Consider the following 70,602-nt stretch of genomic DNA (forward strand, 5'->3'; position numbering starts at 1 on the left):
ATTGCCTAATAACAAAACCACCAATTGATTTCTAAAATAGATACCAAGAGGGATGCTGTCAACAACACTATTATTAAATAGGTTAAGAGTCTCAAGTTTTTCCAACATGCCAAGTTCTAATGGTATTCTTCCCAACAATTGATTATTAGAAGCATAAAAGAACGTCAAGTTAGTGCAATTACCCAATGCCACTAGAAGTTCACTTTCAAATCTATTGCAAGAGAAAATTAATCTCTCTAACTTGCATGTTGTTTTTTACCTAAAAGAGATGTTCCCCTCTAGATCATTTTGGCTAACATCCATTTCTGCGAGGTCATCTATGGTCATGGGAATAAGTCCTGTCAATTGGTTCGCGTATAGATAGAGTTACTGTAACTCACTGCAATTAACAATTGAATTAGGCAAAGTACCAAAAAGATTGTTTTGAGCACGCTGTAATAATTTAAACTTGCATGCATTTAAATTGAAAGAAGGAATTGAGCCATTGAGATTGTTATCCTTAAGGTAAATAATCTGAAGAGACGGTCTTTGGAACAAAAGACTCGATTTATTGCCACTCAGTGAGTTATTGTAAAGCGGCAAGTTTGATAACTTTTCTAAATTATGAAGGGTCACTGGTATCTCACTTGAAAGAAAATTATTTGAGAGTTTCAAGTGTTCAAGAAGGGTGCAATTGCCCAATTCTGAGGGAATAAATCCAGAAAGATCATTGGCAGCAAGATTTAGTTTCTTCAAATGTCTAAGCAACCCAATTTCTTTGCCCAGAGAATCCGAAATTCGTAGGACAGGAAGCTCAATTGAAGTGACATATCCACTTCTGTCGCAACTTATTCCCGCCCATCTGCAGCGACTTGGGTATGATGAATTCCGAGTAGAGTTCACCGACGGTGGAAGTATCAAGTTGCTGGAAAGGGCTAATAGTGCAATTCCATCAGAGTTCAAGGCATTGCTCAATTGAAAGATAGCCAAGAGCAACACCAACAAAAAATTTATTACCACTTATTCTTATACTTAGGGGTGGAAAAAATACTGAAATTTTTGTATACTGAACATATCGTACCAAAATTCACCGAACTATATCGATTTTACGGTATATCGGAAATTTAGGTACGGAATTATACCATACCAAAATTTTCGGTACCAATATCGATATCAGTATACGATTTTTAGCGAAATTTCTAATATACCGTACTGATATCATAAATTTACTCTAAACTGTCTTAATATCAAAATTTTGGTATATCGAAAATTCGGTATACCGAAATTTTGATATACCGAAAATTTGGTATACTGAAATTACAGTATGGTATCGATATGAAAAATTTATATTCGGTATTTTATGGTATGGTAATGGTATACGGGTTGGTAGTTCGATATAGATAAGTGCCTAACGAGGCTCTCCATCTATCATTTCTCTATCAGGTAAATGAAACTATTATTTTTGTGTCTGATATTTCCACTTATCATCGACTCTTTATTCTCTTTCTTTTGAATAAATCACTTGTTAAATTTTAGGTTATGACTGAAAAATGGTATTTTAGCACTTTCCCTCACATTTTGATTAATATTTGGCAATGAACTCCTAAGTTATTGTTTGAAACATCGATTTGTATGAATAATGTGAAATCAGTTAAGGGCATCAAACTCCCTATGTGATTGTTAGAAAAAATATCAAAGCTCTATAGTATATTCAAATTCCTCAACACAAGTCGAAGTTGTCCTACTTATCCATAATCATTGAGGTTTAAGACTACAATTAAGTGTTGTAATGAACCCAATGATGATGGGATACACCCTCCCAACTACAACTGAAATCAACTGAGAGAGAGATGAGATAAATTTTCAAAGCTTGTCGGTATTGTTCCATTAAAAGAGTGTAATCTCAAGTCCAACACAAATAACAAATGACATTCTGATAATTCAAAAGGCATTTACTACCACTTCTTTTTATACTTAGGGGTGGAAAAAAATCCTAAAATTTTCGTATACTGCACATATCGTACAAAAATTTACCGAACTATACTGATTTTAAGGTATATCAGAAATTTTGGTATGGTATTATACCATACTGAAATTTTCGGTATTGGTATCAGTAAATGATTTTTTGCTAAATTTTCAGTACACCTATTGATACCGAAATCTTACTTTAAACTGTATGAATATTGGAATTTGGTATACCAAAAATTCCTATATGGTATCGGTATGAAAAACTTTTATACCTTATTTTTTGGTATGATAACAATATACGGGTTGGTGGTTCTGTATAGATAAGTGCCTAACGAGACTCTCCATATGTCATTTCTCTATCAGGCAAATGAAAGTGTTATTTTTGTGTTTAATATTTTCACTTATCATATGCTCTTTATTCTCTTTCCTTTGAATAAATAACTTGTTAAATTTTGGGTTATGACTGAGGTTTAAGACTGCAATCAAGTGTTGCAACGAACCCAATGATTATGGGATGCTACCTCCCAACTACAACTGAAATCATTCTCTTGTAGTTTAAACTGAGAGATATGAGATAAATTTTCAAAGCTTGTCGGTATTGTTCCATTGAAAGAGTTGAATCTCAAGTCCAACGCAAATAACCAATGACATTCTAATAATTCAAAAAGCATTTACTACCACTTTTTCTTATACTTAGGGGAGGGAAAACATACTAAAATTTTCGTATACTACACATATCGTACAAAAATTTATCGAACTATACCGATTTTATGGTATATCAGAAATTTTTTTATAGTATTATACTATACCGAAATTTTCGGTATTGGTATCAGAATATGATTTTTATCAAAAATTTTAATATACCATACTGATACAAAAAAATTTACTTTAAACGATATGAATATCAGAATTTTGGTATACCGAAAATTCGATATACCGAAATTCTGATATAGTATCGGTATGAAAAAATTTTATACCGTATTTTTTGGTACAGTAACGGTATACGGGTTGGTGGTTCGGTATAGATAAGTGCTTAACGAGGTTCTCCATCTTTTATTTCTCTATCAGGTAATTGAAAGTGTTATTTTTATGTCTGATATTTCCACTTATCATCGGCTCTTTATTCTATTTCTTTAAATAAATCACTTGTTAAATTTTGGGTTATTACTGAAAAATGGTATTTTTAACATTTTCCCTCACATTTCGGTTAATATTTGGCAATGAACCACTAAAGTCATTGTATGAAACATTGATTTGTATGAATAATGTGAAATCACTCAAAGGCATCAAACTCTCTGTTTGATTGTTAAAAGAAATATCAAAGCTCTGTAGTATATTCAAATTCCTCAACTCAAGTGGAAGTTGTCCAACTCACTCAAGGTCATCAAACTCTCGATTAATATTTTAGTAGTTACTCTTCCATTTTGTCTTGACCATATGGTTTAAATTTCACTTATTCTTTGCTGACATTTACTACTACTTCTTCTTTTACTTAGGGGTAGGGAAAAATATCAAAATTTCTGTATACCGCACATATAGTACAAAAATTTACCGAACTATATGGATTTTATGGTATACCAAAAATTTTGATATGGTATTATACCGTTCTAAATTTTCGATATCGGTATCGATATATGATTTTTAGAGAAATTTTTGGTATACCATACCAATACCAAAAATTTACTCTAAATGGTATGAATATCGAAATTTCGGTATACTGAAAATTCGATATACCGAATGAGTGAGACCTCAGTTACTGTGATACTAAACTCTAATTCTCATAACAAGAACTGGAATTAATATGGCCTAATAAAATCCTCCTTATTCTTTCTTTTATGATTGAAAATTAATGATACAGTAAATATGCATACTTAATTTTCATGCAAGGAACAAAAAAAATACGTTTTAAGAACAAGGAGGAGGAGGTGGAGGAGGAGAGGAGATGTTACTGTGATAGATCATTTAGGGAGGAGGAGGAGGAGGAGGAGATGTTACTGTGATAAATCATTCAAGGAGGAAGTGACCGCCGATGTCTCCGGAAACTCCTGGGAGGACACATGTTCCATAAAACATTTCATCTTCTGCCCGGAGGATTGGGCCGACATAGGGCGGGCCCTAAGGTATGTCACCAGGGGCAATGGCTAAACGCTCCCGATTTTTAGGGGCCCCTAAATTTGACATGCATATATAATATATATTATATATACTTAAATTGTTTTAATAAAAACCTAAAAAATATATTTGATTGGATTATTTTAATAAAGATCTATATATATATAATGTTGAATTATTTTAATAAAGGTCCCAAATAATATATTTTATATTAAAATTTAAGAACAACATCTAAAAAGAAAAGTAAGAAAAAAAGAAGGAAGGTAAGCGATCTTTTTTTTCTTTCTAAAATTTTATTTCTTGTACAATTCTTTCTTCATTAAATTGTTTACAAAAGTCATAAGAGTATAAAGAGTAAAGTATGAATCCTGAACGCTAATTTCCTCCCTTCTTCTCCTTTGAATCTCTTCTTATTAAATTAGAAAAGTTTATTAATTTTAGTTTCATCAACATCATCATTCATCAATATATAAATTTACAATGTAAGTTGTCAACTTATCTATATTTTTTCTTATTGTCAATATTCAATATTAATTTTTAATATGATATTGGAGTCAATATTTTATGATTTTTCTTACATATTTGAAGAGTTTAAATAAATCATCATAGAACATATTATATCAATTGCTTCAAGCATAAACCAGGTTTTATTGTTCTTTGACTATTATTTTCACTGCTTGTATTTGTTTCATTTTAGCTTTGTTGTTGGTTTTGTATGTTTTATTTTTACACTTGCAATTTGTAGTACAAACATGTTTCTAAAAAAAATATCAATCTTGGAGTTAGAAAAGAAACAAAAGAAAAAGAGTGAAACAAATTATTAAAACTCACAAAGGTGTTCTTCGTAAGTTTTTTAAAACTAGCTCTTCAATTGAAGATTCAGTTGATGGATTACAAGAAGAAAGTCAAGAAGAATTAAATGATCATGCAACAAATGAGCAGCAATCAAGTAATCAAGAAGAATTAAATGATCATGCAATCAATGAGTGGGAAGAATTGAGAGAAAATGATAATAATGATTAGAATGTAAATGGCTTGACAGTTTTATGTATTGAAAATGTGGTTTTAGAAAAACTTAATCTTTTTTATTTGTAGGTATTATAGTTTTTGGAGAAACTTAGGAAACATATTTTTATTGTATTGCACATTTTGAAGAATCTTGAGAAATAAATTTTGTATGGAGTTTACCGTATTTTAAATGAAATATATTGATTTTCAAGTTTTCTATTAAACTATATTCAAATTGTATATTAGTAATTTTTTTTCTTATAGAGGTCCTTTTCTCTTTTCGCCCAAGGGCCCCCAAAAGTCAGGGCTAGTCCTGGTCCAGTGGCTCGATGAGCTAACGCTCAAGTTATTTAGTAATGATATCGATCGAGGTGCTGCCACCTGAGGTGAGGTTGTCGACATGGTGGAACTCAAGCTGTTGCAGCTGAAGGTCTCTTCGCCGGAAATTTCTTGCCTCTCTCCTTACAAAATCTTAAGTCTTTGATGGAACTGGAGTTGTCCAAGACCCCACGTAGGTTGTCTTCTTCGTCTATCTTGTTTGAAATTTCTAGACTTAAGTGCTTAAGGAGGCTCTCCATCTGCCATTTCTCTATCAGGTAAATGAAACTACCATTTTTTTGTCCAATATTGCCACTTACCATCGGCTCTTTATGCTCTTTCCTTTGACTAAATCACTTGTTAAATTTTGGGTTTTCACTGAAAAATGGCATTTTCAGCATTTTCCCTCACATTTGGGTTAATATTTTAGTGTTTACTCTTCCATTTTGTCATTACCATAGGGCTTAAATTTGAGTTATCCTTTGCTAGCATTTACTACTATTTCTTTTTATACTTAAGGGTGGGGAAATAAATCGAAATTTCCATATACCGCACATATCGTACCAAAATTTACCGAACTATACCGATTTTACGATATACCGAAAATTTCGGTACAGTATTATACCGTACCAAAATTTTCAGTATCGGTATATTTTTAGCGAAATTTTTGGTAGCAGTATCGGTATACAATTTTTAGCGAAATTTTTGGTATACCGTACCGATACCAAAAATGTACTCTAAACAGTATGAATATCGAAATTTCGGTATACCGAAATTTCAGTACGGTATCGATATGAAAAATTTTTATATTGTATTTTTCGGTACGGTAACAGTATACTGGTTGATGTTTTGGTATACCGTACCGAACCATTCCTACTTATACTTGTCTGGGACCAATGTCTCAACTAAAAGAATTCGTGTTACTAATTAAGGTCTGGTATGGAATTCAAATTTAAAATATTAACAGAGTTTTTCTGAAAATATAAATGAAGATGGGATTTGATTACTTGGTAAATTAGGATGATCTGATTACTGGATTATGGGAAAGTTAACAGTGTAATATATATAGGAGGTGGGGTTTGTAGTCTTACTCCATGAGATTTTAAATCCCATCAATTCCAATCTATAATAAAATCCCATGGCATGGAAATAACATAATACAAAACAAGGCATCATATAAAACCAAAAATAGCTTATGTTCTTAAGCACTGTGTTTAGAGGGAGAGAGAGTATATGACCCTCATTAAATAAGCTGAAGAACTTTCCTGACAATATAGCTTAGTTGGGTTCTCTTAAATCGCTAAACATTGTTAACAATAAGCTGGTTAACCCTCCACCATATATTTCTTTGATGAGTAGCCCTGAAAGTCTGGATTTGTCTAACAATAAGCTAATTTCATTGACTTCTCTCAGACTTTCTTCTTTGCTTACACTTCAACTTTTAAATCTTGGGGTACACATACGTCACTCTTTTAATGTAGATCATTTTTTATCTTTTTTTTACTTTCTCATATTTTTTTAAACACAGTGTTTGTTTGAATTCTAACAAATGCATAATTTTGTAGTTAGTTTGTCTTCCTTTATCAAATCAATGAATTTGATTATTCTGTGCTCCTTGTGCAGTGTAATTTATTTTATTTTTTTTGAAAGATCATAGATAAGATAGGATAGATAATCTGTATTTTTTTTTTGCCATTTATAAGAAGCTAGAATTTTTGGGTATCCTTGAACATAATTGGAATGATTTTTTTACTTTAATTGTTTTACTACTGGCATTTTGCATAGTTCATGGTTTTGGTCTGTTATCAACTAGTTCATGGGATGATATATTGAGTTGTATTGTGTGGTACGAACAGCACAAAGTGTTATATACAATTCAAAACTATTAGAATGTATTCAATGAATAAATACTTGCCCATCAAAATGCCCAGTGGCATCTATATATTGAGATTTACAATGTTGGTATTGCATTCCAAAACAATGTTGGAGTTTTCTAATATTTATTATTGTACATTTCAAGCTGAGGAGCACCTTGATATCAACCGAGTATTTTACTTGGACAAACACAAAATGCTTGAAGGAATTCCTGTATTAGTGAATTGGAGGGTGAAGATAATCTGCTTCACACCTTATGTACATTGAGCTCATTTTAACTTTTGATAGGCTTGCATGTTACATAATTGTTATTTTTTGCTTATGATTTTCCAGATTATTTTCTTTCTTTTTTGTGTCTTCAAAGCACAATAATCTTCCCTATGGTTTTGCAATACCATATTGGATAAGGTGCAAGTTTGAAGGAAATATTCAAGGTAACACCAAATTTCAAACCTCCAATTCTTCAAATGCTAATGAAGGTATGCGTTTCTTTCCTTTTCCCTTCTATCTTTATTAATCTCTGTTACGGTTGTCCTATCATCTTTTTCCTGCAGTATCTCTGTGACCGAGTAGATCCTCCAATTCCTTGTGAACTTGTACGAGGATATTTTGATTGCATGCCACATGCTTGGAATATTGTTTGTGTAAGAAGAGGTAATTCATGTGTGCGAATGGTTGTTGATGCTTGCTATCCAACTGACATTAGAGAAGAAACTGATTTCGAGTACTTTTGCAAGTGATTTCTTGTTTCAATTTTTTCCTTTATTTATTATCATTCCCACTTTTGCCTGCATTTAAGTTATATGCATTATTAGTTCAATTTGAGATGTAGTTCATGTATTACTTACCTTTTCTAAATTGTATAGCTTCTAAAGAAGCATGAATTGTAGTTATAAACTAATTCCATTTAGTACTTGCGCCAGAGTACAAGGCTCAAGAGGAATACATAAATATGTTTAAAGACTAGAAAAAGAAAAAAAAAATCTGATACACCCGATTTGTCCATTTTGTGACTTCTCTGAGTTGGGCTAGAAGCTGAAACCCCAATTGGCCATTGAATCTTGTGCTTTGTTTTGTGTTTAACAACAGTGAAAATGTCACCTTACATAAACGTTTATATCGGAGGGGAGAAGAGTTCTAAAAAGGGAAACTTTCAGTTAGCTTAGTGTGACATGGCATGTAACTGTATTCTACTTTTAATCCAAACGCCTTTTCCTCTTTAGTATATATATATCTTTTTTCTTTTATTTATTTGTTTCTTTTCTAATATAAAACGTAAATGAATAACTCAACAAGGTCAATCAAATTATAAAAGAACTCTTAAAGAAAATTTCTTAGACTAAATCCTTTGTTACAGCATTTCAAATAAAAACGAAAATATAAATTAGGAGGGGTCCTCGAGATTACTTGATTGTCAAGGCCTCTTGTTTCATCGGTCTCACCCCTACATTAAACAATCTAATGAATCTAAAGACCCAGCATGTTCAAAACTATGATATTCAACCATCAAATCCACTCATTTAAGTTAGACAAAAAAAGAGATGTAGGTCGAACGCTTGCTTATAGTAAACATAAGGAAAAATATTCTAATAACATAATTAACTTAAATGCTTTCATGATATAAACATAACAATCTTAGTAGACTTCAGTTCAATGAAAAAGGTCATGTAACTTAACTGTTTGATAAAATTTTTACCCTAGCACTAAGTTGATAGGGATCCGAACCTTGGAACGAAACCGCTATCCATAATGCGACAAGCTCCCCAGGCGTAGGTTCCTGATTCATAACTTAATACATACATAATTTGGTAAGCTCTCCGGACTTAGATCCCCGATTCATAACTTCATTCATACATAATTTGATAACCTCCCCGGGCTTAAATCCCCAATTCATAACTTACCCCATACATAACATAGTTGGCCACCGTCAAAATCGCATCCCGCACATTTCAAGTTGTATGCCTGCCTATATATTTCCAGAACACATTAATTAGTAAGAAACTTTTGTTAACTATTATTCCACAAATGATATTAAATTATTTACTATATATGGACCTGTGTTGATCTAATACAAAAATAAAGAAATAAGCATTGCTTCGTATTCCATAAATTTTTTCCATTCATATACAACTTATTTCTTTTCCAATTTTAACTACTTGAGATTTATATAATAATTTTACCTAAATCTAATGGACTTAAGGGTCTTATCTCGCAAATAAGAAATCTATGTATTGCTTAGATCTTTCAGAGCCAATTCAATAGTTCCCTAATTCATAGAAATATCAGTGCATGTCAGTAAGTATTAACTTTAAGAAAATTGCTATATGAGATAACAATAATAATATGTTAAATTTTAAGATTTCTATAGAGTTTGCAGTAAACTCAAATACGTAAAACAAGTAGGAATAAAAATCTAGATACTGGACAAAACAATAGTGTAAATCAAAGTTGGGGAAAATATTGCATGAAAACAATTATTCCTTTTAATGAAGCATGCGGTTTACTCAATTATTCCTTTATTAGTTTGTTTCAAAGACATGCATGAAACATACCTGATTTACTCATTTTAAACTAATTTTTTTTTGTATGATGAGTTCCACGTCTCCTTGTTGGCTAAGCATTAAAATTTAGTTTAAGACAATTAGGTTAATTTATATCAAAAATTGCCATCCCTAGCAATAGCTGTATATATATTTTGATTCATAATTCTGAATGTGAAACTGTGCACATTTATCTCTCGGTAATAGAAGGAAAGAGATAAGGAAGAAAAAATTAAGATTTTAAAGTACATGTGCATACTCTACTTCGACTTGGTATTTACCTATTATAAAACCTGATTAAGCATCGGGATTCATCGAGAGAACTTCAAGGAACATAACTGACATGAGAATAAAATTACCTAGCACCTAGGTTTCCATCAAGAAATCAATCACTCTAGAGCTGTCTTTTTTGCACCACCTATTTTAATAAATTAATTATTGAACTAAGGTGATGAGAACGTACCTCTTTTTTTCCGCGACTGAACGACGCTTCCTTCTTTTATAATTGTTGCTCATGACTCCATCCAACTACTAAATCCTTTATTGTCATATCTATTTGTTACGTCCAAAAGATGTCCACATATCTGCATACATGATATTATCCACTTTGGGCCTATGTCCTCATAGCTTTGCTCTTGGGCTCTACCCAAAAGGTCTCATGCCAATGGAGATATCTTGCATCCTTTTAACCACATGATCTTTACCAAATCTTTCCAATGTGGGACTGTGATTGAACCCCAACAATCCTCCCCTCAAACGAAGGACCACAATTACTCTCATGGTCTTTTCAATGTTGGACTTTGATTGAACCCCAACAATCCTCCCCTCAAACGAAGGACCGTAATTACTCTCATGGTTCGGGCCTCCCCGCGAGCATCTGGTCACTCTGACCTGCTCTGGGCCTCCCCGCAAGCATCCGCACCCAATCACCTTGACCTACTCTGGGCCTCCCCGCGAGCATTCGGCCACCTTGACCTTGTTCGGGCCTCACTGCGAGCATCCGGTCACCCTGATCTACTCGCCTCCCCACGAGTATCTAGTCACCTTGACTTGCTTCAGGCCTCCCGCAAGCATCCAGTCATCCTAACTTGCTCCAAGCCTCCCCGCGAGTATCCGGTCACCCTGACTTGCTTCGGGTCTCCCTGCGAGTATCTGGTCACCCTGACCTACTTGCTTCCGCACAAGTATCCGATCACCCTGACCTGCTCCAGACCTCCCACGAACATCCGGTCACCCTGACCTACTCCGGGTCCACCCTCAACTTCGTTCAAGGCCACCCCACATGGTATCTGGTTCATACTATGGCTCTGATACCATTTGTTGCGCCCAAAGGATGTCCACATATCTGCACAATGGAATGATATTGTCCACTTTAGGTCTAGGCCCTCATGGCTTTACTCTTGGGCTCTACCCAAAAGGCCTCATGCCAATGAAGATATCTTGCATCATTTTAATCCCATGATCTTTACCAAATCTTTCCAATGTGAGATTTTGATTGAACCCCAACAATCCTCCCCTCAAACGAAGGACCATAATTACTCTCATGGTCCGGGCCTCCCCGCGAGCATCTGGTCACTCTGACTTTCTCTGGGCCTCCCCGCAAACATCCGCACCCGGTTACCTTGACCTACTCCGGGCCTCCCCGCGAGCATTCGGCCACCTTAACCTACTTCGGACCTCACTGCGAGCATCTGGTCACCCTGACCTACTCACCTCCCCGCGAGTATCTGGTCACCTTGACCCGCCTCAGGCCTCCCGCAAGCATCCAGTCATCCGATCCTAACCTGCTCCAAGCCTCCCCGCGAGTATCCGGTCACCCTGACCTGCTTCGGGTTTCCCTGCGAGCATCTGATCACCCTGACCTACTTGCTTCAGCACAAGTATCCGATCACCCTAAGCAGGTCCTCCCACGAACATCCAGTCACCTTGACCTACTCCGGGTCCACCCTCAACTTCGTTCAAGGTCACCCCACATGGTATCTAGTTCATACCATGGCTCTAATACCATTTGTTGCGCCCAAAGGATGTCCACATATCTCTACAATGGAATAATATTGTCCACTTTCGGACTAGGCCCTCATGGCTTTGCTCTTGGACTCTACCCAAAAGGTCTCATAAAGGCCTCATGCCAATGGAGATATCTTGCATCCTTTTAACCCCATGATATTTATCAAATCTTTCTAATGTGGAATTTTGATTGAACCCAACACTATTTTTTATAATTTAGAAGTTAAGTTATAGTATTAAATAAAAATAAATAAATAAATAAAAAAGATATTTGAGATGCTCGTGAAGTGCGTAGGGTAAGATGGATAGTAATATCACTTAGAAAAGGTCTTGCATACCAGTGCAAATTTCAGAAAAAAAAATTGATTTAGTTTTTTTTATATTTAATATTATAATATTTCAAAGGTAAAATTTTATTTACATAATTATATTAAATAAATAAATGAATAAATAATCAGAAACACGGCGTCGAGGACGCTCTTCTTCCTCATTTCCTCAAAAAAAAATAAAAAATGATATACTAAAGGAAAAAAATTTAAGAAAAAACTCAAGGATAGACACACAAAATGATGGGACCCACAAAAAATAAAATGGTGGACCATGACTTTATATATCTATCCTTGAATTTTTCCTTGAATTTTTTTCCTTGAGTATATCATTGCACTCCCTGCAAATTAGAACAGTGTTTATTTATTTATTTCATTTGTTTTCTTTGATTAATTTTTCTCTGATTACCTGTAATTAGTTTATTGACTAATTAATTTTGTGCACCACAAGGAGATGAAGCTGCCGGCATGATCTGATCGTATTTTTTTAAAAAAAAAATAATTGGCATCAAAGTATTTAATTTTTAATCTGATTAATCTTAGAGATAACTAATCTAGCCCTATAGAAGTGTGTTTTCAATTGACAACTAAGTAAATCGGGAAGTACTCACGAAGATTTGTCCAGACGATTAGTATTTTTAGATTTGCTTCTCACTGGAAGAAAAATCTTCTGAAATATACTATAGCTAAAATTCAAACCTTACCTCCCTTAATTATGCATTGAAAAGTTTAACCGTCGCACCATTGTCTGAGGCAATTAGCTTGAAGTTAATGATCGACTTTTAACTAGCTTGGAGTTAATGATCAGATCATCTGGCAGTTTCATTTGCTGATGGGAGCACACAAGCAAACCACAAACCTGATTCATTAGGGTTCATCAAGGAGGGAGACAATGAGGAGGTGATTTATTCTGATTAATTATTACTTTCAATATTGGTTAATAATCAGTTCCTTTTGTGGATGATCATGATTCTATTATTCTATTAGTTCTTTGTGACATCTGTTCATAAGCATAAATAAATAGTACAATACAATATAATGCATTTTTTTCATTTCTTTTTCAGATGATAGGTTCTTGATAACTTTTCTCATAATGTGAGTTGGTGTGTTATTGATAATTTAATTGTCAATTTTTAAGTAGTATATTAAAGTAGTTTGTTCCAGATTATACGAACATCAAACTCTTGGCATTGTATTTCTAAGTTTACTTTTGAATCCTTTTCAATTAATGATCTATTCCTCCACTGAATTGATTTTCTGGTAAGGTTTGTTGGGTGCATAATCTTCCTCAAGTAAAGAGTCGTTATGATAGGACAAAATATCTCTCATAATTTATTTATCAGTATCTAATTGGGGGCCGATAATATTGAACCGTCTAAGATGAATATTATCACATTTTATTTCAATATTCACTGGGTTGCTATTGATTCCCAAGCATTAACAGAATGGCACTTATGAATTGATTATTAAAAATGGAAATGTTAATCTAACTTTTTAACTTATGCATCTCCACATACAATTGTCCTGATATGTTGTTGTCGGAGATAAATATCATCAAATTTGGAATTCTCCAAAATTCAATTGTAAAAGTCAAATTATTACTATAAGGAAGGGTTTCTAGATTTCCCAAATTACTCAATTCTCTTAGAACTATCCTTTCTAATTGAATTTTAGATAAATGCAATAAAGTCAACGACTAACATTGGCCTATGTTAGAGAGCATCAGCCCAGACAAAGGATTATTAGATAGGCAAAGAGTCTTGAAATTTGTGGACAAGTCAAGTGTTGACGGCATTCACCCCCTACAAGTGATTGACAAAGGCAGCATCAAATTGGTTGGAGGTCAAAACTAATATCTTCTAACTTGCATATTGTTTCAGCTAAAAGGGATGTCCTTTACTAGATCATTTTGACTGACATCTATTGTTGTCAGTATTAGACACAAATAATTTGTTGTCGTAATTTATTTATATGTTGAAATGACCTGAGTTGATAATCTCAGACTACCAGTAAGGGTTGGTCATCTGACCTCGGAGTGGCTGAGTGAGCAGAGCATCCGAGCAGCAAAGTCCGAGCGGACTGAAGGTCGACTGAACCGAGTAGGGGCCGATCGAGCGAGCAGCGAGATAGGCCGAGCAGACGGTCAATCAAACGAGCAGCGAGACGGGCCGAGCAGAAGGCAGGTCGGGCGAGCAGCTAGACGAGCCGAGCAGAAGATCAACTGAGCCGCTAGTCTATGTTGCCGAGTGGGCAGGTCGGCCGAGCGGGCAGGTCGGCCGAGCGGGCAGGTCGGCCGAGCGGAGGGCGGATCGGCCGAGCGGAGGAGCTGACCGAGGCCTGCGAGAGTCGCAGTTTCCTTGAAACAGGTTCGCCCCCATCTCCAGTTGTGCTTCGAGGCTTACTCGGGTCGTCTGTTTCCCAGGATACAACGGCTGATCGTGATCCCCACCAAGCACTGGTGTTCACGGTGAGCTGAGTGGTACCCGAATACTACCACGGACACTTTGCTGAGCAGGAGTTGCACAACAGAGGAGGAAAAATGGGGAGCCTTTGCTTTGCTTGCTTTCTCTACTCTGCCTATGATCGGAGCCTCCTTATATAGTAGCTCGGATCAATGGCCAGAGTTAATGATCTTAATAGTCATTATTAGCCGAGCAGTGAAACGACCACCGTTTCACTCATTATTACTCGGTCGGTTTTATTCTGCATTAATCTCGAATTTAATGCATCCGTTTCACAGTAGCAAAAGATCTACGTGGTAAAATGTTGGTTGTTCCACTTGGGCAAATTTTGTCCCGACTGGTCCGGCATTCGTGTGAGCAGGTCGCGCTCGCACCCGAGTCAACTTGGTTCAGTGCAATACGGGCCCTAGATTTGCACCACCCCCCTGCGCACCCACGCGTGAGAGAGAGTCTCTCCCCATGCATTTGTTCACATCCTCAATGTATGTGAATCAATATAAACCAACAAAAATTGCCTTGAAACTTCCAATGTGAGACAAAAGTCTCATTCACAATGAAGTTTCTTTCCTCTTCCATTTCTTTTCCATTCACTTATATTTAACAATCCCTCATATGAATGGAGATAGGATACGTGATAGCATTCAGCAATTAAGTCAAATATAGGATAGGTAGGTTTTATCCTTTGAACATTCTCTTGTGAAGATTTGATTACTTACTGGCTGATAGTAGACACGATATCCTTAAACTATATTGTCGTTTGTGTAAGCAGTGACAAATCTCACCCAAGATTCTCCCTGATACAACTCAGTTCTCATGAGTATGTTCGTTTTTGGCCATGAACACGCCTGGTTCTGTGAGAAACTCTAAGAATTGTGCCTCCAATTCTCTTCGAAGCGGCCCCACTTCTTTCTCACATAGGTGATCCCTTAAGAATTGCCATCTACTCTTCTTGATCATTAAAAACCCATCGACTTACCCTAGTCTAGTCATTGTTTCATTGGGATATTCCCCATAGTATGTCTAGTCAGTGCAGATTAGTTATTCCTTTGAACCTAATTCTTGGGATCTCCAATCAGCATAAGTTGGGTGTCCTCTGCACTGATCACTGACAACGACATCAAGCTCATTCCTCGTGAGGAGCTTGCAACTAACTCTCGATTTAATCCTTTGGTTAACGGATCCGCTAGGTTATCCTTTGACTTTACATAGTCAACAGTGATAACTCCCGTTGAGAGTAGTTGTCTAATGGTATTATGTCTACGACGTATATGTCTAGACTTACCATTATACAGATGACTCTGTGCCCGATCGATTGCTGATTGACTATCACAATGTATGTAAATCGCCGGCACAGGTTTCGGCCATCGTGGAATATCTTCTAAGAATTGTCGTAGCCATTCAGCCTCTTCACCACATTTGTCAAGAGCTACAAACTCAGATTCCATCGTGGATCTGGTTATAACGGTTTGCTTAGAAGATTTCCAGAAGATGACTGCACCTGTTAGAGTGAAGACATATCCACTCGTAGACTTAGAGTCTTTTATATCAGATATCCAACTTGCATCGTTGTATCCTTCAATCACAGCAGGATATCTTGTATAGTCCATATTCGCGAGTATACCTCAAGTACCTCAGTATTCTTGTTATCCCTTTCCAGTGCTCAACACCGAAATTACTCGTGTATCTACTCAGTTTGCTTACTGCGTAGGTCAAGTCTGGTCATGTACAACTCATCAAGTACATCAGACTTCCAATCACTCGAGAGTACTCTATCTGAGAGATACTTTCACCTTAATTTTTTGATAGATGTTGACTCGTATATATCGGCCTTCGTGCCAACGTAGTATCACCCTTGGAGAATTTCTCAAGAATTTTGTCCACGTAATGGGACTGACTAAGAACAAGTTCTTTTGTTGTTCTAAGAATTTTGATTCCTAGAATCACATCAGCTAGGTCCATGTCTTTCATATCAAATCTTGAGCTCAACATACCTTTTGTGGATTTTATTATCTTATCATTACTTCTAATGATAAGTATGTCGTCTACATAGAGGCACAAGATGACATAGTCACTCTATGTGGCTTTCATGTAAACACATTTATCACATTCATTGATCTTGAATCCACATTCCTTCATGGCATTATCAAATTTTTTAATGTCACTGCTTTGGTGCTTATTTCAAGTCATATAATGACTTCACCAATCTACAAACCTTGTTTTTCTGTCCTGACATAGAAAACCCCTCAGGTTGCTCCATGTAGATCTCCTCTTCTAAATCCCCGTTTAGAAAAGCAGTTTATACATTCATTTGATGTATTTCGAGATTCCATAGAGCGATAATTGCCAACAGTACTCTAATGGAAGTTATTCTCGACACCGGAGAATACGTATCAAAATAATCGAGGCCTTCTCGTTATCGGTATCATTTGATTACCAATTTGGCCTTATACTTATCAATCGTGTCATTTGACTTCATTTTCTTCTTGAAATCCACTTGCAACCTAGTGGTTTACTTCCCGAAGAAAGATCCACAAGTTCCCAAGTGTGTTTTTGCAAGATAGATTCTATCTCAGATGCAATTGCCTCTCTCTAGTGAGGTCTATCAGAAGAGCCTACAACTTCTGAGTAACTTCGGGGCTCACTCTCCAACACGAAAGTAATATAATCCGATCCATAGGACTTTTCTACCCGAACTCTTTTGCTCCGTCTAGGCTCAACCTCCATAGGTTCCTCATCATCATCATCTTCTTCTTCGCCTTGTGTTTCATTTGCCCATTTTGAGGAGCTAGCATCCTCTCGGGTCTTATATGGAAACACATGCTCGAAGAATGAGGCATTTCTCGATTCGATTATCGAGTTCTTGTGTATCTCCGGAATGTGTGACTCATACACACAAAATCTATACGCAGTGTTGTTTTGTGCATATCCAATAAATATGCAATCAACAGTCTTTGGTCATATCTTAATTCTTTTCGGATCAGGCACCAATACTTTGGCAAGACATCCCCACATTCGTAAATATTTATAGGACAGTTATCTTCCATTCCACAACTCATAAGGACTCTTATCTATTTTCTTCTGGGGCACCTTATTTAAATGGTAATTAGCTATTAACACAGCTTCCCCCCACATGGACTCTGGCAATCCAGAGCTCAATAGAAGAGCATTCATCATCTCCTTTAGAGTTCGATTCTTTCGCTTAGCAACTCTATTTTGCTGAGGAGCATAAGGAGCTGTTGTTTCATGTCTGATCCCATGTTCAGCACACAACTCAGCAAACAGTGATAGATATTCACCGCCTCGGTCACTTCGAACCACCTTAATTTTCCTATTAAGTTGGTTTTCAACCTCATTCTTATAGAGAGCAAATTTCTTTATAGTTTCATCTTTCTTTTGAGAAGATACACATAATAATATTTTGTATTATCATCTATAAAAGTGATGAAGTATTTATTACCACCACGAGTTGGCGTATCTTTTAGATCGCACACATCAGTGTGGATTAGGTCAAGTGGTTTGTTACTTCTTTCAATATGTTGAAAGGATGACCTTGTCATTTTCGCTTCAACACAAATCTCACACTTGTGTTTTGGGTCAAGGTGGAATGTAGGTATGTTTTGCGTATTAATTAATCTACGCAACACACTGTAGTTAACATGTCCTAGTCTACCATGCCACAAACACGAAGACTCAAGCATATAAGTGGAAGAGCTTTCAGTTTTATTTATCTTAGGCCTAATCGCCATTACATTGAGCTTAAACAGCTCATCAGATACATAACCCCTTCCTACAAACACTCCATTTTTGGACAATACAACTCTGTCCGACTCAAAAATAATGTGAAAGTCATGCTTGCTTAGCAGTGATCCGGACACTAGATTCTTTCGAATCTCCGGAACATACAGCACATTGTTCAGAGTAAGGTCCTTGCCCGAGGTCATCTTCAGCACCACCTTTCCTTGGCCCATGATGTTTGAGGTTGCTAAGTTCCCCATGAACAATTTGTCTCCAGTGACTTCTTTGAAGTTGTGGAGTAGCTCCTTGTTGCAGCACACATGTCTGGTGGCTCCAGTATCGATCCACCATTGCTGCAGGTTTGAACCGACCAGGTTCAACTTAGAGACCATAGCGCAGAGGTTGTCCATTTCTGGTCCCTCGTTCAGGTTGGCCTCCTGTTTCTTCTTCGGCTTCCCACACTCTGAAGATTTGTGACCCACTTTGTCACAATTGAAGCACTTCCCAGAGAATTTCTTCTTGTTGATGCCTCCTCTGGGTCCTATCTTGAAAGACTTAGGGTTCTTCCGTTTCTTGCTTTGGCCGTGCTCGACCATGTTAGCTTTCACAGTAGCCTGAGAGAACAGTTTTCTCTCGGAACTCTTGTTGTCTTCTTCGATGCGAAGTCGAACAATGAGTTCCTCCACATTCATCTCCTTCCACTTGTGCTTCAGGTAGTTCTTGAAATCCTTCCAGCCGGGAGGCAGATTCTCAATGATAGCAGCCACCTGGAAGGTTTCACTCAGAACCATCCCTTCTGAGTGGATCTCGTGCAAGATCACCTGAAGCTCCTCGACTTGGCTAATCACCGTCTTGGAGTCAACAATCTTGTAGTCCAGGAATCGGCCCACGATGAACTTCTTTGCCCCTGCATCCTCCATCTTGTATTTCTTGCCCAGGGACTCCCACAGCTCCTTAGCCGTTCTTTTCATGTTATACACAGCGTACAGCGAGTCGGCAAGGCAGTTGAGGATGTAGTTTCGACAAAGGAACTCAGAATGAGTCCATGCCTCTACTGCACTAATGGTTTGCGCATCATCATCCTCAGCACGTTTGGGAGAGTCCTCGGTCAAGAACCGAGCCAGGTTGAGCGTGGTCAAGTAGAAGAACATCTTCTGCTACCACCTCTTGAAGTTCAGTCCACTGAACTTCTCTGGCTTTTCCCCATGATTGATTGGTACAGTTCCAATCGGAGCGGAGGGGGTTCTGCACGTGTTGAGTCTGTTGCACCTCAACATTCCGTTCTGTGGTCATCTCAACATATTTGAATCTGTTTCAAGATTGTTGGACACAAACAATCTGTTGCCGGAGATTTTACGAGGTATTAGCTGAATTTAAATATACCGAATTTAAATTCGCTTATCTGTTGAAATGACCTGAGTTGATAATCTGAGCAGCAAAGTCCGAGCGGACTGAAGGTCGACTGAGCCGAGTAGGGGTCGATCGGGCAAGCAGCGAGATAGGCCGAGTAGACGGCCGGTCAGACGAGCAGCGAGACAGGCCGAGCAGAAGGCCGGTCGGGCGAGCAGCGAGACAGGCCGAGCAGAAGGCCGGTCGGGCGAGCAGCGAGACGGGTCGAGCAGAAGGTCGGCTGAGCCGCTAGTCTGTGTTGCCGAGTGGGTAGGTCAGCCAAGAGGGCAGATCAGCCAAGCGGAGGAGCTGACCGAGGTCTGCGAGAGTCGCAGTTTCCTTGAAACAGATTTGCCCCCACCTCCGGTTGTGCTTCGATACTTTACTCGGGTCGTCTGTTTCCCAGGATACAACGGTTGACCGTGATCCCCACCAAACACTAGTGTTCATGGTGAGCTGAGTGGTATCGGAATGCTACCACGGGCACTCCGTCGAGCAGGAGCTGCATGACAGAGGAGAAAAATGGAGAACCTTTGCTTGCTTTCTCTACTCTGCCTATGATCGAAGCCTCCTTATATAGGAGTTCGGATCAATGGCCAGAGTTAATTATCTTAATGGTCATTATTAGCTAAGCAGTGAAACGGTCATCGTTTCACTCATTATTACTCGACCGGTTTTATTCTGCATTAATTTCGAATTTAATACATCCGTTTCACAACAGCAAAAGATCTACGTGGCAAATATTGATTGTTCCACTTGGATAAATTTTGTCCCGATCAATCTAACATTTGTTCACATCCTCAATGTATGTGAATCAATATAAATCAATAAAAATTACCTTAAAATTTTCAATATGAAACAAAAATCTCATTCACAATGGAACCTCTTTTTTCTTCCATTTATTCTCCATTCACTTATATTTAACAGTAAGGTCATCTATAGTCCAACTCACTGCAATTACTAATTAAAGCAGACAAAGTACCAAAAAAATTATTTCGACCAAACCATACAAATTTAACCCTACATATATTTCCATTAAAGGAATGAATTGAGCCTTTGATGATGTTGTTGTCATTAAGTTAAATAGTCTCAAGAAATGGCCTCTAGAACAAATGACTCGGTATATTACCACTCAATGAAATATTAAAAAGTGACGAGAATGACAACTTCTGGACATTTCAAAGGATCATTGGTATCTCACACAAAAGGAAATTTATCGAGAGATTCAAGTATTCGAGAAGGGTGGGACTGTTTAATTACGATGGAATAAATCCAAAAAGATCATTAACACCAAGATAATTTTCTCAAATGACTTAGCAACCCAATTTCTTTACCTAGTGAACCAGAAATTCAAAGCTCATGGAGCTCGTGGAAACTAGATATTGTTGTCAATGATCTTCTGGATTTATTCTCAAAATTAGGTAATTGCATCTTTCTTAAATAGTTAGCAACTAATTAGTAGTTAATTACTTTATTACTATAACTAATTAGATATTTATTAATTAATAATTAATAAAATATTAGTTAATAAAATGAAATAAATTTAAATAAATTTTTAATAATGTTAAATTAAGATATTAATAATTAATATCTATTGGTACTTTTTTATTACTATTACATCTTATTACCTTACTGATTTAAATTCAAGGAAGGGTTTAGTATCACAGTAAGTTAGTAACAAGTTCCTACAAACAAGATGTAACAAGCCAAAGGTAAATTCAATAAATGTCCCAAAACAATTAAAAGGGCAGACGAAGAAAAAAAGAATACATTTCAGTCATCAATGTGGGAGCATGATGAACGCAAATAAACCACTGCCCATGACCCTCTCAAAGACGCTGGTTGCTACTATGTTTTCCCCAGTTGCTTCCTTTCGTCTTCACAACCTCCACAGAAGTAACGTATCCAACATCTCTGTGTACATGCACCTCATTGACCTCAACATTCTTCAGATCAGTTTAGAGAGAAAACTCACAGTCGGCATTGCGAAAAATTTCCTAGCTTCCCATCACCATGTCATGGCTGGATATCCTCCCTGCTCCATGATGTATCACATAGACATGATCTCCTTTTGCCCTCATCAACCACATAGCCACAGGATCGCCGTTTTTGAAAGCCCGGTAGAACCCAGCATTCGCAGCAAAAACAGCTACTTTGCTATCTTCATGTAGAAAACAAAGGCGATCCTGATCTTAGCGGAGCGGTTAGTCTTCATCTTCAATGGCCGATTCTAGATACTGTGGTAAAGTTTGCTTATCCACGATGATATACTCTTCAGTGCTTCAGTTCCCCTCGCATCTCCCCTACTACCCTAGCCTGGGTTGATCAATGCAATCAAGTAATTTGATGCACTGCTAGAGATGGAGATCTTTGTCATGCTAAAGCAGTAAAAAAGATGACAACTTTGTTCAAACTAACATTAAAGTAATTGCAAGACGCAATAATAAATGCAGGATTATCTTAACAAGTGTAATAGATCCTATGTGAATGTTATTCCGACACTTTAGCTCACTATTCTAATAGCTGGCATATTTAGACAAGTGGCATAAGCAGTACAGATGAATAAATTCAATTAAGATGAAGAAAAGCAACTGCATTGATGGATACCATAAAACCAGCAGTCCAAAGTTGATGAATGTAATATTAGGCACAAAACTGAATACCATATCAATACAATTGGCCAACCAACAACGACGATAATAATAATTACATGTCTTAGTCCAAACTATCTAGAGTAGATTATGAAATTTACCCTAACATTAAATACTATAAACGTTTAAATCCCTCTTAATTACATTAATTGGTTTTCTTTGCCCAACAATAAATATCAGATTTACATCTATAATTGATTCAACTTGTCCAACAATAAAATTTCACTCATATCTTTCAAGAGGTGTATGTCATCTTAGCCTATTTTATCATTTATTTAGAGTAGTAACACCTATTTGCTTCAGATTTTTTATAGAATTTTACTCAATAGATTCACAAGTCCATCTTACCATTCTTATTTTTGTTATGCTAACTCTTTGTACCTGTAGTTCATAACTACCCAACACTTTGGCCACTTGTCCCATAAGCATGAAGTTATACTTTCATTTGGTAAATATCTATGAATATCCAAATCTACCAAACTTATTTAAGGCAATTTTGGTACCTAATAATCAAGTTAGGTTAAATACACAGGTTAGTCTTGAGTTTGGTTAAAATTAGTCATGTAATATGCATATTCTCGAGTCTGTTACTCATGGGCTTGAGTTCAAATGTAAATTAGGCAGCACCTATGTTCAAGTAGATTTTTTATCTAATCCTCTCAAAATACATGATATTATATTATGTACCACTAAAATCCACATTAAATCTCTTAAGGATTTGATTATGTAAGAGATGCAAACGAATAAGGATTAGCAACATAATATGGATGACAGTTTCGAAGGGAAGAAGGAAAAGTATTTGAGATTCTTCTTCTTCTTTTCCCCTTTGTTTACTTGTTGGATCTATTGAATGGTAACTGTTTTCGTTCTATTTCCGCCCATTTTGAATGGAAGCAAACTTGAGAAGAAAAAAAATGAATCCTTTTTCACCCTCTAATTTCCATTTCATATATGTTTATTGCAGTAAATGGAGAACAGAAAACTTCTAACCCAGTTTCTCATCCTCCCAGCTTCCTCCCGTCCACTTTTCCTCAAATGGAGATAAAGTTTTAACGGTTTCGAGTATAGTTCTTCCGATCCCCATCCTACTCGTTTTAAACCCTAATTACAACACACCACTCCCATCCATTATGATGTTATAGCAGGGATAAAACTGTTCACGTCATACAAATCTCCTCACCGAACCACATAGCTAGATCTAACAACATAACCACAAAATCAGATCATCAAACACTCGCATGAATGGACACAAAAAGGAGGAGAAAAGAAAAGCGGAAGCACGCACCCGGGCGGCGACGTTGGCCGTCGATTCGTTAGGGACAGGGGGAAACAGAGCAGGCGCCGAGGGAGTCGCTGGCCTCCTCTGGCCGCAAAAAGGAGGGTTCCGCCCACTGACGAGGACCCGCAATCGTTGACCCAAAACGCCCCACTTGACTTGTTACCCGTTACTGCTTAAATAGGTCAGCCAGTCACCTAAACGGATCGGATCCTGGATCTCAATTATCCACCCCAATTGCTAGATTAAACCCGAATCACTAAGAATACTGAGCTAACAAGTCAGTGTATCTCATTAGATAGCCAATTCGGAAGAATTGCAGCACTACTCAAAAAGACAAAAACTATTGATATAGGCATATAGCTAACAAATATACTAGTAGCTTTGTTTTTTATTCATCTACAAATTTTGATTTTAACAAGCTTACATTTGATAGCATATCAAATTTACAATAATTCTTATATATATCTAAATAATGCCTACTATATATTCTTCATTTCCTTTCCGTGAATCAGTACTTTTGAATTCAACGTCATTCACTACAGCACTGAGCTTCCTCATCATGAGTACAAGTATCTGAGTCGGTTCTTTCCACTTCGGCTCCTCCTTTTATCGCTCAAAATTCTCAAACTCTGCCTCAGGATATCGATCTCCCGATCCCTTTTCGAAACCTCTTGTTCCATCACTTTGGCGCGCGATGTTAGTGTCTCGATCGCAACTTCCTTTGCCTTGAGCTCCTTCTGCAGGTGCTCTATCATGCCTTCTTCCTCTTCTGCTTGCTTGTATAGCCTTCCCCCTGCAATATAATTAGGTGCATTAAAATTGTTCGATTATATTATTTGCTGACGTAGGATATTAAGTTCCTCTTACAGTACACCACTGACAGAGTTGTATTCAAGGAACGGACTGCACATATTCCGCATGAAAAGTGCTCGAAATAGTATGCCTAAAAAAATGTGCTCGAAATATTATTGTCTTTTTAATGATTTTTTCCTCTTAATTTTCAGAGAGTTTCACTGTGTAATTATATAGTTATACGGAGATCTTGATGTAATCATTTATTCTTGTTTAAAAGAGAGTTAATTGGTTGATTAATTAATTACCTGGTCGAGTTCTTCGAATGAGATCGTCGAGCTCGGTTTTGATGGCGAGGTAGAGCTGCTTCCACTTCTCGACCGCCTCCTCGCGGCGCGCCTGCTCCTCCCTCATCTGCTCGACGACGAAGTAGTGGTCGTCGGCGCCGCCGCTGGCGGCGGCGGCGGCGGCCTCCTCCGCCGCCTCTAGGCGCCGCCGGAGCCGGCCCGCTTCCTCCGCCTGCTCCCGCCGCTCAGCCTCCCACTCCGCCTCCTTCGCCGCGAAGGCCCTCGCGTCGTGCTCCCGCGCCCGCCGCGCCTCCTTCAGCTCCTCCTCCAGCGCCGCCGCCTTGGCGAGCAGCTCCCGCCGGCGAATGGCGGCGCGCGAGCGGTACCTGCTAATGACGATTCCCATGGGATTAAACTACAAAACTAGGATGAATTAGATCGTTATGTAGCAAGAGAAAGACGGTGACAAGGCCCATGAAAGGTCGCATTCCTCCGTAGCTGTTTCCAGATCATATAATGCTCGGAAGAAATAATAATAATATTATTATTTAGTTTTTTAGAAATTATTTTTTCAATATTAAAATTATATTAATTTGAAATTTAAATTATGTGATCGTGTGTATAAAGAGGAGACAAGATGACAGATAAGGGGAGGGAGAAACGAGAATATTTGAAAGAAAATAAAAATTAAGAGATTAAGATTTATGTGTAGCAAAGCATTTGAAATTAGATAAAAACTCCTTGCGTTTGATTGACAAGACGCCCTTGAAATTGTAGTCAACCGGTCCCGCGTTCGTCTGACACTCGAATTATTGATTCCTGGCATTTTGTAAAAGAGCACTTAAGGTTAGTGATATTAAAAGAGGTATTTCATTAATAAAATAGTTTGGCAGTTATTAGATATCTGGCTTTTAAAAATTTATAAATAATTTTTCAGTGATTTATAATTAATCAGCGAGAGTGGAAATATATGTTCTCATACCTTTTTTTCATCAATTGTTTACTTAGATTGATAGGAGATACGAGGGGAAGGAAACGGCACTAATCTATCCATCCAAGTAAGCGTAGCATTATAAGAAGAGAAAAAGTGCCTTTATCGTAATTAAAAAAAATGAGAGGCCTTTTATGATTAAAGCACACTGTCGAGTGTGGACTTTTTTTCCCCGCGGCAGCATGCACACTCCCCTTGAATCACGCATCAAACACCTGCTTTGCCTACACTTTAACCGCCCGCCCCCACTCTACAACTGTGGGCCCCTGCTCAAGGAAATGAAGCCAATCCCAACCCCTTTCCCATACCCACATTCCTTTCCATTCGTTCCTTCTTCTTTCCCTTCTATGATCTATATAATAAACTTATAGCACGAGAAGTTTAACTTTATCGATTTCATTTTAAACTGAAAAAACAAATATATGAATACCTATAGTATTGTAAAGAATGATTTCGTACGAAATTTGGACGTAAAGATTCCCGTAGTGATAAGTTTTTGGTGGTAGCTGACTAGCCGTGTTCATCTCCATTGGATTCCTGCACTGATAGTGATGGGGACTCGAGCTTGTCCTGGAGCATTGAATTGGGAGGAGCCAAGAAATTGATTAGGTGGAATATTTCAAACCCCACACATGCATCTTCTTTCAGTATTGGCACTCTTTGCGCATTGACTCTTTCTTCTCTCATAATTGATTGAATTAATTTGATCGATTGGGTTTTTTGGTTGGTACTTAAGTTGTTGGTTCGATTAATTTTGGGGATGGTCAGGTAGGTCTTATAAAATTTTCTACCCATCATCTGAATAGATCAGGAAAAATATATATGGAGATTTACCTTAATCGTCAGCGTTTTTAGATCTACTATCTATTATGAAAAAATTCATCATAATATATCATAATATATCGTAGTTGAGTTTTAAATTACGTAGTGAAAAATCTAACCTTACCTAGGACCGAATAGATTCGATTGGTTGAGTTCGCATTGGGACAATAATGAACCCAGTCAGCTTTCTGTAGTGCTCATAATGTCATATGCTTCATCAGTTTTAAATAAATTTATGCATGATTTTTTAAAATATATTTATCCTGTCCGGAATGAGTCAGACGGACCGTCGGGTGAAGTGGATGGAATGTTGACGGAGTCGCGATGTCCCGGAGGAGGGTATACTAAGATGACTTCTATGTTGACCAAGTATTCAGAAGTCCTTTGGTTAACGCTACCTGCAACCATCGACCGGGTCTCCCGGTCTCTGGTACCTCGAGGCTCGAGGCAAATCCAAAGAACATATGAGTAACAGACTAATAATATAATAATGAAATAAATGAGAGACAAGTACGGAGACATACTCTGGCCCACGGGGGCGCTCTCGGATAGGACGCTGCTCGAATTGTCGTGACCCAGAAGGGTAGATGAATGCATTGGACGAGGAGTTGGATCTGACGACGCTGAGCTGAATGCGGTGGCACGAAACCGGATGTGACCTCGGCATGTAGACCAGGATAAGACAATGGCACGCAAGCCGAGATATAAATATCGACGTGCAGACCGGGATACAAATATCGGCACGCAGGCCGGAATACAATAATGACACATAGATCGAAATTCAACCATAGCAATGTGCACTACGATTGTAGCTCGGGATATTACACACAAACTGAATCATCATAGGGGTCGGCATACAACAGTGGCACAGAATCGGAACCGGGACAGAATCGGCGCATGGACGACCGACACATGGACTGTCGGCAAGTGGTGGCTACGGCGTGTGGAGGCTGCCGGCAAGTGGTGGCTGCGGTGCGAAGAGGCTGCTGGCCAAGGGGGGTTGTCAGCAACGCATGTGGTTGCAGCGTGAAGATGAGGGAGAGGGCAGTGATGGGAACTGCCGAGCGACGTCTCACAGGCGAGCGTGAGAGGAAGAAAAGTTCAGAGGTGACAAGTCGACAAGGACGGCGCTGGGAGGAAAGAGGCGACGACTGCCTCTCGCGTGGCTTCGGCGATGGCGCAGAGGAAGAAGAAAGAAGAAGGGCTCTGGCCAGTGTTGCGAGGAGGTGGGAGAGGAGCGGCGACAAATCGATCCAGTAGTGGCATCGTGAGGAGAAGAGGGAGAGGAGAAGAGGTGGAGGTCGGCGGCCGGCGTCGGAGCCGGCGAGGAGCGCGAGGACGAGGAAGCAGGTCTACCCCTTGGTGGCGGAAACCCTCCCCGAACAAAACACCCCCCTTTCGCTGATGAATAATGCCACCACAAAATCCCAAAACCCCTCCACGTGTGAAAAGACACAATTGCCCCTTCTCTTTTTCCTAATTTCTCCTCTGCCCCAAAACTCATCTCCACATCACAAACCTCCCTTTCAAGTCTAGTCGAAGGAGGTACAAGTCCGACTGACTAGACTCAGCCAAATGAAAAACAGAATCACTACTGAATGCAGAATCATATCGCGAGGTCTGTCACATAACGTCGAACAAGTAGCTATGACAGTGGCAAGTAAGTAACTGAAGTAATACCGAGTGAGCGACGAAGAATGGTACCGAGCGTATGTCGAGCAAGCGATCGATCGGATGTCGAGCGGGAGATCGAGTAATATCGAGCAGATAGTCAAGCGATGCTAAGCCGAGTGATAAAGCTAATGTTGAGCGAGCGATAGGGGGCATGCCGAACGGGTGAAAAGACGATAAGCGGGCAGTGTCGAGCACGTGACCGAGGAAATGTCGACCGAGCGACAACAAACCGTGGTCGGGCAACTAAAAATATCGACCAAGTGATCGTAAAACACGATCAAGAAATCGAAAAATACTGACTTGGCAATCAAAAAATGTTGAGTGGGTCGAGAAATGAGGGGCGAGCGGTATCAAACACACGATCGAAAAAATGCCGACCAGGCAACAGAGATAATGCCGATCGAGTGGAATGGGAACGGGCGAGTGAAGGATTCCAAGGGCACGATCAAGAAAAATACTAATCGAGCGTCAATAAATCGCGACCGGACAATAGAGAGAATGATGAACAAGCAGAGTCATGAGCGCGACCGAGAAAAATACTGACCAAGCATCAATAAATCGCGACCGGACAATAGAGAGAATGATGAACGAGCAGGGCCATGAGCGCGACCGAGAAACATACTGATCGAGCGTTAATAAATCGCGACCGGGCAATACAGAGAATGATGAACGAGCAGAGTCATGAGTGCGACCTAGAAAAATACTGACCGAGCGACAGTAAATCGCGACCGGATGATCGAGAATAATGAACGAGCAGAGCCATGAGCGGGACCGAGAAAAATACTGACCGAGCGTCAATAAATCGCGATCGAGCAATACAGAGAATGATGAACGAGCAGAGCCATGAGCGTGACCTAGAAAAATATTGATTGAGCAACAGTAAATTGAGACCGGGTGATCGAGAATGCCAAGTGATGCAAAGCGAATGACCGAACAGATGGCCAAGCGATACTGATCGGTCAACTTAGAGAAGGTCGGTCGTGTGGTCGAAAGAATGTCGGGTGGGCGCAAAACCTGTGCGCTGGATAGACACGGAGCCTGAGACTAAATGAGAATGGGAGAAGAGCCCGTGGATCAAGTGCGAATGGGAGCAAAGGCTCTGTGAGCCAAGTCGGGTGCAGATCCCGAGAGATTGAAAGCAACCAAGAACAAAGCCTGTGGATCAGGCGTAAACACGAGTAGAGCCTATGGATGGAGCGCGAACGAGAGTAGAACAATCAGGCGGTTATGCGAATGCCAAGCAAGGAGGAAAGTGGGTATCGACCGAGCAGCAACTGCAAGGCAAAACGATGAGTGAGATGCGAATGATGAGTGCCGAGCAGAACGACAAGTGAGCAGTAAGTACCGACCAAGCAACAGTGGTGAGCGAAAACGTGAACTGAGAGTGTCGGGCAGAGCGGCAAGTGAATCAAGTGTGATGAGTACCGGGCAGAGCGGCGAGTGATCAATAAGTACCGACCGAGCAACAGCGGTAAGCAAAAACGTGAACTGAGAGTGCCGAGCAGAGCGACAAGTGAATCAAGTGTGATGAATGTCGGGCAGAGCGGCAAGTGACGAGTGAGTGTCGACCGAGAGTTCGTTGGGCGTAAGAGCATGCTCACTTATAACTCGCACAGGGGCGAGAGTCTGGAATCCCGCTCGGTAGGTCGTTGGGCGTGAAAGCATGCTCACTTATAACTCGCACTAGGGCGAGAGTCTGAAGGCGTGAGAGCATGCTCACTTATAATTCGCACTGGGGCGAGAGTCTAGAGGCGTGAGAGGATGCTCACTTATAATCAGCACTGAAGCGAGAGTCTGGGACACCGACCGGTAGGTCGTTGGGCGTGAGAGCATGCTCACTTATAACTCTCACTAGGGCGAGAGTTAGGAGGCGTGAGAGCATGCTCACTTATAACTCGCACTGAAGCGAGAGTCTAAAATCCCGACCTGTAGGTTGTTGGGCGTGAGAGCATGCTAACTTATAACTCGCACTAGGGCGAGAGTTTGGAGATGTGAGAGCATGCTCACTTATAACTTGCACTGAAGCGAGAGTCTGGGACACCTACTAGTAGGTCGTTGGGCGTGAGAGCATGCTCACTTATAACTCGCACTGGGATGAGAGTCTGGAGGCGTGACCGGGAGGTGTTCTGGAGGCCTGACTAGGAAATGATCTGGAAGTCTGACCAGGGAATGCTCTGGAGGCCTGACCAAGAAATGATCTGGAAGCCTGACTAGGGAATGCTCTGGAGGCCTGACCAAAAAATGCTATGGAGGTCTGACCAGGAAATGTTTTGGAGGCCTGACCAGTACTTGATCTGGAGACCTGACCAAGAATTGATCTAGAGATCTGACCAGGAATTGATCTGGAGACTTGACCGAGAATTGGTCTGAAAGAATTAGTCTGGAAGCTCGACCAAGAATTGGTCTGGAAGCCTGACCGAGAGATCGTTATCGATACTCCAATTCAGGACCGGTGGTGATACTCTGGTCCGAGATCAGTGGCGATAGCTCGACCCCGAAAAGGAGAAGATAAGCCCTGAAATACATAGAAGCGAAACCCGTAGCAATATGAGGGAGGAGAGCCTTTATCATACCTGACCGCGGAGTGGTGTCGACCGACTGAGGATCTGTCTCGGTCCCTCAATTCCAAAATACCCGTGAAGTCAGGGAGAGAAATAATGTTGATCCCGTGACTCCCAAATGTCCGCGGAGTCGGGGAGAGAGTAATATGAGCCCCGACCGTCAAAGGAAGTGAAGCCCATAGTCATATAAGAGAGCAGAGTCTGTAGCCATAGAAGGAAGCAAAGCACCGCGGGTGAAGGGAGCAGAGCCTGTAGATGTAAAAGAATGCAAAACAGGTGGAGGATGCAGAGTATATAATAATAATAGAGTGAAGCGCCTATAGCAGTAAGAGGATGCTGAACCCCATGGTGAATGGTGCAGAGCCTGTAATAGTAAGAGGATGCAGAGCCTCATGGTGAAGGGTACAGAGCATATAACACACATGATCGGGGAGCTGGGCCCCTGGTCCCTGATCGGAAAGTAAGGACCCTAGCCTGTAATCAAAGGGCGAGGCCCCTAGATCCTGGTCGGGAAGTCATACTACGAGTCAATGATCGGGGAGCTGTGTCCCTAGTGTATGAGAGGGGAGTTGTGTCCCTAGTGTATGAGCGGGGAGCTGGGCCCCTAGTGTCCGATCAAAAATTGGAGGTCCTTGTCTTTGATCAAGGAACTAGGATCTTACTCTCTTATCAGGGAGTTATAGCAGCTCCTATAACTGTAAAAAGAGAGCAGAGCTTGTAATGCACATGATCGGGGAGCTGTGCCAACTGGCTAAAGGTTTGTCTTGGTCCCTTGACTTCCTAATACCCGTGGAGTCAGGGAAAAAATATAATGGAAAAACTAACCTGTCGGCCAGCTAAAGCTCCACTCGATCCCTCAACTTCCGAATACCGGTGTAGTGAGGGTAGAAGATAATATGTTCGTCGAGATCCTCCGGAACTGTGATAATGGCAGAGAACATCCCGACGTCGTCCATCTTCACGTCCCAGAACAGGTGGAGAAGATTCCCACAGATAGCGCCAAATTGATCATGTCCGGAATCTGAGTCAGACGGACCGTCGAGTGAGGTGGATGGAATGTTGACGGAGTCGCGATGTCCCAGAGGGGGGTATGCTGAGATGGCTTCTATGTTTACCAAGTCTTCAGAAGTTCTTTGGTCAACGCTACCTGCAGCCAGCGACCAGATCCCCCGGTTCCTGGTACCCAGAAGCTCGAGGCAGATCCAACGAACATATGAGTAATAGGCTAATAATATAATAATGAAATAAATGAGAGGCGAGTACGGAGATGTACCCTGGCCCCAGGGGCGCCCTCGGATAGGACGCTGCTCGAGTTGTCATGACCCAGAAGGATAGATGAATGCACCAAACGAGGAGCTGGATCTTACGACGCGGAGCCAAATGCGGTGGTACGAAACCGGATGCGACTTCGGCACGCAGGCCAGGATAAGACATTGGCACGCAAGCCGGGATACAAATATCGGCGCGTAGGCCGAGATACAAATATCGACACGCAGGCCAGGATACAATAATGACACATAGATCGGAATTCAACCATAGCTCGAAAGCCGAAACATAATAGCGATGTGCACTACGGTTGTAGCTCGGGATATTACACACAAACTGGATCGTCATAGGGGTCGGCATACAACAGTGATACATAATCGGAACCGGAACACAATCGGCGCATGGACGACCGACACATGGACTGCGGTGCGAAGAGGCTGCCGGCAAGTGGTGGTTATGGTGCGAAGAGGTTGCTGGCCAAGGGGGGTTGTCGGCGATGCATGTGGTTGCAGCGTGAAGACGAGGGAGAGGACAGCGATGGGAACTGCCAAGCGACGTCTCACAGGTGAGCATGAGAGAGGAAGAAAAGTTCAGAGGCGACAAGCCGACAAGGACGGCGATGGGAGGAAAGAAGCGACGGCTGCCTCTCGCGTGGCTTCGACGGCGGCGCGGAGGAGGAAGAAAGAAGAAGGGCTCTGGCCAGCGTTGCGAGGAGGTGGGAGAGGAGCGGCGGCGAGTCGATCCATTAGTGGCATCGCGAGGAGAAGAGGGAGAGGAGAAGAGATGGAGGTCGACGGCTGTCGTCTGCGCCAGCGAGGAGCGCGAGGACGAGGAAACAGGTCTACCCCTTGGCGGCGGAAACCCTCCCCGAACAAAAAACCCCCTTTCGCTGATGAACAGTGCTATCACAAAACCCAAAACCCCACACGTGTGAAAAGACCCATTTGCCCTTCCTCTTTTCCCTAATATCTCCTCTGCCCCAAAACACATCTCCCCATCACACATTTATATATATATAAAAAGTTAAAATATAAAAGATATAATACTCTGTTTTTGCTCTGATTTGAAAATGAACGGTCGAAAGGAATTTAAGTCAAGGCAGCCCAATTAGTTTGAATAGTACTGTATGCACCTCTTTAAATAGCATGTTATGTTATCTACTCATTATATTAATATATTTCTTTTATTAATATATCCATATTTATTTCAATATTAATATTTATTTATTCTTTATATTTAAAATTTATTTTCTTAATTTTTAATTTTTTTATATAAAATACACCCATTAATCACATAATTGTATACTGTGGGGGTGTTATACCAATTATCTAGGGGGTGGATTCTCTGGTCCGTAAAAATTAGATCAATTCATGATCCAGTCTTTATATTGGTGGGGAGCAATGGGCCTCCACCTGTTAACAAGTGGGGTCACTGTCTCCCACCAATCTCTTTGTCCCGATCAAGACAAGGGGGCCAGAGGGTCCGATCTCAATTATTTATAACACCATTTAAATGTTGGGTAGAGATCCTCTGGTTCTGGATCCCTGGGACAGTTCTGATCTCTTGTTCATTCATTAGTTGGATGAGTTGGATCCTACCTGTTTAACAGATGGAATTCAATTCATCCCCCAATGAATAAATAGAATTTTTTCTAATCTAAAAAATTTTAGACCCGAGGATTTGACGTCTTAAATATTATAATACCGATAGATTAACGCCAATCTAGAAGAAAATGCCGAGTAACGAATGGAAACAACTAAAGAGAATAGGAAAGGGAATCTTCGCGGCCACAAATGGTAAAGCAAATAGCAATGTCATTAACTACAGTCTCACAATGATACTTTCGCGAGTTTATGACCACCAATTCTTTCTCTATCCACCTCAAGAAAACCTGGGATAAAATGTTACATTTGTAACTCTTTTCTCTCAAATGTTTTTGTAATTTATGATAATGTTGGCATGCAATTGCTAAATAATACAATTTATCTTTTTTCTAAGGCAAATGAGAAAATAAATTAGTACAAAAACAATAATTTTTTTTTAAAAAAAATATGCAAACGCGAAAATTACAAGTAATCCGGTTGAGTGCATATCCGGTTCGGTTCGCTTGTCCCGGCTTATTTCAATTCTCCGACTCCGAGGCGTGGTAGCGACGAGTCAACCTGCTGGGCGGCATGGCGGCGGTCGATAGCCATGGAGACGGCGATCTGGTGTCCCCCGGCGAACTCCTCGGCGATTCTCGCGATCTCATCGCCGGAAGAGGAGCCTATGTCGCCCCTAACGGCCGATCCATACGGGCTTCCCTCACTGGCACCCACCGTGTAACACCACCTCAACCCGGCGCCCCTGACCAGGTCATCTCTTCTCTCCTGTCCTCCTTCCACTGTTAGGCGTAGAGATAATTTTGTTGTTGTTGTTAAAAAAATTTCTCGGTTGGTGTGCTGCGCAGAGGTCGACGGTGGAAGTAGTCGGGCATAGGGCTCAGGGTGCCGTTCCACAGCCCGGTTCCGTGGTTATTGCTCGTGTAAGATTTCTTTATTTCCTTTCACCTTCTTATGGCTACTGCAACATGTCCTTTCATGTGAGATTTTTTTTTTCTTTTCCTAAGCCTATACCATGCGAGGTGAATTTGCATTGCCATTTATTTTGTTGTTTAGGGCAAAGTTGTTGAACGACCATGGCCTAATGTTTGTTCTTATGAGACTGATATATTAAAATTGTCACTTTGATAATATGAATGGCATAAGGCCAGCTAAATCGATGTTGAGGTGCCAACTCGAATGGTGCGTGCCATGCTAGCTAATTATCTAAAAATGATTTATCTTTCAGATAGCACTATAAGTTTGCTGAGTTTGGCTAATGCTCAAACTTATTTGTTTATCTTATGGAGCTTGTTCAAGCTTGTTTATTTAAATCTTATCAAACTCGGGTCGAGCTTTTACCTGAGCTGAACTAATAAGATGGTTATTCTTATAATCTAGTGAAACCATTGATGCAATTAATAAAAATTAAAGTAAAGCAGGAAGAACTGTGACCATCTGAGCCTAGCATAGTATTATAAATACATTGGCATATGATATTCTTATATTTTTTTATTAAAAACTGAGAACAAAAAAAAATCATAAAGTTTTATATAAGTTTGTGAACAACTTTGTTCAAGACCATTCTTCATGAACACTAACAAGCCAAGGTTCAAGTATGTTTGTTTTATATAATACATTATATCAAATAGACAAATAAGTTTTTATTGAGCCGAGATTTGTTGTTGTTCTAGAACACTCTCTTGCGACCCAAATCAAAAATAGCTGATACACCAACTACCAAGTTCCAGACTTTAAAATTTAGTTGCTTGCGAGAACAAATTTGTCAACTGTAAAACCTTTGTTGTTGCTTACAATCAAGCTCATGCAGATGCAGTACTTTGTTATTGATTGAAAGATCTCTTGTTGATGTGATATGTTGGTTTCTACACTTTGGACGTTAGTGTTTCACTATAAGGCTAGTGGGGCACAAGAAATACAAGCTACATGCAGCTCTATGTATCTCTGTGATGATCATAATACACGATATTGTTTTGGCAGGTTACGAAGGTTATAGCCCGCATGGTATCAGTAGATATAATGTGTGTCGAGTCCAAAGCTGTGAAGGAAAAGTTTACTGGGATAATCAGGTTGATGAGTATATCATATACTCCCTACAAACTTTTTTATGTGAATTTCTGCTAGTTCACATATTTACATGATTAAATTTCCTTGTAGTATTTCCACTATCCTAGAAACATTAAATAAGTCCTTTTTGAATTACTATATATATCCACTTAAGGGTTATTTTTCAGCTTTGGATGGTCAATATCTAGAGTGTTAGAGAAGATTAACTCAGGCATCTTTTTCCGAAGATATTTTAATATCTTATTTCTATAATACACAACAACAAGAGAATTAGGTTAGTTTGTGGAAGTTATTGATTGATTTCACTGTCATAGGCAACAAGATGTCCGTGCGACTGAAATTGATAAGGTGGATATGTATCTCTCTTTCCGTCCTGGTGATATTGTTCGAGCTCTTGTTGTATCCTTGAGTACTCCAAGTGATGTGTTATTTCCTACTGAGAATATTTTTTAAAGAATTTTATGCCTTAGCATAGTTTATACGTTACAACTTATCTGATTTACTTATCTGGGGTTATGTTGCATTGACTTAACTGTTGCTAAGCTTTCTCTTGGAGATGCAAGAGCATATTACCTTTCCACTGCAAAGAATGAACTAGGAGTAGTTTCGGCTCAAAGCATAGGAGGTATGTTTCTGAGATGGACTTCTTTGAATGTCATCCATCCCTTTTACCATTTTCTTATCTACCTGAACTATTAAGGTTATTATTTCATGTTTTTTTTACTTTGGTTAGCGTTAGTTTAGAACACAACAGAGAAAAGTTAAATCTTTCATTGACAAATTCTATATCAAACACTGGGACTTTATCTACTACCTATTTCTTTGTTTCATTTCAGGTGGTAACATGGTCCCAATCAGTTGGACAGAGATGCAATGCTCCTTGACTGGCCAAATCGAACATAGAAAAGTGGCAAAGAATGCTTAAGATTTAAGGCTGATTCTGACTGTTAGTCACGGCAGATGTTGAAATTGAGATGTTGTTGTCGTAAATTGATGATGATTTTGTTCAGCTAGTGGGTACTTTTTCTTTTGCTTGCTATCAATTGTGAAAATTTTCATTTTACTTTCAAGGTTTATTAGTTTTCTTTTTTCAAAGTATTTTTAGCTGCTTTGAAACGAATATTTACTTTTCAAATTGTTGAATATTTATAAGTTAAAGTTTTTTTTTCTTTAGCTTAAAAAGTGAACAATTTTAAGAATTTGATTAAATGTAGATTGTAATAAAATAGTATAGTTGTGCAGAATCAAAATAAAGAATAATATCTAATATTATCAGCTCTAACAAAATCTAAAAATTAATGGCAATGGCAAGCCCGACAACCGTCCCAACGGTGTTTGCTAAATTTGGGTCCGGAATCGAAGCACCAAACCAGTTCCCAGCCCTCCATAATTACTCCCGTTCTTCCTCCCCTTTCCTCAACAGTCGTGCGTTAACGTAGAACTCATCTTCCCTTGGCGATGAGCACGACGGCGGTGAAGTGTGGCTCCGTCCACCGCCCGGAGGCGATTGCCACCTTCAACGCCGCTCCGTTCCACCTCCTGGAGGTCACCATCATCTCCGCCCAGGAGCTCCACCCGGCCGCCAGGTCCACGGCCACGTACGCCTCCGCCTGGGTGGATCCGGCCCACAAGCTCCGCACTTGCCTGCTGGATACCACTGGCCACGCTGACCCCACCTGGAACCACAAGTTCCTCTTCCGCGTCGACGACGCCTTCATCGCCTCCGACACCGCCGCCGTCGACATCCACTTCCTCCACGCCAGGCGCCTCCGCCGCGACCGCCTCCTCGGCATCGTGCGCGTCGTCCTCAGCGCCGCCCTCCCCCGCCGCGTCGTCGCGCTCCAGGTGCGCCGTCCCTCCTCCCTCCGCCCCTGCGGTATCCTCAACCTCAGCGTCGCCCTGCTCGGCCAACACGAGAAGGAGATGCTGCTCTTCTATTACGACCTCTCCTCCTCCGCCGCCTCATTCTCCTACGAAGACCTCGCTGGCTCCAAGCGCCACGGAGGCGTCTCTTCCACCGGCGATCAGGAGAAGTGGAAGCTGGAGAGGAGCAAGTCCGTGGAGAGGGAGTGTGGGCTGGAGGAGGAGGAGGAGCGGGAGAGGGAGTCCATGGAGACGAAGCTGGAGATGTGGAAGCTGGAGATGTCGCCGGTGCAGGAGACGGTGGAGGAGGGCCAACCAGGGAAGAGGAAGAAGGGGGCAGGCTTCATGAGATGCTTCTCATGTGGTGTGTGAGTGATCAATTGGAAGAAGGCCAAGTAGCTATTAAGTAGATTGTTTTTTTTTTTCCTTTCTTTCTTTCTTTCTTTCTTTCTTATTGTTTATTTCTTAAATTGTAATGAAACCATGTATATGTTCAGCTGCCTGTCTATGTTTATGAATTATTTTGTTTGAAATAGTACAATCTACGAATCACCTTAGAAATAATGTTTGGATGAAAACTACAAAGGGAAATCATAGCTTTAAATCATTCAACAATACTTGGAACATCAAGTGCATTCATTATCCAGGAACAACAGAGTCAATAGTATTCACTTACTGGCTTTATTTGATGACTAGAAGGCCACAACATCCTTGCCCATCTATTGAACGTAAGATCGATGTTATCGTAGTTTGATAAGATCAAGTTGCGATGTAGAATAGTCAGTTGACAAAATACTGAATCATTTCCTTCTCAGGGGTAGCAGCCTTGTAGTTGTTATCTACTGCACTACCTATGAGCATCTTTGGCATTGCTGTTGCACCCTTGAAGAAGTAAGGGTTATAGTGCAGATACTTCTGATTCTGCATTTGCAGATAAAATTAGTGAGCATTCTTACAAGCCAAAAGTAAAGCAAAATATTTAATGAAGGATAGTTTTGAGGATTATCTTTAGAAGCATATTCATAAAGCCATAGAGATGCAAGATAGAAAGCAAATGCTGAACACTTTCAGTAAATAGACACAGGTCCTAAGACGTCCACATTAATTCAATTTGGATTGGCTTAGTTAAGTCGACGAGAGCAAGTTCCTGCCATCACATTAATTCAATGAGAATAAGAAATTACTATTACCCAAAAACTTCCAGTAAGATCAGGGTTCCCTGCCAATAAGGAAAGCATGCGGCTTTGTCTGTTATCTGGTGCCTGAAAAATTTTAGTTTGCAAGTTTGTGTCATAAAAAAGTAAGGTAAATCCGGAAAGAAGGGGGGAAAATGTTGGCATTCGATAGAACCATTACCTTTGTGATGAAGCTCGAGTGTGCAGTATGTGCCACATTCAGAATCCTAGGTGTTCTCTCGCTTTTAAAGACTAAGTTTGGATCACATAGTTTACTAGGACACACAAAGGTTTTGCCTTCATCATTTGGTCCGTCAAACACCTCAATATCAACAATAAGATTATTGTTTACTTCTTTTGCATCCAGTACACCATGGTCTCGGTTTGAAAATAGAGAAAACGAATGGCAAGAGGAACAAGTTTGCTGGTAAACTTGTTGCCCACGTCTGACTCTGCTCAATTTAAGCACCCAGCTTACAAAATTGAGAATGAATTCAAATCTTTGCAAAGTTCAAATCGAAAGGGTATAAATTGTAAGTAACTACAGAATTTGTCTCGGCATCATTATACTGACACAAAAATCTCATTGCCAAGAAATGAGATAGATAGTAACTATCTCAACTAAATGAATATAACATTTTCTCTAGGACATTTATTTATTGGATGCTATATAAATTACTGAAATGGTTTTCTGGCAAAGAAGTTAGTTCAATACTCACAAAGAATTGTCATTCACTAGGGAATCAAGGATGCCTTGGTGAGGCCAAGGGTAGCGAGGACATGTTTCAGCATCATCAGCAGTTGCTACAGTGGCGAAGCTGAATATACCTGAGATTCCTGCTCCAATGACCATCAATGCTCTTACAGACTTATTTTTTCCAAGTTTACTCGACTGATATGCATTAGACGCAGCCGATGGCACCAAAAGTGGGGTCTGTGGATAGAAATATCTCATTGTAGACAATTTCAACTGTGAGACAACTTAAACAAGCTCCTAAGAACTAAAATAGCATGATAAACGAATATATTACACTCATTTCTTTATCAGTTGGAAAAGATTGATATCATTTGATCATGTAACATCATGTCAATGCAATTGAAGTACAAGATATGAAGTACAAACTGAGATTTGAACCCAAGATAGCAATTCATTTCAACAATTGTAGCGCTCCTTGGTACTCTTACCAGGAGAAACTATACTCTATCTGAACAAATATCTCAAGATGTTCTGAAGGTATAATATCAATGTCAGAGAAAGGATTGCAGAAGCTGCTTACACATGATTGAATCTGCCACCTTTTCCTTAGAAGCTGGCTGATAATTCTTCCAGCCGCCATTTCACTTGATCTGTTGATCATTTGCAGGAAAGGACAGAAATCGATCGGGAATCAGATTTAGCAGGAAATGTAAAGAAGGCCTATAACTTTCAAGTTTCTAGCAATACATTTTCTCTAGAACGTGGACAATTTTAGCTTGGACAAAATGCAATTCACTCACTAATTAATAGATGGCTAAACTCGAGAGAAGGAAAAAAAAAACTACAATTACTTTCAGTTTATGGATTAAAAAGCTTCTCCATCACTATAATGAGTATACTTTATACATTGTATAAGTATATCTGGACTGATCTACGGACCTTGATCGACAAATTCTAACAACAAAATTCGAGAAAATGAAAAGAACTGGAGGAATGCTGATCTAACCTGAGAATGAGATCTACCGAGAAAGACACCGAAAAGAGGGACGAGAATTTAGGGTTCTGGGATTGGGAGTAACGTCGGCAGTCGCTCCTTATCGCTTGTCTCATCCACACGGTTCCTACGTGGATGACACGTCAACCGACCTATGTTATGTCAACTGATACTTCAGTCACTGATCGGACGGCTGAGATGAGATGTTAGGATGGATGATATTAACGGTATTAATCATTAAGGTATTTTGAGAATGTTTTTAATTTATATATATAATATTCCCTCTCTCTTCACCTCCAACGTCCAATTCCTCTGTTGCTCTGGCATCTCCAACGACGCCCTCCTCCTCCTCCTCCTCCTCCTCCTCTATCGACCAAACGAAGGGGGCACACCTCGTCCCCTTGCCGACGCCGCAACTCCATGGTCTGCCGGCGCCCCTCCGGCGTCTCCCCCTTCCCTGTGGAGGAGACCGACGAGGAAGGCGCCGCGCTAGAATGGCCCTTGGGCCGCCTCGACGACCTCACCCGCGACGACTTCCGTGCCACCGCGTACGAGATCTTCTTCACCTCCTGCCGCTCCTCCCCTGGCTTCGGCGGCAGATCAGGCACTTGCGACCCCCCAAACCAAGCCGGCCGCTCCCCCGCCTCCTCCCACGTCGCCGGCGGAGGCGGAGGTGGCGCGAATATGTCCGTCAACAGCCGCATCAAGAAATCCCTAGGTCTTCGCACGCGGCGGGCCACCCCGATGCGGGTCATGTCGCACCTCTCGTCGCCCGTGATGTCGGTGATGTCGCCCGCCATGGGCGTGGCCGCAGGATTACTAGGTCTGTCCTCGGGGAAGATGAGGCAGCGCCCCATGACCTCGGCGGAGATCATGCGCCAGCAGATGGGCATCACGGAGCAGCGAGATAACTGCCTCCGGAAAACCCTCGTCCGCGCCTTCGTCGGTCAGGTACCATCTCCCTAATCCTTCCCTGTCGTCGATTTAACCTAATCGGACCTAATCTTGTATCCATCGCGTTGTTCTTCGATTAGGGCGGGAAAAAGGTGGAAACCATCATTCTTCCCCTGGAGCTCCTTCGCCACTTGAAACCCTCGGATTTCAATGATGCACACGAGTACCACCGTTGGCAACGGAGGCAGCTCAAAATCCTCGAAGCCGGCCTCCTCCTGCACCCTTCCGTCCCCTTGGACCGATTGAACTCCGCGGCCATCCGACTGGCCGACGTCATCCGATCGAGCTCCGTGAAGCCCATAGACACCGGTAAGAACTCGGAAGCCATGCGCACGCTTGGCAACTCCGTCATGGCTCTCGCGTGGCGGTCCAATGGGGTTCCCGGCGTGGTCTGCCATTGGGCCGACGGCTACCCCCTCAACGTCTACCTCTACTTGACCCTGCTCCGCTCCGTGTTCGACCGGAGAGATGAGACGGTGGTGCTGGACGAAGTAGACGAGCTTCTCGAGCTGATGAAGAAGACATGGAGCACCTTCGGCGTCAACAGGACGGTCCATAACGTCTGCTTCACTTGGCTCCTGTTCGAGCAGTACATCACCACCGGGCAAGTGGAACCCGACCTGATCTCCGCAACGCTGGCCATGCTCGTCGAGGTGGCCAACGACGCCAGGAGGCAACACAGAGAGCCCGGCCATGTGCGAGTTCTATCGGCTTTGCTCGGCACAATGCAATCGTGGGCCGAGAAGCGACTGCTCGAGTACCACGCGTGGTACGACAAAGGCGCAGTTGGGGCGATGGAGAACGTGCTTGGTCTGGCACTCCTGACCTCGCAGACACTCAGCGAAGATGCTTCGACCAACGGAATCCTGGGGGTTTTCCCGCAGCGCACGCCTTCGTTTCGAACCAAATTCTCATCCGTAAGCTCCGTCGAACGCTACATAAGGTCTTCCTTGAAGACTGCTTTCACCAAGGTCAATAGTCATATTGGTCAAGTTCTTCGGCTCCATCTTTCACATCAAATGTGAAGGTTTGTGAAGGTTGTCGTCTACTTAATTGTCTTAGGTGTTCGAGAACGGAAACGGAAAGTTCGACAGCATGGTGGTAGAAGTAGACGAGAACCCAAATGACACGCTGGTTCATCTCGCGAAAGAGGTAGAAAACTTGGCCGTGTTCGAGAAGGAGAACTATAGCTCCATACTCAAAAGATGGCATCCGGTCCCGGGAGTTGTCGCGCTGATGACCCTCCACGCTTGCTACGGCATCGTGCTAAGGCAGCATTTGTCGCGGATTGAAGGCCTGACCAACGAGTTGGTCAGGGTCCTGCACGTCGCCGGCAAGTTGGAGAAGCTGCTGGTTCAGATGGCGGTCGAGGAGTTAGCCGAGGCTGAGGCCGAAGCGAAGGCAATCTTGAGGGAAATGGTTCCGTACGAGGTGGACTCCGTCATCTTGAGCCTCTTGAGGAACTGGATAGATGAGAGGTTGAGGATGGGGAGGGAGTGTGTTACCAGAGCCAAGGAAATTGAGGTAACATTAAAACTGATACTTGAAGAAGCCTCCTCGATTGTGAGTATCAGCTCCTCCGTATTGATGTTGGAAATACACGACAGAGCTGGAACCCCAAGTCCAAGACGGAGCCATACGCGCAGTCGGCAGTTGATCTGATGAAGGTGGCCAAGGTGACGGTGGATGAGTTCTTCGAGATCCAAGTTGGAGGAAGGGATGGCGTTGTTCAGATCCTCACGGAAAGCTTGGATTCTCTGATTCAGGATTACACTTCTTTCGTCGCATCGTGTGGTGGGTAGATTTTATTACGAGATCTAGTCGTTCTGAATCTTTTGCCTTAAATTCGTTTTGTTCTTCTCAGGTTCTAAACAGAGTTACGTTCCAGCCGTTCCACCATTGGCGAGATGCAACCAAGATTCCTTGGTCTTCTTCCTGTGGAAGAAGATAGCCACCCCGTGCAGAGCCGGTATCGACCCCATCCTCTTCGGTTGTAAGTCCGGGGTCAAGCCCAACGTTCTCCACGTTCGCAGAGGCGGCGGCGGCCACCGCGCCACCCACCCCGGCCCCACCGTCAGCCGCGGCACGAAGCGGCTTTACGTCCGCCTCAACACCCTCCACTACCTCCTCGGCCTCCTGCACTCCGTCGACAAGTCCCTCTCCTTCTTCTCCCGCCCCGGGCCTTCGCCTTCCCCACGCACCCCCCGGTGCACCCCGCTCCGCCGCCGCACAGGCGGACCGACTAACTTCGACCTCGCCCGCTCCACCATCCACGGTGCCATTGCCCACGTCGCCGAGGTCGCTGCTCACCGCCTCATCTTCCTCGACTCCGCTTCGTCCTTCTACAATTCCATCTACGTCGGCAATGTGGCCGACTCCCGCGTCCGCCCCACCATCCGCTCCCTCAAGCAGAACCTCTCCCTCCTCGTCACCATGCTCTCCGACCGCGCGCAGCCGCTGGCGGTTCGCGAGATCATGAAGGCATCCTTCGAGGCCTTCCTGCTGGTGTTGCTCGCCGGCGGCCCCGCCAGGGCCTTCTACCGCTCCGACTACGAGATGGTGATTGAAGACGTGGCCAACCTGAAGCGCATCTTCTGCACCTGCGGCGAGGGGCTGGTGACAGAGGAGGTGGTCCAGAAGGAGGCGGCAAGGGTTGAGGGGGTGGTATCGCTGATGAGCCTACCGTCGGAGAAGCTGGTGGAGGACTTAACTTTCATGGCGTGCGAGACTATCGGTCTGGGGAGATCCATGGAGAGGTTGCCGATGCCCCCAACGACCGGCCGATGGAGCGGAACCGATCCCAACACGGTCCTCAGGGTGCTATGCCACCGGAACGACGACGTCGCCAACAGGTTCTTAAAGAGGGCTTTCAACTTGCCGAAGAGGAAATGATGCGAGGAAATTAAATAAATAAAAAATGTAGATAAAAAAAGTTGCCAGTGATCTTAGGAACCAAACCATCGTTCTAATAAGCCGAGTTGCATTTCCCACTGACAAGAATGACCATGGCAAAGAAATAAACCGCCACCTTTATTACAATATATAGAACCAAAAATACAAAGCAATAATTCTAGAAAATATACCCTCTTGAGTTGCAGGGAAACAAATTACTTTTTTCTGAATCCGTAGAATAGTGGCAACATGGTATTCTTTTGTTCTGAATAATAGAAGGGAACCTGCTTTTGAAGGAATCTACAAGTTTGTCTTTGGTTTAGTTCCAGCTGCCACACGCCTTGTGAGGGTCCTCATCGTCACAAACTCTTCAGCAGCAGAAGGGTGAATTCCAACCTGCGGTAGGATTAAGATTTCAAATGGGCAAATAAGAAATGGATAAATTGAAGACCTGATATGATTATAGCTAATCAGAAAAATAGCTAATATCAAGTTTTTATCTTAGGTAAGATCAGAAAAAGAATCAACAATAGAGGTCTCTCCTAGCCGCTGACAGACATTTTCTAGATAATTCAATGAAGTTTAAACGACTCCGAGCATGTCTTACCGTACTATCGAATTGTGCTTTAGTGGCACCGCATTTTAGTGCAACAGCAATACCCTGAATAAAACAATAAAACGAGCGTGAATTAGGGAAGCAAATTTAAATGTAGCCTGAGAAAATGATATCATACGAGAGTGTGCATGTCCTGGGTATTTTGTGCTTAGTTGAACATACCTGCATGATTTCAGGTGCATCTGGCCCGCACATTGATGCACCTAATACTTTATCAGTCTCAGAATCGACAACAAGCTTCATAACTGTCTTTTCTTGCCTTCTGAAACATGAAAAAGTGTATAAATCAGAATTCATATTTCTATATAAAATTTTCCATAGTTATGAATGAGACTGACAAGCATGCTCTGGTGAGAAATGCCATATGAATCATATTTACAAAGACCACTAGCATGCTTTATTCATTTCATTAGCCAGAGGAATACCATCGGGTACTTATTGAAGTTCAGAATCATTATCATTTCATATATTTACCATTGATGGTTGTTCCATATGCATATAAATGGATTAAGATGACAAAAACGACCCATGATAAGTACAGATTTTCTTTTCTTACTAGCAAGAAAGAAACTTACCCAGAAATAGTGTTCTTCATAGGATTGAAGGATGATGTGTAAACAAGAATATCATTCTTTGCTTGCTCCAGAGCTTGTTGCTCACTGAGACCGACTATTGAAAGTGGTGGCAAGCTAACAGACAAGTAGAATGCCATGTGTAAAAATTCCAAGAGAAACAAACTGATTATTGAAAATAATAATAATAATAATAATAATATCTTAAGATAACAGTGGGTTTAAGCAGATAAATATTAAAAATGATACCATCCTATTTAATGTGGAATGAGAACAAAATTCACCAGGCATTGGCATAAAATAAAGTTATATATAGTTGTTTTGAAGCAATAAAATTTTAGGCATGGTGAGGTATCCAGAAACAACTACTTTCATACGCAATGCCATTATAGAGCCTCAGATGTTGCCAAATAAAGAATATTTTTTACTGTAAGCAAGAGTTCGTGTCTTAAAAAGGACGTCAAACCGTGACACTCTAATTTAGTCTCAAATTGTGAGTTGTGAATAATGGGAGAGATTTTTATAAGCTTATATCAGTGCACTTTATTAGCTAAGTATAAGCATTCTGGCTAGTGGTTGGGCTAAAAAAAATCAGGTACTTTCTGATTTTTAAGCTTTGTTTTTAATAGCTTTAAGATATAAGAATATCCAGAAAATCAGGTACCCAAAGTGATGTTTTAGCACAGCAACCAAAAACAATGTATGAACTGGCACAGGCAAATGAGGAACCAGGGAGTTCCAAGAAATGACATCAGATACAACTGCAAACAACCTAGATCATGTAAGATTTGAGGAAATTTGACAATTGGGAAGTGGAGTGATTTCAGTGTACCAGATGCAGGTTCAAAACATCTCAAACTATTAAGACACTAGCTTCATGAAAAGTTATTCTCAAAGAAAAATTACCAAAAGACAGCACAAGGTATGTCAGCATAATCAGGTTTAGTTGGCTGTCCTCCGAACACAGTTTTCTGCAATACAAATAGCAGATCACCTATATGTGGCAAAATTACTAAATAAAAGAGACTTCTGCATAATCCAAAATGGAAACTTACTGAAAAACAAGTTCCTTCCATTAATGCCACAGGGGTAAGATTCATCCTGTTTGTCACATCACCAACAGCCCATATGTTGGGAACCGAAGTGCAAGAATATTCATCAACCTAAGAATATAATAGAATGTCAAAAATTAGGATAAAAGGTGTGTAACAATTCTACATAACATTGTACGTTCCACAAATCTAAGCATATTGCAAGCAACCAAAACAAAAATTTACAGCAACTAAGGGATCCAAAACCAAAATTTCTACGTCATAGGAAAAATAATTAATAGTGAGAGATTGTAAGTGAATGCCTATAAGATATCCACATAAGTGTTCAAAAAATCAGTGGAAAGATGCGTTGCACAAATAAGAAACCTTGATTGCCCCTGCATTGTCAAGCTCGACACCAACAGACTGCAAATTCAACCTCTTTGTGTTTGGCACCCGACCTGTATTTTTGCACATTATCATATTAGATATTCAAATTTTGCCATGATTATATGGAATGGTCATGCTATGCCATGTTAATACTGACTATATATTGTGTATAAGAAAAACAAAGTGCAAAAAGGATTGTTTTAAGTACCAACAACACAGACGCAAACAACAAATCAGTTGCTAGAAACAATGCATTAAGACGCCAAAAACCCCATATTACCTGAGGAACTGGACCCTTGGTTGAGCAAAGCATATCACTTTTAGCAAATATTTTAATACACTCAACCCAGTCGAATTATACAAGTATATTCCATCAGAAGATATTCATTAGAATTGAATTAACATTTAGGTCACTTGTTTATGTAATGCTCTGATCAAATTAATTTGTTACTTTCAATTATTACAGAAAAATCAAAATCAAATTTTATTATATGTAAATAGGTGTAGGACATTATTATAGCAAAATCAGAATCAAATTTTATTACATGTAAACAGTTGTAGAACACTTATATATTAAGACACAAAAGAGTATATTAGGCCATTTCCTAAGAGCTCAAAGTCATCAGCAAGTGGTTGAAACTAAAATCATGGTGCACCACAAGAAATAGATGCATAACAGCGCCTAACAGGAGGGTTCACCAAACAACCTGGTCACTGGAGTTAATGATGTGAACAATTGTGTTTCTAGTTCCTACATTAATAGATTGCACTATAATTTTTGCACAGTTCAGAGAGAGCACGATTCTTCACAAGATATAAATCTAAATGAACTGTAACAAGTTATAGACAGAAAATTTTCAACCCACAATCAGTTCATTGCTTTAGTTTCATGTCATAGTGGAATACATGCTGAGTTGGTAACCTCATAAAATCTGGAAGTTACAGTGTGAATGTTAATTAAATACAGAATTAAGAAAAAAAAAAATGCCAGACTACCTGTCGCAAATAAGACGACGTCTGCAGTAAATTCATCTCCATGATCAGTCAAAACACTTATCCCATCTTCACTTTTCCGCAACTAATAGAAAATAGTTTGAGGAGTTTAGAAGTTTGAGAGAAAAATATAATTCTAAAATTGTTGCACTAAATTTAAAATAAATAAACAAATAAACTGAACCTCAGTTAAATTTGTTCCAGGGTGCAATCTTATGCCTCTTCCTTCAAGGTTTTTTGCAACAACAGCTCGCATTTCGTCATCAAAGCCCCTTTGTAGTTAAACAGATGAAAGTCAAATACAAAAGATTTAAAAAAGTGTGACCAACACAACAACAGACAACAGCAGGAAGATAAAGCACATCGAGCATATATCAATCCTGTGCATTAATGGTTAAGTGTCTATTCAGAATACGTTCGTCTTCAAATTTGACAAAGTAAAACTTGTTGGATGTTACTTGATACTTTGCAGGTTGTCGTATATGATTCATTGAAGTTGCAGATTAAGCACAAAGAAAATAAACCTAATATGTCACCTCAAAGGCAGTTCCTTCCTGTAAAATACATCCACTTCTGCACCCATGCCCTGCCATATTGAAGCAAATTCTAAAGCAATATACCTGCAACCCATAATAAAAATTTGGAATCCAGAGCACTAGAAAATATTTGTTTTTACTGAAAGAAATACCACATGCAATTTTTCACATACCCCGCACCAAGTATCACCACACGTTTAGGTAGTTCCTCCAAACTCAAGGCCTCATCAGAAGTAATAGCCAATTCCTGATATGTAAGAAGCCAGATACATAAATAGAGAGAAAACACTACACAAATTAGGGATGATGGGATCCAATATCTATTACCTACAAAATAATTGCTTCTAATTCAATATGCTTCAGGTACATAATGCAAATGTTCCAGTAAAAACACAGAATTGACCATCTAAAAAGATTCTAGAAAGAAGGATCAGTGACAACTTTCAGCAGTGTAGAACTAAAATACTAAATCCAGTTACCATTACATCTTCAAAGAACTTAACATAGCACGAGTTATGCAAGATGTATTTAGAAAATTCATTCTAAAAATATAGGTAAGGCAATTACAGTTAACTGCTTAGATTATCTAAGTAAAAGGCAAACATAAAGTAATACTCCTTATCATATATTATGATATGCATTATCTAATAAATGGCACTGATTTGAAATTAAAAACAAAAAAGAAAGCTTATGGAGATTGATGATTATATATATTAAGAGTCATATGAAGGAAGAGTTTCCTAATTATTTGTATGATTAGCGGAAATCATATAGAAACTCTCACGATGTTGAAAAATAAGTCATGATATTGCCATCAAGGATGAAAGGGTAGACAGTATATTGATTTCAACAAAAGAAACTGATGATACAGCCAAGCAAACCACCTTGAAATTAACAAATCCCAAAAGATATGTAATGTGGAACATTACATATTGAAGAAGAAACAAATATATAGCTACACAAACCTTGCCAGGAATATTTGCACGTTGTGCTCGACTACCAGTTGCAATCAAGATATGCTTTGCTGAATGCTTCTTTGTTGTACCATCTGGTTCTGTTATTTCAACTGTATGGGCATCTATTAGCTTCCCCTCGCCTTCAATCATTGTCACACCAGCATTTGATAATAACCGCATATATATTCCATTTAAACGAGTAATTTCCTGTGTCTGAAACAAGATGACAGAAGATTTGAGCAAGTCATGAATTAAATAACTTAAATAAAAGGTTCAGGTGAATTGCATAATAGTATGTTCCTCTTAAGTTTCCAGTAGCCATAGTTACTGGAATAAGCACATGAGAATAAGTGGTAGCTTGGAAATGAGTTAATATGAACAAAAATTGATGATTAATACAGAAATGCCAGTTACAGGGTTAAGTAGTAATAAAATTATCACAGGAAGACAAAATTCAGTATAGAGGGGAGTCTAGGCAAAATAATTCATGAGAAATAAACATGTAAAGAATTCCATTTGGATCACACCTAATAGAGGAAAAACGGAAAGGTACAAACACAAGCAACAACAGAATAAAGCAACCACAACCTCCTTAGGCAAAGTAGCTTAATCTTATTCATTGGTTAAACATGAATAAAATTTTAGAAAGGTAGGAAGCAGGTTAATCAGCATGGAGATTATCAAATTAATCTCTACATTCATGGTTGCAATCCCATGTTCAAGGAATAGATCACCAAAGCAAATAGTAACAGAAATATTTCAAGTTCTTACAGACCTTATTATGCAAAAGTTTTTTCCAGTTGAAGTTAATTTTGCCATCAATCTCCCATCCAAAATTTCTAGAATCCTGTAGGAAAGATTACCAATTAAAAACATAAACCAGATAAAAATAATGTTTCCACACACTGCAAGGGTACAAAATCAATAACAATGTTGTGAAAAATAGGAAACTTTCAAAGTAGTAAAAAAAGCAAGCTTTTTTATAGTCAAATCAGCAACTATAAAGTAGAATTCATGTGGATTATTAACAAGCTTTTGTGTGCTAGATATCACAGTTGTGACATAAGGGATACATTTTCCATCTTGGCATCTAATATTTGCTAAGACCAAAGGATGAAACAGATAAAGAACAAATAAGATGTCCAGTAAATATATGGCCTCGCAGGTGTTTAAAGGTGTTTTCTCTGGGTAAAGAAATAAGTAGAAAATCAATTTTCTGCTCTTACCATTGTTCAAGCTTTGAATTTTTCCCATTTAGTATTTACACTCTCTTCAATTAACTCAATTAGTGAAATATGTTTGAAAGCCACGTACAAAACGACTGATCTAGAATGTGGCAATTAATCAAGCACTATTGCAAAGAATAGTGGTTCAGAAATGACCTTCATTAGTATATCCCAATAGCCCTTCCATTAATAACAAAATTATCAAAATCACTCAGGCTCACATTGTAATGGTGTAGGTTATGATCAGTGTTTCTCAGGAAAAAAAATGCAGATAAAGATGATAGGAGTACTATGACTATAATTAATAAACTTACACAAATCTTTTTCCATTTTCCCTAATATTGACTTATTAAGCAAATAGCATTTATGATTTAAAGTTTGAGCATAAAGCATAAGTTTTTGTTTCATATTTTTTCCCATTTCCCAATCACCACTTTCCAAAATTTTACAGAAAACATTTCAGAAAAAATGTTCCAAAATGTACCAGAAATTCAAAGCTAAAACTTAAGCAGTGTTATATTAAGTAAAATATTGGTTTAATGAATTACTGCAACAGCAGTCAGCACAGAGAGGAAGAATCTGATTAAAAGTTTAGAAGACTTCATGAAACCCCTCCAATTGGCTAACTAACAGTAGATGAAATATTGGGTAAAGATTATACCTCAAATTCGCCTCTAAATTCTGAGCCATAAACCAATATCTTCTTAGGAACACATCCACGAATAACACACCTGAACATCATAAGATGGCTTATGATCAATAACAAGAGGACAATACTATAAATGGTTTGATATATGTTGAAAGTTATTGACTAACAGATTTCCTGTCACACATTGAAGTATTTCGACGTATAGCAAAACCAGTGTGTCATGTTGCAGCTGTTAAAATCCATTGTTATTGCTGACTAAATTTATGTCATGACAATAGCCTCATTTAACCACAAAGCTCTCAGGGTAATTAATATAGATCCAGGACATTGGTGTGGAAGGAATGCTCAATAAATATAAATTCATTATCAAGATACAACCTCCAAGAAAATATTCAATCGAAATTGGAGCAAATCCAATCATTCCTATGTTTCCTACGAATATCTGATACATAGAATCTCTTGTCAAGATCCAACATCTATGCATGATAACATGTAATTTCTGGTTTGCCACAAAATAAAGCTTTAGCTTCATGGATGGGTTTAAGCTTACAAGATAGTTACAAATCTATTTATTAGGTTTAAGAAGTATTAAAAAAACAACAAGAACACATTTTATTTAGATATATAGTGCACAACTGAAAATCAATAGCATCATTAAATCAAAACCAAACTGAAAGAGAAAAAAACAAACTTACGTTCCACCTACACCTCCAATGACCTCTGAACTGATGGGATGAAATGGAAGCTCACAAATAGCAACCTACATTGTTATTAACAATACAACAGGTAAACAAACAAACTAATAATTTGCTAGTCCAGCAAAAAACAAGTCTGCTACAAGAATACAGCATATAGTTCGGAGGATAGATATCCCAAAATTTTAACTGCACGAATAAATTAAGGTACATAAACCAACAAATTTAACTGTACGAATAAAATCTCCCAAAACTCATTGTGAAGCCGATAAAAATCCAACTTGAAACATAGTTCGGAGGATAAATATCACAAATAGCCAAAGATGGCAATACTCGTCACTAATCTGCATCCCAAGACAACAAAGTAGTCGCAGCTACTCGGATCCTCACTGAGGCACGAAACGAAACTATGGCAATTCACAAAATTACATTCTAAGAACCAGGAAAGGGTATCGATCCACCAACTTTCTCTAGAATAAATAGTTTCGAACAACAGGATAAGACCCCACTTCACTAGAAAAAGTCAATATTTTAAAGGCAAAAAACGACGAAAAAAAAATACTAGAACAGAACTGCGTATTTTTTGTCATCGTCATGATCATCCTGACCTTGGCTCCAAAGGCAGCCGAAGTTCGAGAGGCCCGTACCCCGCCGCTGCCGGCCCCGATAACGAACAAATCAAAATCGTATTGTTTAGTTTCTTCTCCAACTTTGTCGAGCACCCCGTCAACCAACATCTTCCTCGCCATGAAGATTATCCACTGACTACGATATCAACAATACACACACACACACAAACAAAAAAAAAAAGTCAAAACTGCACAAAACCCTCATCCAAAGAACCAAATAACAAAAAAAAGATCGGCGAGACTTGCAGAATCACCTTACCTCCGTAACCAAAACTAAAAAACGACGACGACGAGTCTACTGATAACCAAATTGATCGGCAATCCCGCAGACTATGAAGAAGAAAGCGATGTCGCCAAAGCGAACTTGGAGACGTCCTTCCAGCGGCGGATCAATTGTTCAATTCCGAAAATAATCGCACCGCTTCTATATTACCTAATCGGTTGTGCTAACCTGCAATTTCGAATCCAAAAGGCAATTTACTCCCAAATCGACCAAGCGCACAATTGGTTTCATACTTGACCCCACCGGTTTGGCGCGCAATGGCTCGGCCATTTGAACCAATACCAAGCAGGTAAGCAGTACGGGTGGGAAAAGAACGTGCTGAAAATGAACGAAAAATTGAAGGCAGTGGGGAAGAGAGAACGTCACCTAAAGTAAACAGCATTGGCGATCTTGACAATAGAGTTGTCATGATGAACGGCCAGGATGAGTCAATATCTACGGATTTAGTTATTTCGTTCGACCATTGGGTGCGGTCTTCTTCGTCACTAATGACGCCAGCAATGAATTTATTTATTTTTAAAACGGTTTTATAAAGGGAAAAAAATAAAAGTAACCAAAAGGAGATCTCATTTTTTTAAAAAATATTATTATCATTTAAAATATATTTTACTTTGGTGACGATAATTGTAGTTATAGTTGTTAATACGTAGAATAAAATTATATTTCCAAATACTCTCATTATAATTTAATATTTTTTCAAAAAAATAGTTTCCTTTCTTCTTTATCAAAATAATAAATACATGTAAGAAATATTTACATTTGCCAAAATAATTATGGGATTTAAGAGATAAGATACCAAAATTTGATTGTAACGGGCTTCCAAAGAATAACTTTCAGAAAGAAAATGATTTTTTTTTATTGAAAATGAAAGGAAAAAAGTTGAATAAATTATAAGGTTATAAAATATGTGTATGTATCTAAACCTCAAATCTAGATCTTTAGAGGCCTTCCTCAAATTAAAAGTCTTCATAATATTCTCAAAGGAAATAAAAATAATTATAATTGTTCATGTTAGGCCGAACGTTTATTAACCTTGTTTATGCTCTATTTACTTTAAAACATGGATGAAGAATAGAAAGAGATCAAAGGTGAAAATTATCGTATAGGAAAGGAAAGAAAAAGGTGAAGGAAAATAAATAATATGAAAGAAAAGGGGAGGGAAAAGAATCCTTTGACAATAGTCCGTAGATTGTCACTCATGCAGCGAAGCAAAAGAGGTCGACAGTGAAGAGGGGTGCAGCACCTATGGTGGCGAGAGGAGATAGTTTCAAGGGGTGCGAAAGCAGTCGTGGGGCTGGTGGGCAGTTCCGCGAGGTGCAGAGTCAACACCGACGACACATCCTCTTCGTTTCACAAGTTGTCACAGAGCACAAGGGATGATGGCCTTCACAGAGGACCAGGGGTTAACCACTGATGGCTGCCACGTCTAGGATACAACCTACAACCTCTAGAAGCTTCCCTCATACTTCCAGTAGTGGATCTCGTACACGTTTTTCTCATGGATGTGGCGATACAGGTGGACGATGAAAGTCTTGACAAAATCTTGCATGAAGTTAGGATTAATGACACCAAATATAACAGTTATGGAAAATAATCTCAAATTGATTTCAATCAATCGAAATTTATTATATTTGTTATGTAATCAAAGATTAACAGGAAAAAATAATATTTTTAAATTTATTATATTCACTACTGATCTTGTCCGAGAATTAAGGCGATGGACGCTGGGAGACGTGGCGCTCATATTGACTCTTGACGAACTCCGAGTTGAAGGGACCTGCAACCACAGCAACGTCAGTGCTGAGCTAGAGTGGGGTTCCCCGGCGATGGCCCTCCGAAGCTCAAGTCAGCCTCCGACGGTGTATAAGTGAGGAAACGAAGAGAAGTAAAAGTAGCAACGTAACAATAGCTACAATAGAGTTGCATACCTTCGTCGAACCTTGGGGGTCCTTATATAGGACTCTCGGAGAGCGCGTGCATGCTTCTCGAGGCATGCACACTTCTCAAAGCATACCCTGAAAAGACATGTCAGAAAAGTGTCTCTGACATCATACCTTAACAGCCCGAGCATATCCTTGACAAGACAGTAGAAGTTTCCATCTGATGATCCTCTGCCTGACCATGCCGTCAAGCATGCCGCATGTCGGTGACACTGGTTCCCAGAAGGATATCACCATCTACTCCCTTTGTTTGCTTCTGGGCCGAGCGGGAGAGCCACTCGGTTGATCCTCGTCCATTCGGACAGCTATCCCTCTTGGGGCCGAGCGGGAGAGCCACTCGGTTGATCCTCGTCCATTCGGACGGCTATCCCTCTTGGGGCCGAGCGGGAGAGCCGCTCGGCATGCCCTCAGTCATTCAGGCGACCTTGCCCTTAGGTCGAGTGGGAGAGATGCTCGGTCATCCTTCCACCGTCCGCTCGGCTGTGACCCCACTCTGTTGGTTTTGAGATTTCAGGCAAGTCCGAGCGGATTTGCCGCTCAGCCTCTGGATTCACTGAAACTTGATCTTTTGAGCGTCGGAAGCTCGGTCTGGAGTCGAGCTGTATTGATGTTCGATTAGGTTCTATTACTTCGGATCGGACGATGATGATCGGGGTGTTGACCATCTTGACTTTAACCACCATCGTGTCATTGACCCTTCTGCTGAGCGGGCTCGACCTTACCATCGGATCACATGTCTCCTCCTCAAGTCTAGTCGAAGGAGGTTGTAAGCCCAACTGACTGGACAAGTAGTCTGAGTTGGATTGGTCGATCAACCGTGATACTGGTCTGGACTCCAATCGATTTGTCAAAGAGTGTCGAACGATCGTGAGATTGTTCCTTGAGGCTGCTCGGCGCTCCGCATATTTGCACTTCAAGAAATTTAATTTGTATCCTAGGGCGAGAACGGTCAATGCTGGAGTCACCCAAATCCCCTCGGAATTCGTGTAAATCAGGATCATTAAAGTCGAGCATGCACCCACGCTTGTTAATGACACCCATTAAATGTCGCCCTATAGGTGTGTGCCACGTGTCGCTGCCACCATCACCGCACGTCCGAAGCGATAGACGTTGATGTGACGTTCAACGATTTGAATTCAACAGCTGGATCTGCGCTCCGGCTTTTGTGCCCTAAATGGAAGAAATTTGGTACGAGCTGGGGAAGAGGAACGCGGAAGTTGTTACAAACTTCAAGAATAAAGGGATGGATGGTAAAGCGGAGGTCGCCCACGAATTGGTCTCTGAATATACAGATAGTACCGATCGACATATCATTGGGCCGATCGGACGAAGAGGCTAGAATAATTTCGTGGTCAGAAGGAATTTCATAGACACTCCGGAGGCTCTCGGCGTCACCCGCGTCGAACCTGGTCTCCATGGTGGTATACCAGAGACCGGGAACGGGGTCGGACGGTCGGGAAGAACTGGCCATGATTGGAAAAGGGGAAAACAAGAGGATCGACAGAAGAGGTGGACGGAAAACGCATAGGACACTGGAAGGACGCGAGAATCTTAAGGAACAGTAAAAGTTGCAAAAAATTTACAGAAAGAGGAGAGGAGGTCGCCGCCAAGGAAAATAGAAGGTCGCCGGAGCATTGGTTGCACAAGGAACTGCCTGCAGCTATCGGAGAAGAAGAAGTGAGGCGAGAAAATGGAGGTAACGTGGCGACTTTATAAAGATTGAGTTCGGCCGACCAGAGCCGTTCGATCTAGGGCACGGAAGTCGGAGCGTAGATCCAGCCGTTGAATTCAAACCGTCGAACATCACATCAGCGTCTATCGCTTCGGACGTGCGACAACGGTGGCAGTTGTAGGTCCCTTTAGAGGCCGGCAAGAGGGGAGGGGTGAATTGCCCTACAAGAATAAACGAAAAAACCTTTCTCGGATATTCAACTAATTTAAAAGACACTTGTAATAATTAAACTAAGAGACTAAAAGAAAAAGAGCAGACACAAGAGATTTACTTGATTTGCAATCAGGGGATTGCTAATCCAAGGAAAGTAAGCGCTCTATCTGATTCTCCTCTGGGCGGAGTAGTCTCTTACAGCGTTGACAGTACAAAAGAAAATAAAGCACAGAGAAAAATGAATTACAAGTGAGTTATTCTGACTGTGCAGATCAGTGCTATATTTATAGCACTGGTCGAGGCACCCCGAATGGGTTCCGGGCGCCCAGGGGGGATAAAATTTTATCCCCCAACGATCAGATCGCGTTTGACGTGATCCTGGTCAAAATCCAGGTCCGGGCGCCTCGGAGCCCAAAGTCAACAACGTTGACTTTTTCACCTCCGGTTCAGCTCGTCTAGGTCTGGGTCTTGTTCGCTCCGGCTCCGCTTGCTTGGGTGATCTCGGCCATCCGGAATAGGGCACACCCGAACCCAAGTTCCGGCCTTCTCCTCGAGCAGCCTTCCTTCCCGGTTTCTCGTCCCTCGAACGCTGCGCACGTTCTTCTCGTCCACCGGTGTACTCTTCCGCGGTCACCTCGTCCCTCGGACGCACCGAGCCCGTCGACTCTCTCCCCTTGACGTCATTCTCGCTAGCCGCGTCTTCCGCTCGATTTCCTGTGTTCCTAAGCTCCTGCACACTTAGACACAAGAGTTAAACAAACGCAGGACCTAACTTAGCTTGTTTGATCACATCAAAATATCTTGGGGTTCCAACAGTAGTGACACGTGGCACACGCCTATAGGGTGACATTTAATGGGCGTCATTAACAGGCGTGGGCGTGTGCTCGGCTTTAATGATCCTGATTTACACAAATTCCGAAGGGATTTGGGTGACGCCAGCGTCGACCGCTCTCGACCTAGGATACAAATTAAATTAAATTTCTTGAAGTACAAATATGCGGAGTGTCGAGTAGCCTCAAGGAGCAGTCTTAGGGTCGTCCGACACTCTTCGACAAACCGATCGGAGTCCAGACCAGCATCACGGTTGATCGGCCAATCCAATTCAGACTACTTGTCCAGTCAGTCGGACTTACAGCCTCCTTTGACTAGACTTAAGGGGGAGGCATGTGATCTGATGGTAAGGTCGGGCCCGCTCAGCAGAAGGGTCAATGACACGATGGTGGTTAAAGTCAAGACGGTCAGACCCGAGGCGCAGCGGAACTCGGAGCAAGATGGATGCGACAGTTAGACCCGGTGGCGGTGGCCAAATATGGCAGCAGCTTCGGATGACAACACACGGAGGACAATTAAAGATAAAAGCCATAATAGTTGAAAATTAGATTTTCTATTTATTGCTTTTATATTGTGCTGTGTGTGCATGTTAGTTTACAAGTTTAGTAGGCTAGCATAGTTAAAATTCCTCATTTATAAATAACTAAGTGGGAGAGGGATTTTTAAGTAAATCCCATGGTCTCCATTACTGGTTTGTAAGTGATGCAAACAAGCTTGCGCGTTGGCTCTGAGTGCCTTCCTCCATAACGGATGAGCTTGTTTGTGGATCACTAGAACAGACTTCCATTTTGGATGACTATAGGAAGTTAATTAAGAGCGTGTGATCTTCCCCAACGGAAGGGGCATAATCTTATTAATGGACTTACTGTCAAGTAATGGTATACACTTAGACACATCTAATAGTATCCTCCCAAACGAGTCACCGCTATTATTTGTGTGACCAAATAATACCAACTATTAATTTTATTTGTCAAAAGTTAGGTTGACAAGATAATAAAATTAATGGGTTAAAACCTCCTTTTACAAATGTTGAATTTGTATATGTCCACACTAACGTGGCATACAAAATTCACGAGATTTAAGGTGTTGGTTAATTTAAAATAGTATTGTTTGAGGAATCAATATTATTCTAAATTTAGAGTTCGACCAAAAGTTATTTGTCATTCTTAGGATGACTTTCAACCCACTGTCCATCATACTTCAACAAAATAGACTTACTGGACCAAATTACATAGATTGGAAAAGAAACCTGAATATTGTTCTTATCACTGAAAGCTATAAATTTGTACTGACCGAGCATTGCCTGATGCACCCATCGGTGAATCTACCCAAGAGGAGATTGAATATCATAGGAAATGGGTAAGCGGATGAGATGGCGCGGTGTTACATTTTGCCTTCAATGTCAAATGTATTGCAACATCAAGATAAAGATTTACCAACAACTTATGATATTATGAACAATCTCAAGGAACTCTTTGGTCATCGGGATAGGGCTTCTAGACAAGAAGCTATGAGAAAGATAATGACAGCCACCATGCAAGAGGGTACTCTGTAAGGGATCATATCCTAAACATGATGGCTTATCCGAACGAAATACGGATCCTTGGAGGAGAAATTGATGGGAAACCCAGATCGATATGATCCTCCAACCCTAGAAGTTTTGAGCAGTTCCGCCTAAACTATAATATGAATAAAAGGATTTATTCATTAGGGGAACTACTGACAGAACTTCAAGCAGCAGAAGGGTTATTTCGTCACAATGCTCAAATTCACTATGCTGAAAATGGTTCTACTTCTAAACCGAAAGGTAAGAAGAAGAAGAAACAAACTGGTTCAGCAAAGAAAGTGAATAAATCTCAGAGTACGGGATTTAAAGCTGGAATGAAGAAGCCGAAGGGCAAGTGCTTCATCTGCAAGCAGGCAGGACATTGGAAGGCGGACTGTCCTCATAAGAACCAAAACAAAGGTATATCTCATACTCTAGTTGTTGAAACATGTTTAGCGGTGTTATCTACCAGCACCTAGTGTGTAGATACGGGAGCCACTGATCATGTCTGCAATTCCTTGCAGGGGTTCCAGGAAACCCGACGACTATATGAAGGGGAGATTACTGTCTACATGGGCAATGCTACTAAGGTGGTAGCTGTTGCAGTGGGAGACGTCTACTTGTCTTTTAGTAGAAATAGAAATTTGATTTTAAGAAATTGTCTTTATGTACCCAGTTTTAGAAAGACTTTAATTTCAGTTTCTAAACTGTTTTTAGATGGATATTCAGTTTCTTTCAGTAACGATGTAGTTATTAAAAGAAATAAAGTGATTATCTGTTCTGGTGCATTAGTTGGCAATTTGTATATTTTAAATCTAATTTCTTCCACAAAGCAAAACATGGAAATTTATAACTCATCTTCTAATTCTAATAAGAGAAAAGAACCTTCAGAAATGAACCAAGCATATCTTTGGCATCTAAGACTTGGTCATATTAATTTAAGTAGGATTCAGAGGCTTATAGCCGATGGACTTTTGAGTTCATTAGAGTTGGAAAATTTTCCAACTTGTGAATCTTGCTTAGAAGGAAAAATGACCAAGAGGCCGTTCAAGGCCAAGGGGTATAGAGCCAAAGAAGTGTTAGAGTTGGTTCACTCTGATTTGTGTGGTCCTATATCTGTCCAGGCAAGAGGAGGTTTTGAATATTTTGTCTCTTTTATAGATGATTATTCAAGATATGGATATATTTACCTAATGCGCCGCAAGTCCGAGTGCTTTGATAAGTTCAAAGAATACAAGGCTGATTTGGAAAAACGATTAGGTAAAAGTATCAAGACACTACGATCTGATCGTGGTGGCGAATACCTCTTAGGAGAGTTTAGGAATTACTTATCAGAGGCCAGGATTAAATCCCAATTGTCTGCACCTGGAACACCCCAACAGAATGGTGTAGCAGAACGAAGGAATAGGACTCTTATGGAGATGGTTAGATCAATGATGAGTTATTCAGAATTACCAAATTCGTTTTGGGGATATGCTCTGGAAACAGCAGTATACGTTCTGAACTTAGTACCTTCTAAATCAGTTTCTTCTACTCCCATAGAATTGTGGAATGGGCGAAAACCCAGTCTAAGACATATTCGGATTTGGGGTAGTCCAGCACATGTGCTGAAACCAGATGCTGATAAGTTAGAATCTCGTACAGAAGTTCGCGTGTTTGTGGGATATCCCAAAGGAACGAAAGGAGGTTTATTTTATAGTCCTAAAGACCAGAAGGTCATTGTTAGCACCAATGCCCAGTTTTTAGAAGAAGACTATATAATGGATCACAAGCCCAGTAGTAAAATTGTTTTAGAAGAACTTAGAGAGGACACGTCTACTTCAGTACCAACAGTACAAGATGAAGTACCACAAGAGACTGCAACACGTGTCACACATGATACACAACCACAGACGGTGCCTCGTCGTAGTGGGAGGGTTGTAAGGCAGCCTGCGAGATTCATGTTTTTGGAGAGTTTTCGGATTTGATCCCGGGTAAACATGAACTTGATCCCCGGACATATGACAAGATACAGATGCAAGATCTTGGCAAAAGGCGATGAATTCAAATAGAGTCTATGTACTCTAATAAGGTCCGAGCTTGTAGAACCACCGATGGTGTAAAAGCATTGGATGCAAGTGGATCTACAAAAGGAAAAGAGGGATGGACGGGAAGGTAGAAATCTTCAAAGCTAGGCTTGTTGCGAAAGGGTACACTCGTAAAGAGGGAATCGATTATGAGGAAACCTTTTCACCGGGAGCCATGCTTAAGTCTATCCGGATACTCTTATCCATTCACGCTCATATGGATTATGAGATTTGGCAAATGGATGTCAAGACTTTCCTTAATGGAAGTCTTGAAGAGAACATCCATATGAAGCAACCGAAGGATTTATTGAAAAGGCAAAGAGCATCTAGTATGCAAGCTCAATCGGTCCATTTATGGATCAAGCAAGCTTCAAGTCTTGGAACATCCGGTTTAATGAAGTAATCCATCATATGGATTTATTCAAAGTCCGGATGAGTCTTGTGTATATAAGAAGTGTAACGAAACGTGGTGGTATTTCTTGTACTATACGTAGATGATATTTTGTTAATTGGCAACAATGTCAAGGTATTATCGACGTAAGGGTACGGTTGTCCAAACAATTTGATATGAAGGACTTAGGAGAATGTGCACACATTCTTGGGATCAAAGTTATAAGGGATCGCAAGAAAAGAATGTTGTGTCTATCCCAAGCTTCATATATAGATACAATCCTTGCTCGCTTTTAGCATGCAAGACTCCAAGAAAGGTTTCTTACCTTTTAGACATGGAGTAGCTCTATCTAAAGAGATGTCTCCAAAGACATCAAAAGAGATAGAGGACATGAAAGCAGTTCCTTATGCTTGTGTAGGAAGCCTAATGTATGCAATGTTATACACGAGACATATCTGCTTTGCCGTAGGCATGGTCAGCAGATATCGAGTAACCGACAAGGACATTGGACTGCGGTGAAGCATATATTAAAGTACCGAGAAGGACTAGGGATTATATGCTAGTTTACCAAGCGGATGATTTGCTCCCTGTGGCACGGATTTGATTTCCAATCAGATAGGGACAATAGTAAGTCTACATCAGGCTATGTGTTTACTTTAGGAGGTGGAGCCATTTCATGGAGGAGTGTTAAGCAGAAATATGTATCTGACTCAACCATGGAAGCTGAGTATGTAGCAACCTCTGAGGCAGCTAAAGAAGCAGTATGACTCAGGAACTTTCTAATTGACTTAGATGTGATTCCTGATTTGCCCAAAATTATCACAATTTATTGTGATAATAGCGGTGCAATTGCAAACTCGAAGGAACCACGAGCTCATAAGGCAAGTAAACATATAGAGCGCAAGTACCACCTGATACGAGATATCGTGAAGCGAGGAGAAGTTGTCATCGCCAAGATTGCATCAGCGGATAACCTGGCAGATCCTTTCACTAAGGCCCTTCCGGCGAAAGCTTTCGATCGGCATGTGGAGGGAATGGGAATCAGATGTATGGTAGAAGATATGGCAGCTTAGTCATTAGTATAAGTGGGAGATTGTTGGAGTGTATACTGAGAGCCTAAGCTTTGTAAACATTCATTATGAATAAAGAATCACATTTGGTCTAATTATCTACATTTGTTTGTAGTTGTTCATTTAATTTATATTGTAGATAACATAGTATGTGGTGTCACATACAGAAGATGATGTTATCAGTACCTTATAAATTATAAACAGTAGCTCACGACCAGAATGGAAAGGAACAAACCATTAGAAAGTCGCAGTGTAATTAGGTATTAGTTTATCTTGACTATATAATTACACTAGTACACCTAGAGTGTATTGAGTAGGACCATTTGAGGTCGTTCCTTTTATCGACTTTATAAAGGAACAAAGACCTCGATTATTATGGAAGTGTGTGCTCTTAATCCTAATATAATAACAAGCACATATGTTTGATATTTATTTCTTTAATTTATCAATGGGTGAGATTTAGTTCGATGAATCAATAAACCCGATAAATTGGAAAATGGTATCACCATAGTGTGTGTTGTTGATTATAGAAGGAAACCGTGTCCTAGTGATACTAGGTTGATAATGTCCTCAAGAGGAGTTCATAAAGATTGTCATGTTAAACCCTGCAGTGGACTTAGTCCGACATGATAATAAGGTTGAGTGGTACTACTCTTGGACTTAGATATTAATTAAATGAGTTGTCAAGAACTCACTTAATTAGTGGACATTCGATATCTTAAACACGTGGAGACTAACACACTCATAATAAGAAGGAGCCCAAAATGTAATTTGGGATTGGTGCGGTAGTTCAATGATAGTTCTCTAGTGGAATGAATTATCATTGATAAAATTAAGTTGTGTGTTCAATGATAGATCTGCTTAATTTTATCGGGAGACCAAAATCAATTCCTCCTCTCGGTCCCTATTGTAGCCTCTTATTTATAGAGTACTATACCCACATATACCCACCTTCTATACCCACCTAAAGGGGGCCGCCAAGCTAGCTTGGGAACCAAGCTAGGGCCGGCCTAAGCTTAAGGTGGCCGGCCCTAGCTTGAACCCAAGCTAGTAGGGCCGGCCATAATTAAATAAAAAAGAAATTTAATTTTAGATTTTATTATTATGTGGAAGATATAATTTAAAGAGAATTAAAATTAAAATATCTCTCTTGTAAAAGATTTACAAAAGATTAAAGAAAGAGATTAGATCTCTTTCCTTATTTGTAGATTGGAGAGTTTTTTATTTTCTCTTTAAAATTATTCACATGTTAATAAAATTAAAATTATAGATATTTCCTTTTATTAACCATGAAGAGATTTTTAAAGAGAAATTTTATTTTTTAAAATTTCCGGAAACAAATAAGGAAAGTTTTAATTGTTGATTAAAACTTGTCCAATTTGCTTCCTCTTGATGTGGCCGACCATTAGAGTTTATTTGGGAAATTTTATTTTATTCAAATAAATCATGTCAAGGAAATTAAGGAAATTTTATTGTAATTAAATTTCCTAATTTGCCTAGGCCAAGGAATATAAAAGAAGGGGTGAGGGTGCATTCACAAGACACAACCTCTATTATTTTCTCTCCCTTTCTCCTTGGTGTTGTGGCTGGCCATTACCCTCTCCCTCTCTTCCTCTTGTGGTGGCCGAATACTTCATCTCTCTTGGAGTTCTCGTGGTGGCCGGATACTACTTGTTGAAGAAGAAGAAGAAGGAGAGAAAGCTAGCATCTCTTGGAGCTTGGTTAGTATTTTGATTTTCTTCTTTGGTAAAGTTCTTCCTTTGTGGCCGAACCTTGCTTGGAGGAGAAGAAGGTGGTTGGTGGTTTCTCATCTCGGTAGATCGTTGCCCACACAACGTCCAAGAATAGAAGAGGAATACGGTAGAAGATCAAGAGGTTTTTCTACAAGGTATAACTAGTAATTTCTATTTCCGCATCATGCTAGTTATTTATGGAAATAATACCAAATACAAGAGGCTTACGTTCTAGAATTTCGAATATGGTTTTTCGAAGTTGTGTTCTTTTGTTTCTTTCTTTTCTTGTGATTTGATTGTTCTCTTTGGTTAACCTAAAGTTATTTTAGGAAATTAAATATTAGCTTTCTATTAAAGGTTTTGTCTAGTCGGTGGTGGTTGCTCCCATATCCAAGAAGGCCATGTGCCTCACCACGTCAGTACTGGGAACCTTTTATGGAAATTAATATTTAATGGAATTAATAACTTAAGGAGACTTGGGTCGAACGTGTTAAGTTCCGCAGGAGATCCAAGTCAAAACCTAAAAGAACAAATAGATTAAGTTTTGGATCAAACGTGTTAAGTTCCGCAGGCGATCCAAAATTTAATTTAAAAGAACACATGGTAGCTAGGAAAACGTTCAGACCTTTGTACAAAATTTTTGTACAGTGGAACCTATAGGCTTTCCGAGTAGCAACCAACAGAAGGATGACCGAGCAGCTCTCCCACTTGACCCAAGGGCAAGGTTGCCTAAATGACTGAGGGCAAGCCAAGCGGCTCTCCCGCTCGGCCCCAGGAGGGGCAGCCATCCGAATGGACGAGGATCGGCCGAGTGGCTCTCCCGCTTGACCCAGAAGCAGACAAAGGGAGTAGATGGTGATATCCTTCTGGGAAACAGTACCACCGACATACGGCATGGTCAGGCAGAGGATCATCAGACGGAAGCTTCCACTGTCTTGTCAAGAATATGCTCGGGCTGTTAAGGTATGGTGTCAGAGACGCTTTTCTGACACGTCTTTTCACGGTATGTTTTGAGAAGTGTGCATACCTCGAGAAGCATGCACGCGCTATCCGGGAGTCCTATATAAAGACCCCCAAGCTTCGACGGAGGTATGAAACTCTACTGTAGCTACTGTTACGCGGCTACTTTCACTTCTCTTCGTTTCCTCACTTATACACCGTTGGAGGCTGACTTGAGCGTCGGAGAGCCATCGCCGGGGAACCCCACTCTGGCTTGGCACTAACGTTGCTGTGGTTGCAAGGTCCTTCAACTCGGAGTTCGTCAAGAGTCAATAGGAGCGTCATGTCTCCCACCGTCTATCGCCTCGATTCTCGGACAGGATCAACTACTATGATTATTATTATTATTATTGTATGTCATATTTAATATTTTCATTATTAATTAGACAATTTGTATAAATAAATCTTTGACTTCATCAATAAGATCATCCCAAAATAATTATTCACTATTTTCTTTATTTCTATCATGGTATCAAAGTCATGATACATTATACTTATATCTTCCCTGAATCCCTCTTTTACTAATTCTCTTCTTTTAATTTTTTTTATTCTCTTTTATATTTTCTCCTCCATGTTTCTTTTATCTGTTTTTATTTTTCTTCTTTCTCTGTCTTTGTTTTTTTCCCTCTTTTTCTCTCTATGTTTTTCTCCTCCATGTGTTTTTTTTCTCTGTCTCTATTTTCTTCTTTCCTCTGCCACTAACGCCAAACAATAAGGGATTTTGTCATCGCCCTTCTCCAGCCGTCCAACTCCATTGGTGAATCGCCCCATCAGCTGCCTTCCTCCTCCAGCGAGATATAGGTCTCAACGTCAATCATCACTGGGCGATTTCTGCTACCGCCCAACCAAGAAGTTGTGATCTCCTTGTATCATTGGATAGCAAGTTTCCAACCGCCGAAAATTCTTCCAGCAGGCCACAGTAGCAAACAAGGTTTATTACTATCAAAGAACGAGTTATTTTATTTTTGATGTGAAATACTCAGCAACATCATGGTGACCAAAAACAAAGTTCAGACCGATGTCAAATTTATCACATCATTGGTCATACTGGTATTCATTGCTCTAAAAGATTTGATTGATTCTATAGTCGAAGAATATATCAAATTTGTCTCAGAGTTGGACATATTGGTACTCAATGTCCTAAAAGATTTGGCTCAAATTTTGCTGTTGGTATTGCAGCATTAGGACAACCAACTATTTTACAAAAAGAACCTGCATCTTCAAATTGACCACCACCTTCTTGGCAATCTACAACTCAGTCATGTCATTCTGAAGCATTCTCACTTTCTTTCTCTCCTAATATAGTTTCAACGACTCCCGAGAACCCAAGATGACATTCGGATTTTGGAGTAACTTATCATGTTACACCAGAGTATGATATTCTCACAGAGGCTTTGGCTTATCATGGACCCGATATGGTACAAATGGGTAATGACTCAGGTTTGTAAATTACTCACCTTGGAAACACATCCTTTCACTCATGTGGTCGAACTTTTCGTATGCACAACACTCTTCATGTTCCTTCTATCACAAAAAATTTACTTTCTGTGCGTCAATTTGCTCTTGATAATAATGTGTCCTTTGAATTTCATCCTCATCATTGTCTTGTAAAAGATCCCATGACAGGAATTATTTTACTCTAAGGAAGCATTAAAGACAACCTCTATCATCTTCAACCCACATATACTAATGTTTTTGTTGGAGAACACACTGAGGAATTCTCTTGGCACACACGTCTTGGGCATCCGTCTATACGTCTTGTTTAGAATATCATTAATCAGTATGGTTTAGCAAATTTTTAGCCTCTTCATCTCATTTATGTGAAGCTTGTATAAAAGCAAAATCTCATAAATTATTTTTTATGTCTTCTACTCACACCTCTAGTTTCCATTTATAAATTATTTACTCCGATGTGTGGGGTTCTACTCCTATTTTATCTAATCAAGGTTTTCTTTATTATATTATTTTTATTAACAATTTTAGCAAGTTTACTTGGGATTTTCCTATAAAAAGAAAGTCTGATCTCTTCGATATTTTTTGTTGTTTTCAAAACTATATTGAGTATTATTTTGATCGTAAAATACTCTCTCTCCATTATGATTGGGGAGGAGAATATCAAGCCCTTCATCGTCATCTTACCTCCTCAGGTATCATTCATCGAGTCTCTTGTACCCACACTTCTGAACAAAATGGATCTGCTGAGAGGAAATATAATCATATAATTGAAACTGTCTTTGCTCTTCCTAATCATGCCTCAATTCCGCTTACATTTTGTGATAACGTTGTCCAAATCTCAGTATACCTTATCAATCATTTGTCCACTCCACTACTTCAAAACAAAAGCCCCTTGAAAAGATTTTATAATCGCTCTCCAGATTTCTCATTCTTCCGTATCTTTGGTTATATATGTTATCCTTGTTTGTGACCTTACTCTAAACACAAGTTAAACCCTCGATCTCAATAATGTGTTTTCCTTGGTTATAGTGTTTGTATCATGGGTATCGTTGCCTAGATATATCAACTGGGCGGATATATATTTCTTGACATATTACTTTTGATGAGTCTCTCTTTCTATTTGTGTTGTTCCCTCGGACACTCCCTTAGACAATCAACACACTTTTCTAATTGCCCCTAATAGTATACCAAAACTATCATAGGTTGCTACAACAAGACATACTCAAAGAACCAGGGAAGATGGATTTTTGGGCTCTTCTCCATCCCCACCAAATCTTGCAGACTCAATATCTAGCAATGTTTCGTTCTCTAGTCTTGATTCCCATCAATATGACCACTCATCTCTGAGTAGTTCCGATGATGATACTTCTTGACGAATACTTCCTCTAAGCGAGATTTATGCTCGATGTCCACCAGTTTCCACCCGTTATCCTTTTCCATGGGCTTTAATTACTTTTCCAAGTTTTATTGAACCTACTAGCTTTACACAGACAGTTAAAGACCCAAATTGGCGTGTTGCAATGACTACAGAGTTTGATGCACTTCTCCGTAATGAAGCATGAACTTTAGTTTCTTGTACTCCATCTATGAATATTGTGGACCCTAAATGAGTTTACCGAATTAAGTATCAAGCAAATAGATCCATTGAACGTACAAAGCTGGCCTTATTGCAAAAGGCTTTAGTCAACAACCAGGTATTGACTTCAATGATACTTTCAGTCCAGTCGTCAAAATTACAACTATCAGATTGTTACTGTCTATAACTATTAGCTCCAATTGACCGATACAACAATTAGATATTTCCAATGCTTGTAAATTGGAGCAACCATCAGGTTTCATCCACCAACAACTTTCAACACATGTTTGTAAATTTCAGAAATCTTTATATGGTCTTCGAGAAACACCTCGTGCATGGTTTCATCGTCTATCTAATTGGCTTCATATTTAGAGTTTTTCTGGATAAAAAATTGACTCTCGCTATTTTAAAAATGTAATGGAAATTTTACTATATTTTTTCTAATTTACGTGAATGATATTTTAATAACTGGTAGTGATCAAGAAGACATCTCTTCATTCCTGCATATTCTTAATCAAGAGTTTCCGATTCGGGACCTTGGCAAGACTCATTTTTTCCTTGGCATTGAGTTTCTTCCACATGCTGAAGGTTGTCTTCTCTCTCAGAGCAAATATATCACTGGACTTCTTAAATGAGCTAAAATGGATGACATGCGTCCTATCTTTACACCAATTATTAAAGGAGGTTTTAATGTTTCTTCTTTCTCTCCTTGAATGGCTCACTCCTAGATCTATCGAAGTATTATTGGTACCCTATAATATGTCACCATTACACGACCTGACATTGCTTTCACAGTTAATCGTGTCTGTCAATTTATGTATTCTCCCACCGAGTACCATTGGGAAAGTGTTAAGAGAATTCTTCGTTATCTTAAAGACACGATTTTACATGGTCTTCTTTTATATCGTCAGTTCTTACTAGAGTTAAATGTCTATAGTGATGCAGATTGGGTCGAATCTTCTGAAGACAAACGTTCGACTAGTGGATTTGCAATATTTCTTGGACGAAATCTTATTCTTGGCTTTCAATTCAAAGAAGCAACCTACAGTCTCTCGTTCTAGAATTGAAGTTGAATATAAAGTTATCGCCAATGCGACATTCGAAATTATTTGGCTACAATCTCTTCTTTTGAAATTATATTTTTTTCACTTGATATAGCCAAAATCTGGTGTGATAATATAGGAGCAATTTAACTTGTAGTAAATTCAGTCTTTCATGCTCGTACCAAGCACGTGGAGATTGTTTTTCATTTTGTTCATGAACATGTGGTGACTCGACAACTTTTGGTTTCTTACGTCTCTACGTAAGATGAAATTGCTGACATATTTATCAAGTCATTATCTAGATAATGTTTTACAAGTTAGTAATTAAACTCAATGTTCGGGTACTCTAGTTGAGTTTGTGTAATGACATCAAAGAAAATAGTTATGGAAAATAATCTTGAATCATATTTGACATTGTGATCAAATATTAACAGTAAAAAATAATATTTTCATATTTATTATATTCACTATTATTTCCATTATTATTATATTCTCTATTTTCTTTATTTCTATCAAGAGTCGTAGCCGATCTCGACAACGGCCCCACCTCCTTGGTTGGAGGAAGGAGGCAGGGAGTACTTGGGCGCAGGCGAACCATCATCGTACAAGTTCGTCATGCTTGCAATCCGTGGGTGGATTAGGATGTGCTCTGCTTCGATTAGAGTTGGTAGGAAATGAAAGGAGAGCCCAGAGGCGATATAAGAAACGAAAGGAGGTTGGTTGTGGAGGTGGAGTGAGGGAGCTGGGGAGGAGGTGTATCCAGCGATGAGATGTCCAAGAAGAAGCTGAGCTGAGATATTGACATTACCCGTGGTGGCATGGAGGAGACGACTATTTTGATGTTATTTTCGTCTGCTCGCTTCCATCCGATTTTAAGAGGACAAAAAATTTAGACAAAAGTAACCTACTTATGGCTTGAAAATCTATCCATCCATTATTTTGTTACATATAAACATGAGAAAGGATATCGATTCTTTGTAATCAGTCCTTCTCTTCATTAGCGTTCTCAAGTAAACGGCCATTAGTCACTTAAACCTATCACGTTCAGTCTACTAGTCTAGTTCGATCATCTTATCATAAGAAGGGCTAATTTAATTACAAGAACTACAATCGTCTCCCTACTTTTTTTCAACTTTAACACCTTGTTATTTACGTATTCTCTTCTCTTAAAAAAAGCGACAAAATTAACAAGTTGAATACGACAAA

The 70,602-nt window shown here is 40.1% G+C and overlaps 7 protein-coding genes and 1 long non-coding RNA gene across 10 annotated transcripts in view; 3 read left to right on the forward strand and 5 right to left on the reverse strand.

Annotated features, from left to right (window-relative positions):
- Positions 1–21,413: 21,413 nt before the first annotated feature.
- LOC122056079 lies at positions 21,414–23,805 on the reverse strand. Its single transcript, XR_006133022.1, has 2 exons — positions 23,656–23,805; positions 21,414–22,070 (listed from the first exon to the last, which is right to left on the reverse strand). It is a non-coding gene; the product is annotated as an uncharacterized LOC122056079 (long non-coding RNA).
- A 189-nt stretch (positions 23,806–23,994) lies between these two features.
- LOC121968117 (translation initiation factor IF-2-like) lies at positions 23,995–25,523 on the reverse strand. Of its 2 annotated transcripts, none has more exons than XM_042518617.1 (2): positions 24,750–25,258; positions 23,995–24,592 (listed from the first exon to the last, which is right to left on the reverse strand). In XM_042518617.1, the coding sequence occupies exons 1-2, from the start codon at positions 25,132–25,134 to the stop codon at positions 24,513–24,515; spliced, it is 465 nt and encodes a 154-aa protein (XP_042374551.1). In that variant the 5' UTR covers positions 25,135–25,258; the 3' UTR covers positions 23,995–24,512. The 2 variants fall into 2 exon arrangements, with proteins under 2 accessions (XP_042374551.1, XP_042374550.1); XM_042518616.1 differs by having other exon boundaries at positions 24,022–24,442; positions 24,750–25,523.
- Positions 25,524–34,150: 8,627 nt separating this feature from the next.
- LOC122056080 (exosome complex component CSL4-like) lies at positions 34,151–36,773 on the forward strand. Its single transcript, XM_042617860.1, has 6 exons — positions 34,151–34,396; positions 34,492–34,566; positions 35,624–35,712; positions 36,025–36,109; positions 36,254–36,335; positions 36,547–36,773. Exons 1-6 carry the CDS (start codon positions 34,217–34,219, stop codon positions 36,633–36,635), a joined length of 600 nt encoding a protein of 199 aa, XP_042473794.1. The 5' UTR covers positions 34,151–34,216; the 3' UTR covers positions 36,636–36,773.
- A 368-nt stretch (positions 36,774–37,141) lies between these two features.
- On the forward strand, positions 37,142–38,106 carry LOC122056084. Its single transcript, XM_042617866.1, has one exon. The coding sequence runs from the start codon at positions 37,169–37,171 to the stop codon at positions 37,943–37,945; it is 777 nt and encodes a 258-aa protein (XP_042473800.1). The 5' UTR covers positions 37,142–37,168; the 3' UTR covers positions 37,946–38,106.
- Positions 38,107–38,127: 21 nt separating this feature from the next.
- LOC122056083 (cytochrome c1 2, heme protein, mitochondrial-like) lies at positions 38,128–40,764 on the reverse strand. Its single transcript, XM_042617865.1, has 6 exons — positions 40,452–40,764; positions 40,026–40,095; positions 39,468–39,682; positions 38,930–39,200; positions 38,764–38,835; positions 38,128–38,494 (listed from the first exon to the last, which is right to left on the reverse strand). The coding sequence occupies exons 1-6, from the start codon at positions 40,553–40,555 to the stop codon at positions 38,354–38,356; spliced, it is 873 nt and encodes a 290-aa protein (XP_042473799.1). The 5' UTR covers positions 40,556–40,764; the 3' UTR covers positions 38,128–38,353.
- A 95-nt stretch (positions 40,765–40,859) lies between these two features.
- On the forward strand, positions 40,860–44,584 carry LOC122056081 (protein unc-13 homolog). The gene is made up of 5 exons (XM_042617861.1): positions 40,860–41,390; positions 41,474–42,364; positions 42,456–42,917; positions 43,001–43,187; positions 43,258–44,584. The coding sequence occupies exons 1-5, from the start codon at positions 40,860–40,862 to the stop codon at positions 44,283–44,285; spliced, it is 3,099 nt and encodes a 1,032-aa protein (XP_042473795.1). The 3' UTR covers positions 44,286–44,584.
- Positions 44,400–52,996, reverse strand: LOC122056082 (glutathione reductase, cytosolic-like). Of its 2 annotated transcripts, none has more exons than XM_042617862.1 (17): positions 52,838–52,996; positions 52,558–52,714; positions 51,950–52,014; positions 51,267–51,336; positions 50,155–50,226; positions 49,389–49,592; positions 48,597–48,670; positions 48,424–48,507; positions 48,072–48,159; positions 47,891–47,972; positions 46,892–46,965; positions 46,529–46,636; positions 46,380–46,444; positions 45,477–45,590; positions 45,064–45,163; positions 44,893–44,946; positions 44,400–44,681 (listed from the first exon to the last, which is right to left on the reverse strand). In XM_042617862.1, the coding sequence occupies exons 2-17, from the start codon at positions 52,696–52,698 to the stop codon at positions 44,586–44,588; spliced, it is 1,491 nt and encodes a 496-aa protein (XP_042473796.1). In that variant the 5' UTR covers positions 52,699–52,714; positions 52,838–52,996; the 3' UTR covers positions 44,400–44,585. The 2 variants fall into 2 exon arrangements, with proteins under 2 accessions (XP_042473796.1, XP_042473798.1); XM_042617864.1 differs by having other exon boundaries at positions 52,833–52,995.
- A 17,388-nt stretch (positions 52,997–70,384) lies between these two features.
- Positions 70,385–70,602, reverse strand: part of LOC122056085 (piriformospora indica-insensitive protein 2-like) — a 1,584-nt gene continuing 1,366 nt past the window's right edge. The window contains exon 1 of the mRNA XM_042617867.1: positions 70,385–70,602. This exon is cut by the window's right edge and continues 1,366 nt beyond it. Coding sequence (XP_042473801.1) covers positions 70,546–70,602 — 57 coding nt within the window. The 3' untranslated portion in view covers positions 70,385–70,545.

The sequence above is a fragment of the Zingiber officinale genome, chromosome 3B, assembly GCF_018446385.1.
Source record: "Zingiber officinale cultivar Zhangliang chromosome 3B, Zo_v1.1, whole genome shotgun sequence".
Lineage (NCBI taxonomy): Eukaryota > Viridiplantae > Streptophyta > Magnoliopsida > Zingiberales > Zingiberaceae > Zingiber > Zingiber officinale.

Bases quoted from the DNA above. Each gene is read 5' to 3' on its own strand.
- LOC121968117 (XM_042518616.1), bottom strand. From the start codon at position 25,134: ATGGGAATCGTCATTAGCAGGTACCGCTCGCGCGCCGCCATTCGCCGG. The intron at 24,443-24,749 runs GTAATTAATTAA...ATTATATTGCAG, and splicing joins CATTCGAAGAACTCGACCAG to GGGGAAGGCTATACAAGCAA.
- LOC122056082 (XM_042617862.1), bottom strand. From the start codon at position 52,698: ATGGCGAGGAAGATGTTGGTTGACGGGGTGCTCGACAAAGTTGGAGAA. The intron at 46,445-46,528 runs GTAAGTTTCCAT...TTTGTATTGCAG, and splicing joins TGGAAGGAACTTGTTTTTCA to AAAACTGTGTTCGGAGGACA. The intron at 44,947-45,063 runs GTATGTTCAACT...TGTTTTATTCAG, and splicing joins ATGCACCTGAAATCATGCAG to GGTATTGCTGTTGCACTAAA.
- LOC122056081 (XM_042617861.1), top strand. From the start codon at position 40,860: ATGGTCTGCCGGCGCCCCTCCGGCGTCTCCCCCTTCCCTGTGGAGGAG. The intron at 42,918-43,000 runs GTAACATTAAAA...AATACACGACAG, and splicing joins CCAGAGCCAAGGAAATTGAG to AGCTGGAACCCCAAGTCCAA. The intron at 43,188-43,257 runs GTGGGTAGATTT...TGTTCTTCTCAG, and splicing joins TTCTTTCGTCGCATCGTGTG to GTTCTAAACAGAGTTACGTT.
- LOC122056080 (XM_042617860.1), top strand. From the start codon at position 34,217: ATGGCGGCGGTCGATAGCCATGGAGACGGCGATCTGGTGTCCCCCGGC. The intron at 36,110-36,253 runs GTATCCTTGAGT...ACTGTTGCTAAG, and splicing joins ATATTGTTCGAGCTCTTGTT to CTTTCTCTTGGAGATGCAAG. The intron at 36,336-36,546 runs GTATGTTTCTGA...GTTTCATTTCAG, and splicing joins TTCGGCTCAAAGCATAGGAG to GTGGTAACATGGTCCCAATC.
- LOC122056084 (XM_042617866.1), top strand. From the start codon at position 37,169: ATGAGCACGACGGCGGTGAAGTGTGGCTCCGTCCACCGCCCGGAGGCG.
- LOC122056083 (XM_042617865.1), bottom strand. From the start codon at position 40,555: ATGAGACAAGCGATAAGGAGCGACTGCCGACGTTACTCCCAATCCCAG. The intron at 40,096-40,451 runs GTTAGATCAGCA...AATGATCAACAG, and splicing joins TCGGTAGATCTCATTCTCAG to ATCAAGTGAAATGGCGGCTG. The intron at 38,495-38,763 runs GTAATAGTAATT...CTGCAAATGCAG, and splicing joins ATCTTACTGGAAGTTTTTGG to AATCAGAAGTATCTGCACTA.